The following is a 72,089-nucleotide window of genomic DNA, read 5'->3' on the forward strand; positions in this document are numbered from 1 at the left end:
GTAGATATTAGAACTTTTTTTTATGGCTGAATAATATTCTTTTGCATGGATATACCACCATTTTTTTTTTTTATCCTTTCATCTGTTGATGATGCTTGGGTTGTCTCTACCTTTTGGCTACTATGAACAATGCTGCTATTAAAATTTGCATACAAGTATTTGTTTGAGTTCCTGTTTCAGTTCTTTTGGACAATTACCTAGGAGTGGAGTTAATACATCATCTTTTTATAAGAGGGTGCTCTTGCTTGGGTCTGCACTGGCTCAGCCATAAGAGCTTCATGTTCTTGTCTCTGCCAAGCCCTCCTCCCTCCCTTCAACCCCCTCCCCCCCCTACTTTTCCTTGGAGTTGACCATTATTTCTTTTCGGTCCATGTACTTCCAGACATTTTTCCATTTCATAACCTAAACTTAGAAAACTGCTGCTTGGAATTCCATAGCATGGATAAACATGGCTTATTTGGACTTTCCCCTATCGGTAGAAATTGAGTCTGGGTTCATGACTGCAACAGAGTTGTAATCAACATTCTAGTGTATGCCTCTTTAGGCCTCTTGGATTGGTACCAAGAAGGAGAATTGCTAGGTCACAGGACAACCTTGTTTTGAATTTTAAAAGTTTTGGCCACAAGATCCTCTGAGGGCCTGTAACCAATTCACTTTTCTGCCAGTTGCATACAAGAGAACCCATTTAGCCCATTCTCACCAATGCGCTGATGGTGCCCATGGCAGAGGGAGGCAGCCATTCAATAGTGAGCCCTGCTTTAGTTCTTTTTTTTTTTTAAATACACTTAGTTTTTTTTTTTAATGTTTATTTATTTTTGAGAGAGAGCGAGAGCGAGCATGAGCAGGGGAGGGTCAGAGAGAGGGGGAGACACAGAATCCGAAGCAGGATCTGCAGTCAGTACAGAGTCCGAGGCAGGGCTCGAACCCTTGAGCCCTGTGATCATGACCTGAGCCTTAGCCGGATGCTTAATTGACTGAGTCACCCAGGGGTCCCAGTGCTGTTCTGGTTCCATCCTCCAGAGTTGTTGCTGAGAAACACTCAGCCCGCAAACAGCTGAATTTCCCAGCTGCTCTTGCCTTTGCCATTAGGGGAGGTCATGTCACTGGTTCTGGTCAAAGATAACCCAGTAGACGTGATGAGCTGGCTGGTTAAAACCTCTGGTATAATCTTTCCTCTGAAGGGAGGCAGAGGGTCTCAGGAACTCCAAAACACATAATGGGAAATACTCAGAAGAGAGTATCAGCCCGAATCCATGGAGGACTTGATGCAACAGAGCATCCCTCCCCATCACGGCATGTTTTTTGTTTTTGTGTGTGTGTGTTTTTTTTTGGGGGGGGCACATTTTCATATATTTTTTGTCACAAGCTCTTTATATACAACCTCTCTTAATTGACAGTAGTCCAGTAAGCTAGTTATTAAAATAACCATATGAAAATGAAAAACTACCCTGGGTCCCATTGCTAGTAAGTAATGAAGCCAGAATCTAAACCCAAGTTTGTTTGGTTCCAAAGCCATTTATAGGGGGTGGGGGGGAGGAGGTGATGGGCAGGGTTTTGGGCAAAGTCAACATTATATTCATCAGTGCATTAGTTTTCAAATTTTGATTTTTAGTCATGGAATCCTGTTCCCAAAGGAAATTTTATGTGGAAGCCTAATAACACTGGTGGTGATGGTGACAATGACAACCATGATGATGGTGGTAACGACGAATAAGAAGATGATGAGTGTCAGAGCCCAGGTCCTAGGATGCAGGAGAACTAGGTTTTCCCATAAAGAGGATCCTTATCATGTTCTACATTCACATTCATTTATTCATTCACTCAAAAAAGATTTGTTGAGCATCTCCTATGTTCCAGGTACTGTTTTAGGCATTTGGGAAACAACCATGAACAAGATGAAATTTCTACCCCCACACGAGGCTACTGTGCTACAACTTTGGGTAGCACTATTCACTTTGTGTTATACATGAATGGTACCCCCAGAGCTGAGCAATATGGCGGTGCTGATTCATGGACCTTACCCTCTCCTGGAGAACAGAGATAACAAAGGTAGACCAATAAGTATAGATTAAGTCCAGAATGTCATATCAGGCGCTATATCAGTGCTGTAAAAAAAAAAAATAAATAAAATAAAATAGAGTGACACGAGGACCTTCTTTTGCATCCTGACGGTAAAAACCCAGTGAAAGGCAAAAACATAAAGGACAATGGAAGGGGAGCAAAGGTGAAGTTTTCTAAGAATACGTTGCATCGTTTGCTGGACAAGGACTTCTCTGGGCTCCCACAGCACTAATTATAACTAGGGCAATCATTCTTGGCTGCAAATGGAATCATCTGAAGAGTTTTAAAAAATACTGATGCCGAGGCGCCTGGGTGGCTCAGTCGGTTAAGCGTCCGACTTTGGCTCAGGTCATGATCTCGCGGTTTGTGAGTCTGAGCCCGCCGTCGGGCTCTGTGCTGACAGCTCAGAGCCTGGAGCCTGCTTCAGATTCTATGTCTGCCTCTCTCTCTGCCCCTCCCCTGCTCACGCTTTGTCTCTGTCTTTCAATAATAAATAAACGTTAAAAAAAATTTAAAAAAAAATATTGATGCCTAGGTTTCTCCCTGGAGATTTTGATTTAATTGATCTGGGGCATTGTTGCCTGGGCATCAGGATTTTGTACAACTTTCCCCTCTCATCTTCCCCTTTCTCATCTTGGCATTAGAGAAAAGGAGCTGGATTTAGGCTCATCTTTTATGCAGGGCATTCTCTTGGGCTCTCCTTCTTCTTACCTCCAAACATGTGCAGGATCAGGGAACAGTTTGCAGAAGGGTTGATGTGCTGCTCTGACACCTGGTGTGGTGGTGACCCACAGTGCTGGGTCACTAGTCACTTGACAAGCTGCTATTGGAGCAGAATTCTCCAGAAGCTCTGTTTGCAGGTGGCAGCGTCCCCTCTCTGTCTAACTCACATCCCTACCATCTGCTTACATGGAAGATTGACTTGTTTTTCTCTTCTGTGTTGTGACAGTGGCTTTTTCCAAATCAGAAAATATTAGAGTTTGCTGCAGTATCCTTTTTTTTTTTTTTTGAAATCATGTCCTAGCTCTGCCCCTTATTAGAGGTCTGCTCTTGAGAAAGTTAAGGAATCCCTCTGCCCTTTTCTCCCTCATCCATAAAGTGGGAATAATAATGTCCACCTGGAATCACACCCACCAGGAAGTGTTAAACCAAGGATTAAATGCGAAGAATGTAGCAGAGTGCCTGGCTCGTGGGCTTCACAAACACTAGTCCTCCTTCTGCACACTACCCCTGAACAGCTATTAGGAGTTGTGCATCGAATTCTCTCAAAATTCCCAATGAGAAAGGCCTGTGACTTTTCTCCCTACCTTTCTAGCCCCATCCAAAGTCCTCAGCCCAAGACCCTGTTGTTCTACCCTGTCGTGCCTCCAAGTTTACCTAGGGCCTTCTTGTACAGGCCCCTGAGAACAGGATCTAGCAGGGTAGATTTTGCTAGAATGTCACCTTGGTGTAGAGGAGTTGAAGGTTGTGGGAGGTGGTGCTATGGGGCAACGGGCAGGCAGGTGAATATACTGTATCTAAGCCTTCACCCACCAAATCTATTCAGTCCTCTGGCCCAGAGCAAGTTATGTCTTGTAACTGTGTTGGGGTGTGGGTGTGTGGGGTTGGCTCCTCTAAGATTTCAGCCACCGTCCCCCACTTTATTTTTTTTTTATTTTTTATTTTTTTTAAATTTTTTTTTTCAACGTTTATTTATTTTTGGGACAGAGAGAGACAGAGCATGAACGGGGGAGGGGCAGAGAGAGAGGGCGACACAGAATCGGAAACAGGCTCCAGGCTCTGAGCCATCAGCCCAGAGCCCGACGCGGGGCTCGAACTCACGGACCGCGAGATCGTGACCTGGCTGAAGTCGGACGCTTCACCGACTGCGCCACCCAGGCGCCCCACCGTCCCCCACTTTAATAGGTGGGTAGCTCTAGCAGGAAGTCATAGCAGCATGAAGTTGGTGGTTAACAGACCTTAGTCATGGGCCAGCTCTTTTCATCTCTGTCTGGTTAGAGATCCAAAGCTGAATCTCGAGCTTCCGTCTTCCTGTCTTCTCTCTAATAGCCCCTCCTACCAGATGGAAAGGGTTGGGGTAGGATTTTTTTTTTAAAGGAGATAAATATCTAATTCATCCTTCGGCATCCCCTCTACATCCTTGCTCTTTCGTCTGTATGAATGGTCCCCAAGTCCATGTAACAAAGACCATGGCTCCCCAAAGCCAAGCCATTATCACAGTGCTCACTTTTCCAATTTGGTACCACACACAGGGCCCGGTAGCACCCTCTCCTTTCCCCATATTCCCCGTGAATATGTCACCCTCCTCAAGATTCAGGCAATTCTGCTTTAGAATCCTGCATTTCTCAGGCGCCTGGATGGCTCAGTCGGTTAAGTGTCTGACTTCAGCTCAGGTCATGATCTCACTGTTCATGGCTTTGAGCACCGTGTCGGGCTCTGTGCTGACAGCTCAGAGCCTGGAGCCTGCTTTGGATTTTGTGTCTCCCTCTCTCTCTGCCCCTCCCCCGCTTGTACTCTGTCTCTCTCTCTCTCAAAAAATAAATAAACATAGAATTCTGCACTTCTCTTTGATGGGGCCCAGATATCCCTACAACTGCCAGTTGCCCAGAATCCACGGAATGGTGCTCTGGCTATTCTGCAGCCCCCTTGTATGTGGAATTTCCTTTTCTTATTTTGGTTGTTTTTTGTTCATTTTGATAGGTTTCAGGAAGTGAAGTTCAGCAAATGTGTACTCACACAGCCACCCTTCCCTGGGCTGCTTTGAAAAAACAAGCAAAGGGGTGGCTCAGTTGGTTAAGCATCCAACTCTGGATTTCGGCTCAGGTCGTGATCTCACGGTTCATGAGATCGAGCCCCACATCAGGCTCCATGCTGACAACTTGGGGCCTGCTTGGGATTCTTTCTCTCTCCTTCTCTGTCTGTTCCTCCCCAGCTTGTGCCCTCTCTCTCTCTCAAAATAAATAAATAAACTTGAAAAAAAAAAAAGAAAAAACAAGCAAAGCCCCTAATTTGGATGCAAGATTTCACCTCAAATGTCATAGAATTTTACTCATATAATTATATCAGATCTTAAAATAATTTTATTTCTGTAGTATTTAGGGCTCCTGTGGTTGCAAGTAACAGAAAGTCTCTGCATCTAGATATAGAAAAAACAGGGTTTCAACCTCAGGACTACACAGGTGTGCAGGGAACCCAAGGGCAGGGAGACAGCTGGGTCTTCTGCAAGGCCATGACCAGGAGCTGGAATACTGTAGGGAGCTCGAAAGCCTTTTTGTCAGCCTTGCAACCCGCTTCTGATTGTTGCTTCCCATGACAGGCCGGTTTTCTCTGGCAGGAGACAGGGTGGAAAATGGTGACTACCGATAGCTCCCAAGTTTACATGTTGGTTTATGAGAGCAGCTAGACCAAAGTGGAGTCTATTTAGGAAAGATGCTGATAGAACTTATTTGGGTCAAGTGTATAGCTCTGGTCCAATCAACTGTAACAATTAGGACTGCTTGGTGTGAGTATGGATGCTCCTATGGTAAGTGTGAAGAGGGGTTTTCAATTTCCATAAGGAGAGCTGAAAAGCTTACTATAATTAGTATGGCCTTTATTCCTTAATACCTGGAGGAAGGATAATGTTCTCCTCCCAGTTGGATGGCTTGAACTGCTGTTACTGGTTGTAGTAGATTACCTCTTCCAAAGATGGTCACCATAATATACCGCATCCCATCTGTACTTCTATGATACGATATTAAGTGATGGGGGTTCATGTTCTCTTCCCTTGAACTGAGTGGACTTTTGTGACCACCCAGCCAGTACAGCAGAAGTGAGGCTATGTCACTTCCAAGGGTGGATCACAAACACTCTGTGAACTACTGCCTGTTCTCTTGGGACACTCATGCTTAAAACCAGCCCAAGAATCCCCACGGAGACGACACGTATAGGTGTTCTGATCAGCGGGTGACGTCTCGGCCAACAGTCAATGTCAACTTCAGATAACGTGAGTGAAATGAATCTTCAGATGATTACAGCCCCCAGCTGTTGAGTCATCCCAACCTTTAAGCCACTTCAGCTGATGCCGTGTGGAGCGGAGAGGAGCCCTATTCAAATTACAGATTCCCCGAGCAAAATAAATGATTGTTGTTACTTTAAGGCACTAAATTGTGCAGTGAATTATTACCCAGTAGCAGATAATGGATGTGATGGTCATTTTGTTATGCTGATATTTGATTATCTAAGGACTGAGCCACGCTGTTGTTGGTTGAATGAGATTCTGCTTGAAGGGAAGACCTCCTCCACCTGAGTTGCAAGTATGTGTCTCAGAAGAGAAGTTGAAATATGGAGTCAGAACTTTAGGAAGGAATGTTCAGCAAATATTCACTCCCTTTCCTGCCCACTGTGGAAGGAGGGTATTTCCCCTGCCCCTCCTTCACTGTGGACCAATTGGCTATGGATCAATGGCATAGTGGTGGAAGTGACAGCATGCCAGTTCTGAGCTCATGTTAGAAGCAACATGGCAAGTTTCCACTTGTCCTCTATAGCATCTGCCATCCGCCATAAGAAGAACGTGGCCTAAGCATTCAGGGCTCCTTTGGCTTCGGTTCCAGAATGCAGACAGACAAAAGACCTTGACCAGACCTGAAGCCTTGAGGCCATCTACACTCAGCTGAGCCCACAGCCAACCTACAGCCAACCCACCTACCCGGGAGTGAGAAACAGATGTGGCCGTGAGCCTCTGAGATCTTAGAGTGTGTTTCTGCAGCAGTGGCTAACTGATCCAGAAGGCAGCCAGAGTCAATGTTGATCTCAAAGAGCCCATCGTGTGGATGAGCACGTGTTTTAAGACCCACGCTCAACTACTGAGTCCTGCGTTTCTGACTAGCTTGACTTTGGGAGTTTCACTTAACATCTCTGAGCCACAATTTTCTAAGACCACAGAGAATAACATTTGCCTCACAGGACACTGTGAGAGTTAAGTGAGATGATGTCTGCGAGTTCAATAGTCAACACATGGCGGGCAAGGCTGAAAGATTTATTCCCTCTTCTTCACTTTCTTCCCATTGGGATTCCAATGGGTCTAAAAGTCGAAGGAACAATTTCTAGGAAAGGGATTAAAAGATGACATACACCAAATCCAGGATGTGTGACAGAACCCAAGAATCCCTAAAATCAAGTTAAGCTCTGATGGAATACCAGCTGTTTGCGGAAATTTTCTTGTTTTGATTCTGTTGAGTATTTTGCTGATTTCCCTTAGGATTTAGCATTTTTTCATGTTTCCGGCTCTCTTAGCTATGAAGAGAGGATGGGGGGGGCACTTTTGTTCCCAAGTGGGCCAGGCTGTGATAGGGGAGCATCCCAGTGCTGGGGGCAGTGGGCTGACAGCCTGAGAGACTCCAAGGGGAAAACAGAAACTCAACTTTCCCATCAGAAAACTTTCCTCACGTTCTACATGACAAGTACGCATATACATATACATCTAATACATGGATATGTGGCAACTGTCAGCATCCTATCAGGGAAGCAGAACCACTATGAGTATTATGAAATAAGGGATTTATGTGGGAATCAAACCTACACAAAGGTGGGAGGAGCTTGGGAAGTAAAAGTCCAGGAAGGGGCCTTGGAAAACGAGAGAAAAGTCTTTCCCCAGCCGTCCTGGGACACTGGGGCAGGGGGACAGGTTGGAACTTGCAGGGGAAGTGGGGAAGCCTAGCAGGCACACCCACCTGCCAGAGTGGGCTTGCAAAGGGGAGGTGGCGAGTCTATACAAGCCTACTGCCTCTTACAGCTTCCACCTCTGAGACTGTAGCCAAGAGAGGGAATCCAGAGGGGGCACCCAGTGGAAATGCCCAGGGCTGCTGTTGGTCAGCCGGACCAGGGTGGAGAAGTGCTGGATGCTGGGTAGGGGAGAGTTAGGATGACGTAGAACCTGCCCCCACCTTGTTTGCCTTTGTCATTATATCTGACCACAGATTTCAGAGAATAGAGGCTGCTGACGTATTTTTTCCCCCACATCTCCTGCAAACTTCTCTTTCAGCCAACTCTAACCCAGAATCACACAGAGAAGGGGATTCTGGGAAGAAGATTCAGTGTAGTCAGGTCAACACAAGCACAGGACCATTGTACGTGTGTGTGTGTGTGTGTGTGTGTGTTTAATTGCAAAATTCACACATATACCTGTGCTTGCTGAAGCAAATTGAAATAAAGTCATATGATAAAAAAGAAAAGAAAAATTTATCTCTCCATTTCCATTTATGAGTAACTACTTCTAAGTCTTAGTTTTTCCTGTGTGTATATATGATATATATGTACATGCATATACATTGTTATACATGTACAGATTATACATATTTACAGACTTTTTATATATAGAAAAAACAGAATCAGGCTATAAATATTCTTTTGCAGCTTGTCTATTCAATGAATGCTTCGTTGGCTTCCCGTGCCATCGTTGCATTGACTATATAGCATAGCATTTGTTTATATGGGCTAGAGAGTGAGATCTTCCTGTCTTTTTTTTTTTTTTTTTTTTTTTGTAATTGTAGTAAGTCATTTCAATTTTTTTTTTTTAATTTTTTTTTTCAACGTTTATTTATTTATTTGGGACAGAGAGAGTCAGAGCATGAACGGGGGAGGGGCAGAGAGAGAGGGAGACACAGAATCGGAAACAGGCTCCAGGCTCTGAGCCATCAGCCCAGAGCCCGACGCGGGGCTCGAACTCCCGGACCGCGAGATCGTGACCTGAGTTGAAGTCGGACGCTTAACCGACTGCGCCACCCAGGCGCCCCTGTCTTCCTGTCTTTTTATTGCAAATATGTATATATGTCGTTGGGTGTGTGTATGTATGCATACACATGTTTCTGAGTTTGTGCACAATTTCTATCAACCATATTTCTAGAGGTATAATGTCATTAAAAACCATATTTCTAGGGGTGCCTGGGTGGCGCAGTCGGTTAAGCGTCCGACTTCAGCCAGGTCACGATCTCACGGTCCGTGAGTTCGAGCCCCGCGTCAGGCTCTGGGCTGATGGCTCAGAGCCTGGAGCCTATTTCCGATTCTGTGTCTTCCTCTCTCTCTGCCCCTCCCCCGTTCATGCTCTGTCTCTCTCTGTCCCAAAAATAAATAAACGTTGAAAAAAAAATTAAAAAAAATAAAAACCATATTTCTAGAGGTATAATGTCATTTTACATTTTGGGGGCTCCTGGGGAGCTCAGTCAGTTAGGCGTCCAACTCTTGATTATTTCAGCTCAGGTCCTGATCTCACCATTTGTGAGATTAAGCCCCTCGTGGGGCTCTGCGCTGAGAGCAGGGATTCTCTCTCTCTCTCTTTCTGCCCCTCCCTCGCTTGTACCCTCTCTCTCTCTCTCTCTCTCTCTCAAAATAAATAAATAAACATTAAAAAATTTTACTTTAATGACTCTAAATGAACAGTCCCCCCAAAAAGTTTATACTAATCCATACGCTCATCTACAGGATACACTTACTTCTTCTGTTCCGCATGGATTATGCCCATTTTTCCAATGTACTATTTGTCTTTTTATATTTATTTGTCAACTGTTAAGTAGAGTGTGGATGTATAATGTAATTCAGCTGATTATCTTTTAATGTGTTTGGCGTGTCTTTATTTCAGAAATTTTATGTTTAGACAGAACCTCTACACTCCAGGATTATAAAGCTTTCACTTATATTTTATTCTGGTTCTTTAACTTGTCTTTTATTTAGATCTCCCAGCCACCTGCAATTTGTTGTGATGTGTACGTGTGTCGTAAAGCATTTAACCTCGTGTCCCAAGGGGTCTGGCCTTTAATCTCAGATTCTGGGAAGTAATCCCTAAGTCCTTGAAATGTCACGCTTGATAGGAGTGTCTTGGCTTGCCCGGGAGCCTTATGTCAGGATGGATAGTCTAACTGTATGATTTATGGTAGAGGCCGAACAGTCTTAGAACAAGGGCTGGCCACGCCAGAAGAACAAACAATATGACTTAGGCTAAGGGCTCTGGGGTCACGTGGTATCAGATGACCGGCAGATCGAAATTAGCTACATGGGCGATCAATCAATCAATTAATCATGCCTATGGTATGAAGCCCCAATAAAAACTCTAACATCAAGGCTTGAGTGAGCTTCCCTGGGTGGCAATAGTCTGTGCATATTGTCACACATAGATACTGGGAAAGTAATGCATCCTGACTCCCAGAGGAGAGAACAATGAATATTCTGTATTGGTTACACGGCCCCAGATTCCACCTATGTGCTTCTTCCCTTGGCTGATTTTCATCTGTTTCCTTTCCTTGAAATTAACTGTAACCATAGAGATAATAGCTCTCCATGAGTTCTATGAGTCCGGGCAAATGATGGAAAGTGAGGACGGTTTGGGGGAGCCCCCCACACCCACAATGGCTGTCAAAAGTGAGGGTGATCTGATGTAGACTACCCACCCCCCCCCCGCCCCGCCTTCTCTGCAGTTGGCTAAACTCTCTCAGGGAGATAAGGCAAGAATCCAAAACTTTTCTCTCTCTTTTCTAAATGGACAACCAATGTCACCAGCTCCTTTTCCCTCTCACAAACTTAGAAGGAGAGCTCAATCATACACTGAACTCAGGATGTTGCATAGAAATAAAATATTGATCTGTCTCAACATGAGACTGAACTGTTTAAGGAAGTTTGTGACTGGGTGGAGATTGGTAGGAGACGGAGGTGGGTTTGGCATGCTCCTTGGGACCATGTTGAAATCAGCGCCGTTCTGAAGGAAGGAGTAAGACACTTTCCATACCTGTGTCTTTCTCAAGCCCTGTTCCCCATAGCTGTGGCCATAGGTTTCATGCCACAACCCCCAACCCCCATCACCAGCTGTCACACAAATGCATCGTCAGCAGGTACTAATTAGACTCCTTTGGATGATACCGTGGAACCATCACAACAAGAGGCACCCATCTGAGAGTCGTTATTTTACTCCACATGTCAGTTTCTTCTCATCTCCCATTCTTACCTGTGTCCCTTCCCGGGGTATTTATGGAGTGACAGGAACTGTCTCCACAGCCCCCCATCCAACGGGGTCTTCCCATGGGGCTTCTGGCCGTGTCCTCATTGGAGACATAGGCCCAGGAACAGTAGAATTCACCTCAGGCAGTGGCCAAGTTTTTCTGCAATTCCATTGTTTTGTTTTGATACTTAATCAAAAGCATATTATGCATAATTGCACAAGAATCCTCTTGAAGCTGGGGGGGTCACTTCTTTCAGAGTAGAAAGTCATGGGAGAGAACAGTGTTTCTGACCCGTCCTGTTTTGAAAGGCCTTGCCTAGTTCCTCTGATTGCCTTTGCTTTTCATCTGTCCTTATCCTCTCCTCTGGCTGTAGGGACAACACACTTACGAACGCCTCCTCACTCCTTAGTCAAAAGGCCAACGCTTTTTTTCTGTCTGTAAAGGACACATTCCAATGAGGAGAGACTCCAAAAATCTAGAAATATTTCTTTCAGCTGCTCTTTTGCCCCGGAAGTGCAACCACCTTGGCCTTCAAGGCACCCACATGCTTCACCCCAAATTTTTCCATGCTGAGGTTTATCCTCTCAGCCTAGCTGCTTCCAAAGGGACTATTCCATACGGCCTGCACCACCTGAGCCCCTCCCACACGGGGAGAGGAACACAGCCAAGCATGCCAAGCAGCTTACGTGGACGCAAGAAACCCAGCTGAATGTGCAGAACAAAATACAATTTAGTAGAGAAAGCAAGACTCTGGAGCTACGCCATCCAATGTGGTAGCCACTGTCCACACAAGGCTACTAAAATTTAAATTAAGTGAAACTTAAAAAGGGTTCATAATTAAAAAATTTTTTTTCAAGTTTATTTTTGACAGAGAGAGAGAGAGAGAGACAGAGCATGAGCAGGGGAGGGGCAGAGAGAGGGAGACACAGAATCTGAAACAGATTCCAGGCTCTGAGCTGTCAGCACAGAGCCTGACACGGGGCTCGAACTCACAGACTGCGAGATCATGACCTGAGCCGAAAGTCGGACGCTCAACTGACTGAGCCCCCCAACAAAGGGTTCATAATTTAGTTTCTCAGTTGCACTAGCCACATTTAAAGTGCTCAATGGCCACAAGTGGCTAATAGCTGCCATGCTGAGCAGTACAGGCGTAGAACATTCCCAATCACTGCAGAAAGTTCTATGGAATAGTACTGCTCTACAATAAGCCCTTCTTGGTTTGCCTGGAGGCCTGTCTTCCACCTCTACTGAGTCATCTTGGGGAAACACTCAGTTCCTTTTTGTAACTACCATTGTCTCTATGTCCCTAGGGCCTTGTCCTCTCTATGGCTACGAGTGCTGTTTTCGCTGGTGTGCCCCAAGTCATATATTTTGGCAGAAAATGTTGTTTACAATTCCCAGGGGGGTGTTTATATTTTGATCCTCGGCAGACCAGCTGAAGTGAGAATGGGTGTCATCAGTCACAAGCATTGAAAATCCAGTAGGTTTAAATGGAAACACATATGAATGTGTGATGGACGAGCCCAGACATTCTTCTTCAAGGAGCATAGTTCGTTTCCTACTTGGTAATTACCATATGAATAGAGAGGAGGCTTAGAAGACAAATATTCCAGCAGAAAATCTGTTTATTAGCAGGGGCTGCGTCCACGTCTTTATACTTCCAGTCGGTGGTGCCGGGAGACACGTCTGTGGGTGATAACAGCAGGCTGTCACTGTTGCCAGCCTTCCCTAGCGATCCTCTCACCCGGACTTCCTCGCCCTGCCCCTTGTCGTAGGCCATCGATACAGCGTGATGACATTTTTATTTGGCCGTCCAGAGATCCCCAGATGTTCTCATTCTTGGGTCTCCCCACTCCTCCCCAGGGGTGTCAGTGGTTTCGTAGCTGCAGCCAGACCACAGCTTCTCCATGCATCTTTCTAGTAACTAGCGACCGGCGCACTCTTGCTTTTCGCTCTTTTGGAGGGTCACGAGCGTCTCTTGAACATGCACCAGAGTTCATAACCGTTGCCCAAGGAACCGGCAGAAAAGCAAGTAGAAACAAAAGAAGTGCCTCCTGAAGACCAGCGAGGTCTTTAACTGTATGTTCGTTTAACTCCTAAAGCTGCTATCTCAGCCAGTGGAGTGCTAGCCATGGCCTTGCTGTGTGAGGGTCCGTTGCACACACTGGCAGACAAAAGGAAGCCATCACCTCCTGGAAATGGCCGAGCTGGAAGCCGTGGACAGCCGCGTCCTACCCTGGGAATACCGTGGCCCAGGATGCTTCAGGATCCGAGGGTGCAGCCTGCGCGAGGCAGCTCAGGGGGCAGAAGGAACCCCAGGGTGAGGAGCTGAGAGAATCAGGTCCTGGTTGGGTGCTGCCATTTCTGCACAGTGGTCTGGGCATTGCCTTATTCCCTCCCGGCCTCAGGAGGAAACGTAGATCACTCTCAGGAATCTACTGATTCCTGGAATCGCATGAACCCCATGGAATCGCAATGTGCTGAAATGAGATGCACGTAACCGTGCTTCTCAGACTGCAAAGATCATTTATTGGGTATGTGCTGTGAAGAAACACTACCCTTTTACCCTCGTCCCCTGGAGGGGTCTGAGGGACACATGAGAACCCCACACCTGACACAATGTTTCTCCTGCAATGTCTATTTCATAGTTACCCCCAGTTAAACCCAGTTCTGTGTTCTCTGTGGCCACATTCAATATTCGCACATTAACCACGATCTCTAGTTGTAGACTGGAGGCTCTGATTAATCTTTTGACAATTGGGAGTCAGAATTGGCAAGGAAAGTTTGGGGATATTACTCCTGATAGTGTAATTCACTCATGGCCCTGTTTCTTCACCTCTCTCCCATGGCTACACTTTTGGCCAATAACTTTTCACTTTCTCTCACTAAACAGGGGAAGTCTATTTCCTCACCATTTGGATATGGACCCAACCAGGTGGTTTGCCTTGGCCAACGGAGTGTTGCAGAAATGATAGTGTGACAATTTTGAGCCTAGACCTGAAGAAACCCTGCATGGAGCAGAGATACTCGCCCCAGTCCTCCTGGCCAAGGCCAGCCTTTGTGACTGACTACACAACAGTCAGCTAGCCCCAGACCACGAGTGAGTCCGGCCAACACCAACAGAGCTGTCTAGAGGACCCCAAAAACACAAGTGATAAATGTTGACTATGGAATGCCACTGAGGTTGCGTGGGTGTTTTTTATGCAGCGTTATTTTGGCAATAGAAAACTGATACCCCCTTGTAAAATGAAGAATGACCCCTTCCTTATATTGGGGATAGAGTGAATCTCTCCGAGGGAAACAGGATTTTGGTAGCTGTTCTAGAAAGACACTTGGGCTTTAAAATTGTAATCTCTTTCTGCCACTGTAAATTTTTAATTCTCCTAGGTGAAGCCATTAACTCTACCTTGGGCCCATTCTTGCTCAGACCCCTAGGCCAGTCAGTTTACCATTCTAGTAAGATTTAGGGAGCCCTATAGCACTAGCTCAATGATTCAGAAGTTCAACCTAAGGCTACTTTGCTGCAGAATCTGTTCTGTTCTCATCTCCTTCCTTGTGACTAAGCCCTGTATTATTCTCAGATTCACACAGCCATGACCGTCTCGTTCTCAGGGTCCACACTTTCTTACTCCTTTGGGTTACTGGAGCCCTATGGCTGATGTCTGCTTTCCAAAATGGAAGCACCACAGACTGCCTCTTGCCATAGTTACGTGTCTAGGGTATAAGTAATAAACAACAACAATGGATTACCTTTACTCTATAATGTATTTTCTACTTTTACAGCTGGATTCTGTCTCCTCCAGGCCCCAAATGCCTGGTCCACTCTGGAGAAGTACTTTTTCTGTCTTCGGTCTCATCCTACCACCAACCCAAACCTTTCATGACAGAGAAAGCTGGGGTTTAGAGAGGTTACATGACTTTTCTAAGGTCAGAACACTAGTAAATAGGTTTAACATCCAGGTCTACCTTCCAAAATCTGTGCCATTATTAACTCTTCAACATATCAACTAAGTTAACCTGCCTAGGATGATCTGGCATGGAATATTTGGTCAACATTCCCAAATTTTCTAAGTCTAAAAAAATCAGAACCTGTCTTTTCTCTGATTCTTTGCACTTTGAATGCTAGTGGCTTTCAGTCTAATAGCAAAACAAAAGCAAAACCAAAACAAACGACGACAACAACCCAAAACAGGAGGACTTGACTCCCTGACTTGGGGGGCAGTTGTACACACAGAATACTCGACACCACCAACAGATTATTTTTCAAACTCTCTCCTCTGTGCCACAAAATCATGTTCTTTAAATGTTTATTTATTTTTGAGAGAGAGAGAGAGAGAGATAATGTGAGCGGGGAGGAGCAGAGACAGAGAGAGGGAGACCAGCTCTGTGCTGTCAGTGCAGACCCCGATTATAGGGCTCAAACCCACGGACCATGAGATCATGACAACTGACTGAGCCACCCAGGCGCCCCTTCACAAAATTATTTTCAGTGATAATGATCAGTGATAATCATTATTTTCTTCATTTGTTATTTAGTTTTTAAAAACAATTAATTAAAAAAGAAGACTGCATTTCAATTTTAAAGGCATTCAATTTTGGTAAAAATACTTCACGTGGGGCCTGAAATTTGCACTTACCAAACAAAAATAGTACACTTCAAAGTTCGCATGCTGTTTTACAATTTCAACGTAAATGACTTCTCACCGTCACATGACATGGCGGAATTGAAGGCATTGAAGTTTGGTTTTGCCCTCTTTGTGTTCCCTGTGTAACCATTGTTACCTTCAATCTACTGGTTAAGGGCAGGAATATGGAGAAGCCTGGTGATGGAGACATTCAGCACTAGAAGGTTATAAACTAACTTTTTAAAAACAATATTTATTTATTTTAAGAAAGAGAGAGAGTAGGAAGGGGCAGAGAGAGAATCCCAATCAGGCTCCATACTGTCACTGTCAGTGCAGAGCCCAACGCAGGGCTCGATGTGGGGTTTGATCCCACAAAACGTAGGACCGTGACCTGAGCTGAAATCAAGAGTCGGAGGCTTAACTGACCGAGCCACCCAGGCGCCCCATTAACTGCCTTTCAAAATGAATGTATGAGGCATTGTGTTAGGGCTGACCGTAACTGGGAGAACTTCAAATTGCCTTCTCTGTAGAACACAATGTTTATGATGGATAAATAACAAACCTGTATTGATATGAAGTTCCATATACATTATCAAAACTCTACAATACTCATCATAATTATGTAGAATGTGGTCTAACAAAAAATTTGGGGGGCAAAGAAGAATTTTATCACATTGTTTAGAAATGCTGGCTCACATGATAACAGAAAGCAGACTAATTTTTACTCGTTTTTTAATACTCATCTGAAATTCTCAATAGACAGTGTACCCTTTCACTGCCAATACCTGAACAGAACACTCCCACCTCCCACTGTTGGCGTCCCACTGCTTTGGGGGAACTCAACCTGGTTCAGGGCCCATTCCTTCCTGTAGGGAATGCCTTACACTGTTGGAAAGATTTAGGGAGTTCCCACTTCAGGAGAAAAATGACTATTTGGGGGAGTTCTCAATCTTATAGGGGAGAAGTAGTGACTCACCTCTTTAGAGAGGGCTGAGGTCAGGAGAACAGGGTTCTTCTCCTGGGGAACCTGAGTCTGGGTGGTTTGGAAAGAGTTCATGTTCAGAAATGGGGCTACCAAACCAGGATGGCTCCATGGATATGACTCTGGTTATGATGGTACATCATTTGTTACGGTCATGGAGACACTGACGTGGGAGGACCCTAAGATGACATTAAAACACAGAGGGAGTGCTCTGCTCCTGTATGTTTGAGAGGAAGTTTACGTCTTTGGATTAGGTTTGGGTTTACCATCAACGAAGCTTGCCTTTAAAAAACTTTTTTTCTTTAATGTTTATTTATTTTTGAGAGAGAGACAGAGCACGAGCAGGGGAGGGGCACAGAGAGAGGGACACACAGAATCTGAAGCGGGCTCTAGGCTCTGAGCTGTCAGCCCAGAGCCCAACACGGGGCTCGAACCCACAAACCGTGAGATCATGACCTGAGCTGAAGTTGGATGCTTAACCGACTGAGCCACCCGGGCACCCCCAGGAGCTTGCCTTTTGAAGCAGGTAGACAGGAGCATGCTGACAGTGATTCCTAGATGCACGCTAGGGCTCCCCAAGGGCCAAAGGCGGGCAAAGAATGATGGAGATTATCTTCAAACCACCCTTAAGAGCCTGCCAGAGCTGACCAGGATGGATGGGACCAGGGTGCAGAAACTATGCTCTGCCATCCACCCGCTGGGACGTATTCCTCTCGGAGTCTGCCAGAGATTTTAGCAGGCAATGATTCTTTAATCCGAATGAATTATGGAGAAAGACAGCTTATGAAAACTTATGTGAAATTTGGAAAGACTGGAAGCTTTATTGTTCTCAGCCATAAACTGCACTCTTCAATTAAAACAACCAAGGTCTGGCCAGATGTACTTTAATGAATGAAAAAGAGGAACTTCTGATGATAATTTGTGTGCCTGTCTTCATTTAGGTTCTGAGTGGTTTAAAGAGAGTTCTCAGTAACATTTTTCTGATTACAAAAATAGTGAAATCATTCTAGAAATCACAGAAAAATATCCAAATCGTCATCACCCACAATTTTATCTCCCATTGTGTGTACAGATTTTTACATCTTGTCCTTCTCACTTAATAGTGAGCTTAAACATTTTTCTCTGTCGTTCATCATTCTGTGGAAATACTTTCAATAGACGTCTATTATCTCTTTGTGTGAATATGCCCTAAATTATTCATTCTATCGCCAATCACCAAACTTAAATATTTTTAATGTTTTCATATAGTAAATAGCACTGTGATGAATACCCTTGCTGAGAACTCTCTATATAATTCTGAAGGCTTCCTTATCATAGATGCCAAATTATGGAGTTATTGGAGAAAGGGGTGGAAGGGTTAAACTGTAGTGTAGGTCTAACCTGTAGCCTTGAGAAATAATAGCTTTGTTTTGACACTATAGGTTAAGAGTCTTATCAATCAAGGAACAAAAGTTCAAGGGAAATCAACTGGATTGGTGTTTGATTGGATTGGGGCAAGGGCATGTTGAGAACTTTGAAAAAATGGCACCGGAGGCAGGGTCAAGGAGGTCAACTGCGGCTTACCGGCAGAAGGTCTGAACTGTTTCCACCCCCATCTGGGAACTATTTCTTTGTTCTGTTCCCAGGTGATGATAAGACGATGCGGTCGGCTATAAAAACTCTGTACCCCGGCTGTTCGGGACCGCACTCTGGTCAAGAGTGTCGGTCCCGATCGGTCGGCCTTGCCTCTCATTGCAATAAACTTTGCTGTGACTGTCACTGGTGCCGGTAGCATTCTGTTTCAGGAGTCGTGTGGATGCAACCCTTAGACACACAAGAAAAGAACAGCTGGTGAGGTCCACACTTTCAGGATGGCTCAAGAGGGTACCTAGCCCAGGGTGTGGCTCAATGAATAAATAATAACAACTGATTCTGAATGTGAATGTAAAAATCAGTTCTTGTTCAACTGGAATTTATACTGAATTTAGAATCCAATCAGGTCAGGGACAAGACGCTTACAGAACTGATTCAGGAAACAGAAATTTCCACCCATGTTTTATAATAGAAGATTAAGTTGGGGAGCTAAGAAAAATTGGATATAACTGTCCTTACTCCCCCCAAACCCCCTCCTCTAAACAAACCCCTATCATTTAAAGCAGAGACAGTCTTCCCATATCACTCCTTCCAGCCCAGGGAAACAGTCTCAGTCTTTCTCAACACCATACTCTGGACAACCAGTACCAATTAGGTGAGCCGAACTGGTATACCTGGTGAAAAGTATTTGCAATCCCTTGCCCCAAGGTATTCAGATCATCCAATTAAAATGGATAATGTAAATGAATTGCCGATGAATAAATAATAATTATCTTTGTACACCAATAAAAAATCCAGCACTACATTGTCCCAAGTTACTGGATATCCACACCAATATACAATCATTAGGAATAGCTATAGTTTTTGTTTCTGTTTTAAGTAGTTAAGCAGTTGTGATTGCTAATTAGGTAAAAATGAACAGATTCAAAAGAGTCTGAATGTGAGTGTTCTATCCAATTTCTCCTAGAGGCACCAGCTCAGACTCGCAGACACATGTTGACATCAAGGTCAGGATTGGTGGAGATAATGCAGTGAGGGCAAAATAGAGATAGAAGGCGGTTCAGGGCTCAACGTTATTCTAGAAGAAGCTACAGGGTCATAAAATGATACCCACGTGGGTGCCTAAGGTTTCACAAAGAAGGAAGGGCCAAGAGAGTTATTAGCATTAATAACTGTCATCTATGGAGCAGTCTGCATGAGCCAAAATCTCACTTAAATATTACAGCTATTAAAAAACAAAATTCGAGGGGCCCCTGGGTGGCTCAGTCAGTTGAGTGTCCGACTTCAGCTCGGGTCATGATCTCATAGTTTGTGAGTTCGAGCCCCGTGTTGGGCTCTGTGCTGACAGCTCAGAGCCTGGAGCCTGCTTTGGATTCTGTCTCCTTCTCTCTCTGCCCCTCCCCACTTGTGCTCTGTCTCTCTGTCTCTCAAAAATAAATAAATGTAAAAAAAAAAATTAAAAAAAAATAAAAAACAAAATTCAATTGAATAAATTTGAAGGTATGATTGGTCTCATTAAGTGATTCATGAAAATTCATGAATTGGGCAGCATCCCATCTAACAAATAGAGAGATGTTCCAATGAATTGTATAAAATTAAAGATTTTTGTAGACAGGAGGTTGGGGCAAGAAAGTTATTAGCAAAAGGAAAGAAAGGATCGTCTCAGGCCAGGACTTCTCCTTTTGGGGGAATGGGGCCCTGAGGGTTTTTATCATGCAGATGACCTCACTAGTGCTGGTCAGGAAATTTCCCATGGGCTTGAAAGGTCTTGTTCTTGGGGCACCTGGATGACTCAGTCAGTTGAGCATCCAACTCTTTGATTTCAGCTCAGGTCATGATCTCACTGTCATGATGATGAGGGACCATAAGGCAAGCTGAGGGCCAAGCACAAGATAGCACAACACCCCCCGCCCCCAACTGGGACATGTGTGATATTCCTCAGGTGTTCACGACTGCCCAAGAACAAAGGAAAGGACAGAAAACAGATTGTTAAACTGATAGAGTCTCCAATCAGTTTACAAATATCTTATCAATAGCCAATCTCCTGGAACTCTCTACTGTCTTAATGATAATGCTTTGCCAGAGGGTGAAACAACTTTAGCTTTACAATAGCAGGCATCCAGTAATCTGTGAGTTTTTATCACATGGAAATCTCTTCAAGAAACTTCCTCTTGACTTTACCTCCCCCCCCCCCCCCAACTCCACATTATACAAGCAGTCACTCTTCACAACCCCAGTGCAGCTCTTTCTGCCCACTGGTCCTGTCCCTGTGCTTTAATAAAATCACCCTTTTGCGCCAAAGATGTCTTCAAGAATTCTTTCTTGGCTGTCAGCTATGAATCCCACCATCACTCCAGAACCTTATAAGTGAGATCAAGCCCACATCTGGACTGGGCATGGAGACTGTTTGAGATTCTCTCTCTCTTTCTGCCCCTCCCCCTCTCACACTCTTTCTCTCAAATAATAATAATAATAAAGTAAAAAAATAAAAATAAGGGGCTCCTGGGTGGCTCAGTCGGTTAAGCGACTTTGGCTCAGGTCATGATCTCTCAGTTACTGAGTTCGAGCCCCGTGTCGGGCTCTGTGCTGACAGCTCAGAGCCTGGAGCCTGCTTGGGATTCTGTGTCTCCCTCTCTCTCTCTCTGCCCCTTCCCTGCTCGTGCTCTATCTTCTCTTTCAAAAATAAACATTAAACATGAATAAAATAAAATAAAAATAAAAGAATAAAAAAAAGAAAGGTCATGGTCCTGGAATAGGTTGAAACTGTAATCAAGTTTTGGTTCACTGCTGTGGGGGCAAATGACTCCATTTTGGGCTTGCCTCTGTCTCTCTGTCTCTCTCTCTCTTTTTCTTTTTCAACACATCTGTGTAGGGGAAGTTTTATTCTCCTTGGCCCATGAACAAGCTAAGGCTCAGGGAACTGAGCGGTATGCTCGGGGTCACACAGCCCATAAGTGTTAACATTTGAATTTGATCCAACAACAGCGGGATCCAAAGAAAGCTCTGTAAATAACCACACTAGACTCTTCAGATGTGGCAGGCATGTGGCCCCAAGGTAGATGCTGGGAGGCTTAGGCCCACGGAAAAACATGCCAAGAAAGGCCAGAGATTGGGCCACTTCGTGGCGGACTCTCGGCAGAAAGAGTGAAGGGTCCCTGGAAAAAGACAGGCATAGTTTTGGTGGTAGCAAAGTCATCCTAGGCCCCAGGCCCTCTCGGCCATCTCGTAAAAGATTGTAAGAACAAACAGCCACTATCCGGAGGTAGCCTAATCGCAACAGGAACAATAAAACTTCCAGCACTGATTCAAAATTGAAGGTTGAACTGAGGCACGTTGAGTTCTTTACAGGACATAACCCCCTTTGAATACTCAGATACCAGACCAACTGCAGCCAGAGAACTGAAGTAGACCGTTTGCCCAATTCCATCTGTGTTCCCCATTGCACAAGCCCCTTCATGAATTTACATGCATCCTTAGCTTAAAATGACAGGCCTGAGAAAATTGAAACATAAAAGCTTAAGTTACCGGAAACTGAAACCTAACCAAGCTTAACCAGCTTGTTCCGCTTCTGTACAATTGCTTGGCGTGCCCATGTATTCCTGATCAATCATAGTTGCCTGGCACAACCGTGTATTTCTGATCAACCATTGTTACTTGGCACATCCGTGTATTTCTGATCAACCATTGTTGCTTGGCACATCCGTGTATTTCTGATCAACCATTGTAACTTGGCACATCCGTGTATTTCTGATCAATCATTGTTGCTTGCCACATCCGTGTATTCCTGATTTCCCCATGACTTGTTTGTACCTGTCTATAAAAGGGGTGTAAAAACCTCTCTCAGGGCCTCTTGGCGTCACCGGCAACCGGGGTGCAGAGGTCCAGGTTCGAACCTGCAATAAATGATCCTTGCTGCTTAGCTTTGACTCTGGACTCTGGTGGTTCGTTTTTGGGGGTCTCTTAGACTCTGGGCGTTTCAAAAACTTGTCCAACACTGCTTGGGGAAAGATCCCTGGGGTTCTTTACTTGTTGCCAGTAAATCTCTGTCTTGGTGGTGTCTTTTGGCTCGACACCCACCACAGGGCCAACCCGGTGTCAGGTAACTGGATGAGATGTTGGATAACCCTGTCACTTAAGTTATGCATTTTAATTTACCCGATATCATTAAAATAACAAGATGCGGGGCGCCTGCGTGGCTCAGTTGGTTGAGCGCCCGACTTCAGCTCAGGTCGTGGTCTTGCGGTTTGTGGGTTCGAGCCTCCCTCGGGCTCTGGGCTGGCAGCTCAAAGCCTGGAACCTGCTTCAGATTCTGTGTCTCCTTCTCTCTCTCTCTCTCTGCCCCTCCTCTGCTTGCGCTTCTCTCTCTCTGTCTCTTAAAAATAAATAAACATTAAAAAAAAAAAAAAAAACAGGATCTATTAGTTAACTGCTTTATTTAGAACTGGCTAGGTACAGAGCTGCAAGAGCCAACAGGGTGTTAAAGAAATAGAGCATCTGAGTAAAACGGGCTCCTTAGTGTTACCTTCTACGCGCCTGAGTGTGGCCCCAGCCTCGATACTCCCAGTCCAATCTCTGGGCCAGTAGTGCAGGCCTTGCCTGGGTACATATAGACATACAGTCTCAGCCGCCACCCAAGACCTACCGAATCAGAATCTGCGTTCTTTTTTTTTTTTTTTAATTTATTTTTTATTTTTTTATTATGAAATTTATTGTCAAATTGGTTTCCATGCAACACCCAGTGCTCATCCCAACAGGTGCCCTCCTCAATGCCCATCCCCCACCCTCCCCTCCCTCCCACCCCCCCCCCCCCCCAACCCTCAGTTTGTTCTCAGTTTTTAAGAGTCTCTTATGTTTTGGCTCTCTCCCACTCTAACCTCTTTTTTTTTTTTTTTCCTTCCCCTCCCCCATGGGTTTCTGTTAAGTTTCTCAGGATCCACATAAGAGTGAAACCATATGGTATCTGTCTTTCTCTGTATGGCTTATTTCACTTAGCCTAACACTCTCCAGTTCCATCCACATTGCTAAAAGATCCTCAGACCATGTGCACTTTAAGGCGGGAGAAGCACTGATCCAGGGGGCACAAACCAGAAGGAAAGATAGGATGTAAAATATCAAAAGAACCAGCTAGCTATACTCAGAAAAAAAAAAAAGGCAAAAAAGATGTTTTGTTTTGTTTTGTTTTTCTCAGAAAAAAAAATAAGGTAATCGCAAGTTTAACTCAGGGAGGTAATTTTTTTTCTCCCTGGTAAAATTATAAGCAGGATCTGTTCACATAAAACAGGATGAACGAGACTACCGGCCTAGGAGAGTTGTTACATCTGGTGCGCACAAAATTGGAAGGAGCTGAATAATACAGTCTTGCTATTCCTTTGTGCGTGAGCTAGGCCCAGTGGCTTCAGGGTCGTTTTCTTCCTTTGTGACATCCCAAACCCAAGGAGATGCATGCTGTTAGAAATTATAAAATGCCCATAAATGTCTTGCAGAGGGAGTGGGAGAGTGGCAGGGTTGGGACAGGAGGGAGAGAGACCACTGGCTTAGGCGAGAGAAACGGAAAACCCTGGAAAGGAGGAGGGGGCTTAGGAAGCTGACACTAGCTGAGGAGCTCAGACTTCTCCGTGGTTACGTTCAATTTCAGCCGTCTACAAACACAGCTCTCAGTAAGTAAAGAATAACTTTGTTGACCAGGAAATGGCCACCTATTTTTTTCAAAATGGAAATAGCTGGGGCGCCTGGGTGGCTCAGTCGGTTGAGCGTCCGACCTCAGCTCAGGTCATGATCTCACAGTGTGTGGGTTCGAGCCCCACGTCGGGCTCTGTGCTGACAGCTCAGAGCCTGGAGCCTGCTTTGGATTCTGTGTCTCCCTCTCTCTCGGCCCCTCCCCTGCTCATGCTCTGTCTCTCAAAAATAAGTAAATGTTTTTTAAAAAAAAATGGAAATAGCTTTATTGTTTTCTTTCCTGATTATGAAAATTATACTTATTGCAAAGAAATTAAGAGTGAAGACAAAATGTGAAATGGAAAATGAAAATCACTTCAAACCCCAGACAGAGAACTATATACTAATATACGCACACACGTGCACACGTGCCATCCCATGCACGGAGTTTTACAGACCTGGTATCACATAAAACACTTTCTCAATGCCAGGCTCGGAGAATGTAGTGCTTTGTGCTCCTAAAACCCAAGGGATGGACAATTGAGATGGTCCTCTCTAGTTTGAGGGCTAGAAGTATACACAAGTAATTAATAATAATCTGAAAAAAATTTTAAGCTGTTTTATCAGGTCGACGCTAAAACAACAATATTCCTCCATCAAGTTCCCCTAGGTCAAGGTATATTTGTACAGCTAAAAAAAACCCCAAAACAACGTAGCAGGTCAACCTACCCTCATTTAACTAGAATCTGTAACCCTCTTTCATTTGCCCTAATCCTGTGAACTCAGAGAAAAATAGGAAATGGGGAGGGGGGTTGTGGGGAGTGACGGTTAATTGCTTCAGGGAGGCTGCACTAGGTTGTAGGTGCCTGTGGCCAAAGCGCTGAGCTGGGCAGGGTCAAAGTCTTTAGATGGATGCCTTCAACACATTCCAGAGCTACAGGCGAGTCAATCCACCTAAACTGAGTCTCAGGGGCCCCGGGGGCCTCCTCAGTAGCCCCAGGCTTTGGAGCAGCAACCCCACCCACCTGTCTGGGGCACAACTGGTCACCCACCCTGCAGCCTGGATCAGTCCCTTAACTTACAGATTGCAGTCTAATAAATGCTTGCTGTGAGCCTCCACTGTGAGTCGAATGTTGACAGAGTGGCTTCGGCACTGTTCAGACACCAGGCTTCTTCCCCCGGTCTGGCCCATGTGCTCCTCCCCACTCAGAACCCCCACCTCTGGCTTTCTGTCTTACTAACCTTAAGAATAAGACCACCAATGATTCTACTAGCAAAAAATGGATCTATTTGCAAATAGTAGAGAACTGCAATCTGGGACAAACAAGCCATGGCAAAACCATAGGTAAGTCCAACAAACAGAGGAGAGGACCATTGTTTTATGGAGAAGAAGGGAGACGTTGGGAGGGGTCATTTTGAACAAAAGTCCATCGAGGAGAAGCAAGATTTCACACTGGCCGAGTTAGGGGGTGTTCCATTTCTTGTGGGAGATACACAATACATCTTTTCCTGTTGGGACCTGTCATTGATATTCTTTCCTCTTGAGATTCTTCTGTTGGGGTCGGTAATTGACAGTTCTTGTCATTGACATTGGGTGGTAAGGCTCTCCCCACCAGCCTCCCCTTCTAGCACCCCCAGTCCACATTAGTCAGGTTTCTCTTTACTGTCACACTCTCTTCCTCTGGAACCTAACCCAAGACCGACCACCTTGGCCTTGCCTGATGCTTGCAATCTTTCCCTCTTCAGACTGCGGGTCTGCTTTGTCCCCACACTGCTTTCTTTGCTTTGAGATTTGGCATCAGTGCCCTGACCCTGGCCATAATCAAGCATCCTGTGACTCTTAGAGCTTTTAGCAAGAGGGTCCTGACAGTCCTTCCTTCCTCTGCTAGCCTCCACATTTCAGGTTAAGTTTTCTTGGGTCAAGGCCTTGGCCACTTCCCCCACCTCCCATTTTATTTGCAAAACTGATGTATCTGCATCAGGGAAGGTGGTGATTCAAGGGCATAAGAGAAAAGTTAAGGTAGTTTCCATTACACTAAGTGGGGCAGAGAAAGGGGGCAAATTTCTCCACTGGAAATCCTACAAATATGAAAATAGATGAGAAGGTGGCATTTTTTTTATGCCTTGCTCATCAGAAGATAAAATCAGCATCATTTCCCTATGCTGTGAGAACTAGGTTGGAGGTGTCCCTTTAGGAAAAGGTTTTTTTTTTTTTTTTTTTTTTTAAATATAGAGTTCTTGGTCACTTTCCCAGATTCTTTTTAAAAAACAAACAAACTCTAACCCAAAGGCGTGTGCGCACATGCACACACACACACACACACACACACACACACACAGATGCACACACTCCTAATTTGCATTGATTCTAACCAATCCTGACACTTTGGTTACCAGTGCCCTTGAGGCCAGAATGAGGACCTGGCTCCTACCTGCTTCTTCTTAGGCTAAGGTTGATGATGCTGAACATCACAGCTGAAGACTGCCAAGTGGTAGCCAAGTCACAGAGCTCATTGGCAGAGGAAAAACTTGGCAAACCATGGGTATCAAGAAGGGAAAAGACAATAATTGAGCTCTGGGTATTATTTATAGATGTCTGGGGCTGGCTTGATGTGGACTCCAAACAAGCAGTTGATTTGGTAGGAAACTCAAAGGAGGAATCTTGTGTCATGCTGTCACGAGAACCCTTGGGTCTGAGTGAATTTTTACCTCTTCCTTTGGCTGATCTGGTTCGTACAGTTATTTTCCTGTTTCTTCTTGTGGATCCTCTCAGGTCTGAAGGTCAACCTGAACTCACTCTCAGCTTCTTCTGCTGAGTGACGATGGCCTTAAACATAGATTTGGCTCACTCGTCAGAACAGTTCTTTGAAGAATCCAGTTGGGAAGATGGCAACATGGGAGGTGAGGTAGCCAAGGTCACCAGGAGGGGTAGAGGAGCTGGAGCTAATCTTCCCTACAAGTCATCTGGCCTTGTTGGCCTTGCTGTGCAGAAATGCTGTGACTGTATCATGTGTCCTCTAGTCATGGCTGATGCTTGAATAACTGACTGTATGTCCTACCCCAAACCCTGGTTCTTGTGCTATTCAGAGCAGTCTTCGCTATTGATGGATCATCTTAATTTCTTGTGTCACGTGGTTTTGTTTTTGGTTAAGCTTAACTTGTAGGACTTGGGCTTGAACTTGGGCTTTGAAATTGGGTAGAATAATACTGGAATAATATCTCCCTGCCACTTAATACCATAAGCTTAGTGAGTTTAACCTCCCGCTAAATCTCTCCGAGGAATTTTTGCCCTTTTATATTAGGCCGTGTTTCTGTTCAAATGCTTGATGTCAACTTTAATTATCGTTTGGAATAGTTACTCAGCTAAAAGGATCCGTTTCTTGCCCAAAAGGTAATTATGAGAATAAAATCGGTCCTATAAAGACATGTAATTTATTTGAACCTCTTTATAAGGCCGCCACAAGGATACAAGGACAGGAGGGTAACTCCTTTTGCAGGCACAAGAAAAAGTGGAGAGACACAGGAAACACACATCACCAGCTTCACAGCTGTCCTCAGACTTGGTCTGTCGGGAAGGTTCCTTTGAAGCAGCCATTGGGGGTGAAGAAGAAAGGATCAGAGCAATACTTTCCCCAGGCATGGGCAGGAATGGGAGGTAAAATTTAATTTGCGACAGTTTCACTCTCATCACACTGATTGATTTGGGGACTGAGTTGAGCAAATTGGTTGTTGGCTTAGGGCTTCTGGAGATAAACCTCATCTTCAGCCATAATTCCAAGTCTTTTGGTGGCAAATTGATGCAGTGAATTCTGTCCAAAATCCAGCCAGCCAGCCAGCCAGGATGTTTTGGCATCATTATTGGAGTTTGACTGGATCATTGCCTGAATTCAGAGAAACTTTTGGTGTAGAACACCGATGTTGCTACTTGAAAATGGCCATTTTTAGCCCCCTGTAACTGAATTGACAAGGTATTTGGCTGTGGTATGGCCGAAACCCAGCCATGGTCATAATCTCTCTGGGTCTAGTCTCTTCACTGGTAAATCGGGAATGAAAACATCCACCTTGTTTCTCACACATGGATGTTGACACATCACATGAGAAAAGAGCGACCCTTTACCATGGTATAACAAGAACACTGTAACTACCATGAAAGTTTCCAGAAAGGAGGGAAACAATCAGTCGTCACCAGTCCATGGCAGGACTGGGACCCTCCCAGGCAGACCTTGTGAAGACTGTGCCCTAGAGGTGCTGGAAGCTTCCTAATTGGCCCTTTTTTCTCTAAAGCACTGAGTGCATTGCAGTTCTTGGAGGGAGCATACGTTTCCCTGAACTCACCCTACTCTTGTAACTTTGAGGTTTCCGTGTAGCTTTACAAGCACAGGCTTTGTAGGCCAGGCTCATTGTTTCTCTGACAATTCCTTAAAAAATATGGCACGCTTCTCTTCAAGTGGCTTCTAGTTGGCTCCCTGTGCCAGAAACAACATCCTATATTTTTTCCCCCAAATGTATTCCCCAAGTCTGCTTGATTTCTTTGCTTCCCAGCCTATACATTTGTTTTTTCCATTATAGGTAATGTACCTATATTGAGACCAGCTGAATCAATGGGCTTGAGAAGGCAACATTCTCAGTGTGACCCTTGCCACAGGTCTAAGCCCCATTGGTTTACTGGAAAGTTCTAATGAGATTGTGCTGTTCAAAGCCTTTTTTGGCCTTATCTCTTAGGATTTAGGGTCCAGAAGCCGTCGGTCTTCCTAATATCTTAAGGCCCTTAGTCTCTGAACTTTATGGCTTTCACTCTCTGCTTATAAACCAGACACGCTTGAGTTCATCTCTCTCTCTTTTTTTAATTTTATTTTTAATTTTTAAAAATTTACATCCAAGTTAGTTAGCATCTAGTGCTACAATGATTTCGGGAGTCGATTCCTTAGTGCCCCTTATCCATGTAGCCCATCCCCCCTCCCACAACCCCTCCCGTAACCCTCAGTTTGTTCTTCATGTCATCTCTTTTTTATAGTAATATCTTCTAAGCCCAGCAGCAGCCAATACACACTCTCACTCCGGATTGTTCCACCAACTTCTTTAGAGCCACAGAGTCAGCAAGCGTGTGGTCTGCTGCCACGACATCACACCAACACGGGTCTCCATCGTTCCTTCCGCTACCTGTGTCACCCCAGCACTGCCGCCTGATTAGGCCAATGCTGTGCAATTTTAGTCTTTTGAAGATGGCAGCATAGCACTTCCTGGCACGCATTTTTGTGCTGGTTGACTAGGGTAGACCGCAATAACAAACAGACTCAAACGCGTAAGAGCTCAACACTCGGACACTTACTTCTGATTCGCAGAATAGTTCAAGCAGATTCCAGACCAGCAAGGAGATCGTGTGTGTGTTTGTGTGCGTGTGCTTCTCTGCTCCACGCAAGTCATTTTAGAGACTGACGTTTCCTATGTGGCTTCCGTGGCACTACCCCATCATCCCATCAGCTGGAAGGGAAACGAGACGGGGGAGGCTTTCGTGGGCCCGGACTTGCAGTGGCACACATCACTTCAGCTCATCTTCCTTTGGCTGGAACTCAGTCACATGGCCACAACTAACTTTAAGAGAAGCTGGGGGATGCAGTCTCGCCGTGTGCCAGCCGAAGGAGAAGAGACGGACTTCTGTAACCAGCCACAGTGTCTGCCATAGTGCTCACACATCTCATTCGTAGAGAACTGGCCTCCCAGGTCTATGAGGAGGAGAAGGTGAGGCAGTGTTGTGGGAGAGCCCCTTGAAATGTTAAGGCATTGGGGATAGCATAATAAAATACCAGGTAAAATATAATCCAACAGAGAAACTGTCTCCATGTAGACTACGTTAGTAACTGTTTTCATCTGCTCTAGATCATTCCCTTATGGAAAAGGATGCCTCTCCATCATCAGAAGTAACCTCCAGATACAGGCTTACACGCACCCAGGAACTGTACATCTAGCACATAATTTCTGGCACCTTTCACAAATTGTCATTGAGGAAGAATGTGTCAGCCTTTTATGCAAGAGCTTTGACAATAATGTGATACCTGAGCCAATCCTAGATACTCTGTCTACAGTAAAAAAAAAAAAAAAAAAGAGAGAGAGAGAGTTGGAAAAACGAACTGTCGCTTCTGCATGGCTACATACACACGCCCCGCATCTATGCCAACTTGGGCCATGTCTGTCTGTCTGTCGGTCTCTCTCTCTTTTTAATTGAAGTATAGTTGACACACAATGTTACATTAGTTGCAGGTGTACAAGGCAGTGATTGGACAACTCTGTGCATTATGCAATGTTCATCTGTCACCATACAAGGCTGTTACAATACCACTGACTATATGCCCTATGCTGTACCTTTCATCCCCATGACTTAGTCATTCCATAACTGGAAGCGTGTACTTTCCCATGCCCTTCACCCATCTGGGGCCGTGTCTCTTCATAAAGAGCCTGGTGGTGGAGCCCAACCCTACAGGGAAATATTTTCGGAATGAATACTGGGGAGCATGTGCATCCCAGGATTCTTTGATCTCAGGAAGGGTCCAAGGGGATGCAGAGATGGAGGGAAGTCTTCTGGTGGCTTCTGGGATGAGAAAAGGAGGCAACCCTTGTCTTTGGAAATACCTGAAGCGTTAGAAAAATCTGGTGGCAGTGGAATGGTTTCTGGGGAAAAAAAATCCAAGCAGTTAAAGGGCATTTGATTAAGTGTCTGCATTTGAGGGCTAAAAAGAGACTTTTTTGACATGCAAGGTCGTTGTAAAAGCGTATCTCATTTTATTCTTTTGATTACAAAACAATGTTTTCACTAAGCCCCCCTCCTGTCTTCTTGAACCATATTAGCACAAAAATTGAAAGGTCTTGGCTACCTTCCCAGAACAAAATGAGGTATCAGTGTGTGTGTGTGTGTGTGTGTGTGTGTGTGTGTGTGTGTGTGTTCTAAATCGTTGGAAAAATCCTTGTCTTTCTACTCCTCAAGGTCATCCAGGGGTATAAGCAAGTAGTGATTTTTTAATTTTTTTTTTTTAAGTCAAAGTGAAGTATGTAACTTTAGCCTTAGACTATATTTCTTTTTTTTTTTAATTTTTTTTTAACGTTTATTTATTTTTGAGACAGAGAGAGACAGAGCATGAACGGGGGAGGGTTAGAGAGAGAGGGAGACACAGAATCTGAAACAGGCTCCAGGCTCTGAGCTGTCAGCACAGAGCCCGACTTGGGGCACGACCTCGAGATCATGACCTGATCATGACCTGATCGCCCAACCGACCGAGCCACCCAGGCGCCCCTAGACTATGTTTCTTTATCTATATGTGTGCAAAATGTGTGTGCATATAGGAAGTGATTCTCATGCAAAAAAAAAAAAAAAAGTAAATGGATCAGATCAGTACTTTAGGAGATGTGATTGCTTGTGTTAGTTCTAGTGTTACCAGTGATACTAATGGTGTTATTATCACTATTTAAACATCTTTTTAATTGAGAGGTAATTGACATTACTATTAATTGCCAAAAGTATTAGTGTTAGACGCTTTAGTGAATGACCTCCAGACAGTAGACGAACACTAAGAGTTTCGGTTTTATGTTATTCATGTTGAATTACCACTTAGTATAATATATCACGTGCTCAACACACTTTGTTTACGTTTATGCCCCTACAATCCCACTTTTACTCACATTCTGAAGGGGAAACATGCATTTTAGATGGAAGAAACAGCCTATACAAAGCCTTACAGGTAGAAATGAGCCTGTGATGGCCAGGGACCTCCTGTGGGATTTGGTTCCTCCAGTTATTTTGAAGATTAAAAAAAAATTTTTTTTAATGTTTATTTACTTTTGAGAGAGAGAGAGAAAGGGAGACAGAGCATGAGTAGGGGAGGGTCAGAGAGAGAGAGACACAGAATCTGAAACAGCTCCAGGCTCTGAGTTGTCAGATGATGCCTGATGTGGGGCTCAAACCCACAAACTGTGAAATCATGACCTGAGCCGAAGTTGGATGCTTAACCGACTGAGCCACCCAGGGGCCCCCCTCCAGTTATTTTGAAACCTGCACAGGGTCTGGGGTGGGGTGGGAACATCCTGGCACTGCCCTTTGGGGTTCTTCTTTGGGACCTGAGTCTGGAGATGGTTCAGTCAACGTAGGGAATCTGCATGAGAGGGTGGGGCGTCATTTGGGCATGCTCAGAATTCTGCGTTATTCTAGCACTTAAATATCCTTGCCCACTTTATGAACGGCCAAAAAAAGCCAACCTTACCTCAGTGGATGCAATTAGTGCTGTCAGCCGAACTAACACCCGAGATCATTTCCTTCATCAAAACTCAGTCCTTCCCTGAGCAGCTCAGAAATCCTGCTCAAGAAATGCTAGAAAGACAGATAGGAATAGGTGCTGCACTTTCAGAGTTTAAAGCCTATTTCCGGGTTTCTTTTCTTTTCTTTTTTTTTTTTTTTAATGTTTGTTTTTGAGAGAGAGTAGGGGAAGGGCACAGACAGAGGGAGACCCTGGATCTGAGCTCAGAGTTTGATGCGGAGCTCGAACGCACAAACCTTGACATCATGACCTGAGCCCCGAAACCAAGAGTCAGACACTTAACGGACTGAGCCACCCAGGCACCGCCTACTTCCAGGTTCTAAGCCAATAGTCCACATCTGGGCTTCCAGCCCCGGGATTTTGTGCACTTGTCCATGTACACGTTTCCTCCCTAGGTGAGAGTTCTCTGCTTTCATAAGACTCTCAAATGGGTCCATGATCCTGGAAGTTTAAGGAGCATGGGTTTGGTACAGAGGCCGAGTGTAAACAGTTCAACCTTTGATTATATCGTGCTGTCCCCACATGGAAATGGGCCACCCAGCTGCTTCTCGCGCGCTCTCCCTAGAAGGGCGCACATCTCGTCTTCCACGCTGGCTAGAATTGCAGAGCCACCCCTCCTTCCTTCTCTCCCCACTCTTCTAGACTCAAAAACCTCCGTACCTCGTCTCCCCCTTGACTCACCAGCATGGCTAAGGCCACAAAGCCATGTTCACAAGGACCGAACCAACCTTTCCCACTGCTTTAGGCTGCTCCGGTCTCTATGTTCCTTAGACTATTGGCTCCGTCAATAAAGTGTTGACATTTCGTGCTATCCTGGAATTTAATAGAGACCAAGCCTCGCCCACTTCTGCATGCCCTGAGGTGATATCCCAGTTAACGCTTTCACAAATGTCACCATCCTCATTACCATTCATAACCAACATTCGTAATTATAACCATAACACCATATGCCATAAAATGCAGTTTCGTTTCTATATATGTCCAGATACGCTTTCTCCCGTAAGCCTGACGATATTGCTAGAGGCAGGCAGGAGAGGTGCTCGCCGTTTTTTCAGAGGTAAAGTAGCGGAGCACAGCCTAGAGAGACGGGCTTGCAGTCCCGAGGAAGTTAGAGGCAGGAGGAAGAATGAAACAGAGATCTAAATTCCCCTGCCTATGGGGCGCCTGGGTGGCGCCGTCGGTTAAGCGTCCCACTTCAGCCAGGTCACGATCTCGCGGTCCGTGAGTTCGAGCCCCGCGTCAGGCTCTGGGCTGATGGCTCAGAGCCTGGAGCCTGTTTCCGATTCTGTGTTTCCCTCTCTCTCTGCCCCTCCCCCGTTCATTCTCTGTCCCAAAAATAAATAAACGTTGAAAAAAAGAATAAATTCCCCTGCCTGCTCCGGGCCACACCACACCTTTGTGTACATTTTTTTTTTTTTTTTTTTGGACAAGAGGTCGGGCTTTTTATTTTAAGCCACTCCAAGGCCCTTAACTGGCATCTTGTTTTAATTATGCCACTTGCATGCTGAATTTATTACGGTTGCCATGAGAAGATTTGACGGCTTAAGTCACTCTGGAGGAAAGCACCAGAACCGGATTTTTAATTGGATTGGCTGAAGATAAATCAAGCATAACCACATGCGAATTTTTAAAATGCTTCTATTAGGCAAATAGAGCCAGCTTTTACCCCTGTACATTAGAGTTACTAATCATCTCCTATTCCTGATATTGTTTTTCTAGTCTTTTCTTTTCCTTTTGTTTGCCCAGAGACGCTGTGCCTCATGGGGTGGAAATGTGGATTATCGCATCGAACTTATTATGTGAAAATGCTGAATTGACTGCAGTTAGGACACAGGAGCAGGCTCTTTGCATCTCCATCTCCTCTCCTCTTCCTTACTCCCTCCACACTGAACCAAACCGGGACGCCAGGCAAAGCTTTAGATGGTCTGGAATGGGATTAAGAGCCGTGTGCCTAGTCCGTCACTCCCAAGAGGGAAGGTAAGAAATAATCCCCACCATTTGGAAGTCCACAGCTCTGAAATGTCTGCAACTCCACAAAGCTCTTGGACTGAAGGAGGTGACAAAGGCCCTTTCCCAGTGTGATTACTGGCAAACAACCCTTGCCTATTGGACCACCTTCTGCTGGTGACAAGTCTCCCCAGTATAGTGTCAAGGAGGTGCTAAATAAGGTAGATAATTGGGAATCGTGGAGGTAATCGTGTGGGTAATTCATACTAATTAACCCTGTGGACCACCAGAGCTAGCCGTGGGCAAACCAGTGCTTTCATATGTGCTGGATGATGCCATTTACAGTGCAGGGTAGTTGGTGGGGTGGGGAGTGGGGTGGAGGGTGCAGAGGCCTAGTTACCCCAGAAACCCTTTCATTTTATGAGATTGCGTTCTGGAGCTGATGTGGCCTGGGGAGCATACTGGAAAGAAGAAGGGGGATTACATCGGAAGGAACCGGCCCTGTGGGAAAAGACGCTGGAACCCTGGACAGACATGGGCTGCTGGACTTGAGTCTTGGAGATGGACAGGGCAGCTCAGGGCCAGAGGGACACTGAGATTCTTAGCACTGGAACTTGCCATAAGAATCACACTTGAATTAAACCAGGCTCAAATAGTCTGGACATTGCTAATTGCACTATTTCCATCAGGCTATGTGGAAGAATGGCCACCCTTCCTGCATCTCTGGTGTCTCTATTAACAACCAGCCCCCTTGCCTCAGGGCAAACTAATGGAGCCATTAACTGTGATTTAACTATCCAGATCCTTTGATTTCAAGGAAAAATTCTAAGAGCCATAGGTGATCTTTTGGGCACAGTTGAAAAGGAAAACTTGATGCGAGTATGAATCGGATTATTTCCTTATTACAACAGAAAACCTATTTTGAAATTTCTCATAAACCCAAACAATAAGAAATATTTTGCCAAACCGGGGTAGGAGATCAAATGGCTAAGCCGATGCTTCCTTGGGTACACTATGCCTCCAAAGCCTTAAAGAAAGGAGCAAATATGTTCTGCATTCTTTAAGTCAACTCAGGAAATATTTCTTAACTCCTCACTTTGTACAGAGCATGGCACTCTGGGAAAAGAATTTCAGCAAAACTCTATAGCGGGGGATGTAAGACAGAGCAAGCCCCAACACAGAGTTGGTATCTTTCCATTTGTGGAAGCTTCTTTTTTAGCCTGACAAATCAAAGAGAAGCTGGCATCTGACGCTTAAAAATGAAAAGATGTGGAAACCCACCATGACATTCTCTGCAACCCCGGTTTCCTAAAACGCGAAAGCCCTCATGGAACACGTTAACTCCAACCCAGTTTTTCTTGGTTCCTAAGATACTTCTTGACTATTACCACATTTGAAAGATGCATTCATTTCTTCAGAAGCCTAAAATCAAGTGGCCCCAAAGACTGCCTACTGGTGTCCATGGGGAATATTCAACAGGGAGAGGCTTCAATAGTAGAGGAATTCAATATTGCAAAGTTTTCCATTCAGCAAACGGACATGGAATAGACCAAAGATTTGCTTCATGATGGAAAGAGAGTGTATCTGCTAGATAATTTCAGCAATATGGAGGCAGATCCCCTATTTCTCAACAGTGACTGGTCCCTAGACACAATTACAAAGTTGATGAAATTTGCCTTTAGGGACTTTTGCCTTGTTCTCTGCTCCATCCCTGACTTCCAGATGCCCTGCATTCTGGTCTACAGCATGCTGCCCTCGGATAGTTGTCTGTGGACGGTGATTCTGCAGCCAGTTGCCCTGGGACTTTTCTTCACCTTCCACTCCAAATCTGATCCCGTAGTCGAATGCTATTGTTGGCCCACTTAATTCTCCTGTGCTAAGAGGCTAGAGAACATACTGTTAAGATGTTGGTACTTTGAATTTTGTTGCACATTGCTTCACATCCTAACCCATAGTCAATTTGGACAAGTGTTCCACATGCGCTTGAAAAGAGTGTGCATTCTGCCGTTGTTGAACACAGTATTGTGCTAAAATCTCCACGATAATTATGGGTTTGTCTATTTCTTTTTAGTGCTCTCAATATTTGCTCAGGTATTTTGAAGTTAAATTATTGGGTACATAAAAATTTAGAGTTGTTTTAAGTTTTTTTTTAAGTTTATTCATTTTGGAGAGAGAGAGAGACAGAGCGTGAGCAGGGGAGGGGCACAGAGAGGGAGACACAGAATCTGAAGCAGGGTCCAGGCTCCGAGCTGTCAGCACAGAGCCCGACGTGGGGCTCGAAGCCACAAACTGTGAGATCGTGACCTAAGCCTAAGTCGGACGCTTAACTGAGTGAGCCACCCAGGCACCCCTAGAGTTGTTTTAGATTTCTGGTGATGCGTGCTTTCATCATTATGCAATATCCCTCTTTACCATTGGTAGTACTCTTAAGGTCTACTTTGTGTGAAACCCACATCCTCTGTCTTTTATTTAACGTATACCTCATTATATTTAACTGCCCTTTTACTTTTTTAAAAAAAGTTTATTTATTTATTTATTTATTTATTTATTTATTTATTTATTTATTTATTTTGAGAGAGAGAGATTGAGCACGGGAGGGACATAGAGAGAGGGAGAGAGATAATTCCAGTCAGGCTGCCTGCTGTCAGCTTAGAGCCTGATGTGGGGTTCCGTCTCACAACTGTGAGGTCATGACCTGAGCTGAAATCAAGGGTCAGTCACTTAACCAACTGAGCCACCCAGGCGGACCACTGTCCTGTTCCTTTTAACCTTTCTGCATCTTTATACTTAAAGTGTGTTTCTTGTAAGCAATAGTTTTGTTTTGAAAATCTAATCTCACAATCATTGTCTTTTAATTGAAAGATTGTCTCTATATTTATATTTAATGGTATATTTGAATTTATGTTGGCTATACCCCAATTTATTTTTTCATTTAGCTCATCTCTATTTGTTTCTTTTTTATCCCTCTCTTTTTTTTTTTTACCAACTGAGTGTTTTTATAATTCCATTTCTCCTTCTCTATTATACTATATTCTTTTTTTTTTTTTATTTTATTTTAGAGAGAGAGAGAGAAGGAGGGGCAGGGGGAGAGAGAGAGAGAGAGAGAGAGAGAGAGAGAGAGAGAACCTTAAGTAGGCTCCAAGCTCAACACAGAGCCTGACATTGGGCTCGATCCCACAATCCTGGGATCATGACCTGAGCTGAAATCAAGAGTCAGATGCTCAACCGACTGAGCCACCCAGGTGTCCCTATATTCTATTTTTCAATGTTACCAAAATGATAGCATTTATTCGTTATTTAGGATATAATATACATTGTATTTTACCGCTCCCTGGATGATTCGGAGGCTTTAGAACACTTTAACTCCATTTATAAACCAGGTCTTCAAAAATATTTAGACATCTGGGTTTTTTTTAGATTTGTATTACTCATCTTTTTATGACATTACATTCTTTTATTGTGATTACATTTGCTTTGTCTTTCTGCTATTTGGCATACAACTGGAAGCAATTTTTTAAGGAGTTCTGACCAGTGTGTTTTCTGAACCTCTCAAAGTCTAAAATTGGCTTTCTCTTGCTTTCCCACATGAATGACAACCTCTCTGAACATAAAATGTGGCATTTACAAACTTTAACCCTTGTTGATAACATGACTTTGTTTTTCATCGTGAGGTTTAAAGGAACTTTCCTTCAATATGGTTCAAATGTTTCCCAGTTTTTGTCCAGGGGCAGGTCTTTCCCCATTGATTTCACCTGTTACAGTTCTGTATTTATTTGTTTATTCCTTTTAAGAGACCAGCTCTGTGCCAACGATACCCCACGGAAAGATAACACGATTGCTTTCAAGGAGTGTCAAGGAGTATCCTTGGGGATAGATAAATAAAATATCCTTTACAATTTAAAGGATTAAGAACAATGATATGGCAAATATGAGACAGTGTGGAATCCGAGAAGAAAAGCACAAAGCCCAGATAGAGATTTACCTGAAGTAAATGTTTCCTGGAGGAAATTTGTGATCTTTTTCGCAACCACAATTCTCTCTGGATGTTGTTGTCACTAGTATTATTACTTATGAAACTAGCCTCCACCTCTCTGAAGGAAAACGTGATTGTCATTGTAACAAACACAACTTTATGCTCATGTCGGGGACCCGTGACAGGTTGCCCCCAGGGAACCTGTCTTCTCAACCAGTTAGCCCAGGTGGCGGATCTCCAAGTTATACCTACAGGAGGAGCTGGAATTTAATATTATTTGTGGCAATTAGTGACTGGAAGATCGTTCATTGGTCTCAGTGCATCCAGTTGACTATAGAGTCAGGGCTTTTGAACTGTGCAGTCTCCCCTCCATGCTCCACAGATTTGCTGAAACACATTTCTATGGCCTGATCAAGCAGAATGTGATAAATGACTTGTATGACATCTTCAAATACTGATGGAACCATCCAAGTGCGACTTCTTAGCTTGTACATTTCTCACCTTCCTCCCCCAGCAATGCTTGTTTACAAAGACTAATGAGGCTAAGCGAATCATAAAAATTACCGTTTGTCTTAATTTGGGTATTCCCAGAAGAAGACAAGTTTTCAAGGGCAAGGAGTGAACTTGGAATGCGTGGCTGGCAAACACCAGCAGGGGAGCGGGGCAGTGAAACGGGGAAGGGAGGGCAGCCGATAAAGAGCAGAGGAGCCCCAGGGGACTTGGAGAAAGCCCTCGCCCAGAAGGCTGCAAAAACGGCAGCTGAAAGTAGGCTGGGGCTCTCTGAGGTGGGGAGACAGAGGGACAGGGAGCCAGTCAGTGTCGCTCCTGGTTCTTCATGCTCTTCGCCCAAAATACACCAGTCTTCACAGAATAATTTATTAAAAATGAAAAACCCATTCCTTTTAGATCCTTGAGATCCTTTTAGATCCCAAAACCTTTTAGAGCCTTGAGGAATAAAAAACACATTTGAAGAGTTCAGGTTACATCATCTCTCCCTGGACCATACAGCAACTCACAAGGAGTTCAAGATGGTCCCTCGGGGCATCCTTACTTATCCAGTCTGCCTCCCTGCCTGAGCTAACTAACTCGCATGGCCCACTTTCAACCTAACCATCTGGGGGGGAAAAATCCATTCTTTCATGGAGGAAACATATTTGAGCAGTTCCTCTGCTCAATAGAACTCCTAGTGGGCCAGTCCGATCCAGTATAGTTCCATTGCTTTGTAGTCAGCCCCAGGAAAATAACAAAGTTAGAAAGATGAATATATGCAAACCATGTTCTCGAAAGTATAACAGAAACTAATAAACAAATAAAAGGTAAAGCGAATTTTGCACATGCTCTTTTGAATAGTAATTGGATTAAGGAGGAAATCAAAAGAATAAAGGCAGCTAATTGAAAAATAATTAAAATCAGGGTAATTCAACATTAAAAATTATGGGATATGCATAAACTCGATCTCACCCAGGCATCCTGCTGTCCTGTCTTTGCACTTAGCCTGGCTCTGGTATGGTTGCAAAGCAATGTCAACAATTTCAAGCATCCTACCCAGACATGACAAGATCTAGACAAAGGAAGAGACTGCATCTTCCTTAGATTTTTTTTAAATATTGAGAGACTTTTGCCCACACCGGCAGATACTGTCTAATATCTCATTGCCCAGCATTGGGTCACATGTCCATCCCAAAAATGACCAGCAAGGGAGCGTGGTGACAATCATTAGACATCACAGACAGCAGGTAGTCAATTATTCAAACTATCAGATTTTTAGAATAGAGAATCTATGTCTATTTGGGGTGTTTCAGGAGCATTTTAAACGTTTCCTCAGATGAGTTCTATGTATTTTTTGTTAAATTTATACTTACTTATAATTTCTCTTTCTACCATAAACAAAATCATCTCTGCCGTTACATTGTTGAACTCACTGGTGTTCTAAATGAAAACTGTGGGTTTCTACATATTGATTTTTATAGCCTGCTTATTTATTATAGTGTCTTTCTTGTTTGAAGAAGTTTCCAGTTAACTCTGCTGGATTTTCCAGGTGAAAGTCATACCATCTACAAAGAGGGATAATTTAACCTTTTCTTTTCCAATGTTTCCAACCTGAAATATTTTTCTTCTGTCCAGGAGGAGGGTCATACCTCCAATACAATGTTAAATGGAAGTGGGCCTCCTTATTGTATTCCTAATTTTAGTATTTATTAATTTCCTTTTTGAAAGTCTTTTTAAAAAAATGAAAGTCTTCTAAATTTAAGAATGGGTCAAATGCCATTTCAACATCAATATATAAAAAATAACGTTCTCTTAAGATCTATTGATACGTTGAATTATATTCCTTTCCTAACACTAAACCCTTCTGGAATGAATTTCTGGAATGAATCCTTCTTGATCATGCTACTATTCTCTTAATGAACTGCTTAGCTGTAGTTGCTCTCGTTATATAAATTATTGATATAAAACTTTAGTGTGCATATTTGCAAATGAGATTAATGTGTGCATTTTCTTTTTTTGTACAATTTATTTTAGCTTTTGGTGTCAATGTTATACTCATTTTATAAAAAATAATTTGGAGGGGCGCCTGGGTGGCTCAGTCGGTTGAGCGTCAGACTTTGACTCGGGTCATGATCTTGTGGTTTGTGAGTCCAAGCCTCCCATTGGGCTCTGCTGACAGCTCAGAGCCTGGAGTCTGTTTTGGATTCTGTGTGTCTCTCTCTCTGCCCTTCCCCTGTTCACACACACACACACACACACACACACACACACTCTCTCTCTCTCTCAAAAATAAACAAACATTAAAAAAATTTTTAATTATAAATAAATAAATAAATAAAATAGTAATTTGGAGATTTTTCTTCTTTTCTTATGTCCTGAATGAGTTCAACTAGCATTATAATCCTCTATTCTTTAGAGGCTTGCTGGAATTATCATGTGAAATTATCTGGGCCTGCATTGGATGTTCTATGATTGCATGGAGGCTTATACTTTAAAATTTTTCTCTATTTTTTTAATAGAAATTAATCCACATAGTTTTGGTCCATTTGGTTTTTGTATTTCTTCTAGGATTAGTTTCAGTGAATTATATTTTCCAGGACAATTATCTATATCAGCCAGGTTTTAAAATTTCATTTATAGTTGCATATTTAAAACCTACTTGAATGAAATTGTGCAAATAGTCTAATTAAAAAAAAAAACCACTTTACTCTGTTGCTGAGGTTATTTCTCTTTACCCTTTCTTATTTTGTGTTTGTGTCTCCTCTCTTTTTACCTGTTTAAATCTTCTATTTGTCCATCTATTTTACTGATCTTTAAAAAAGAAATAGATTTTAATTTGTTAATCCTCTGTTTTTCTAACTTATTAATTTCTGCTTTTACTGTTATGAAGTCCTTCCTTGTTCTTTTAATTTTTTTTTTCTTTAAATTTGAGAGAGAGAGAGAGAGAGAGAGTGTGTGTGTGTGTGTGGTGGTGGGGGGGGATAGGGGCAGAAGGAGAGAGAGAGAGAGAGAGAGAGAGAGAGAGACAGAGAACCCCAAACAGGCTCCATACTCAGCACTCATGCAGGTCTCGATCACATGATTCTGGGATCATGACCTGAGCCAAAATCAAGAGTTGGACACTCAGCCAAGCTACCCAGGCACCCCATTCTTCTGTTATTTTGTGTTTATGTTCCCTAACTTTTTGAGTGGGATATTTAATGCATTGATTCCCTTTGTTTTACTTTTCTCAATATAAATATCTAAGGCTAAATTTTTTTTTATTTGAGATAGAGAGTACATGCAGGGGAGGGGCAGAGGGAGAGGGAGAAAGATCATCTTAAGCAGGCTCCATGTGCTCAATGTGGAGCCCAAAGTGCTGCTTGATCCCACGAAGCTGGGATCATGATCTGAGCCCAAACCAAGAGTTGGACTCTCAACTGACTGAGTCACCCAGGCACCCCTTATGGCTAAAATTCTTCTGAGCTCTGATCTGTTTTTGACCCATAGTTCTGGCATTTATTTAAATGATCATCGTTTTCTGCAGGGCGCCCGAGTGGCTCAGTTGGTTGAAGGTCCAACTTCGGGTCAGGTCATGATCTCATGGTTTGTGGGTTGGAACCCCGCATTGGGATCTGTGCTGACAGCTCAGAGCCTGGAGCCTGCTTCGGATTCTGCCTCCTTCTCTCTCTGGCCCTCCCCACTTGTGCTCTGTCTCTCAAAAATAAATAAATGTAAAAAAAAAATGTAAAAAAAAAAATAATAAATTATCATCGTTTTCTGGAAATAATGTGTGTCTTAGAGCAGGTTGCTATAACAAAATGTCATAAATTGAGTGGCTTATTAACCACTGAAATGTATTTCTCACAGTTCTGGAGGCGAAAAGTCTGAGATCATGGTGCCAGCACAGATGGGTTAGTGAGAGCCCTCTCTGGTTTGCAGATGGCTGACTTCTTGTAAACTCACATGGCAGAGAGAGGGTGAACTAGGTCTCTGGCCTCTTCTTAAGGCACTAATCCCATTCATGAGGATTCCATGGAACCTCATGAACTAATTACTTCTTAAAGGTTCCATCTCCAAATACCATCACTCTGGGGATTCGATTTTAACAGGAATTTCGAGGGGACAGAAACATTCAGTCCAAAGCACCAGATAAACATGAATGTACTTGCAAATCCCCTGGGTATTTTGTAAAATGCAGATGCCAACTGTGAGAAATAAGCCCACTGACCCAATCAGAGGAGGGACACAGAGTCTCAGAGCCCAGTGAAGGGAGGCTTGAATAAATGTTCTTGCAAGAGCAGGTGTCTGAGGAACAGGCATACTCCGGACAGTGACAGCAGGCAATTTATCTCCTAGTGTGAAGTCCCTCCTTTAATTCCTCATTGGCTGAGTACTACAGAGGTTACAGCCTTACCCGGAAGTGCCTATGCCCATGTAAGGCCAAAAAGTAGTCTGATTGGGACAACCGTACATTCCTTGAATGACTCAGACACTTCAGTTCTTTGGCACACGCTGATTGCAAAGACCACGAAAAATAAGCCCACGAAATGAAGAGGGGAAGAAGAACCAGGAAAAGAAGTGTCTAAGAGTTTGGGACTCCATCTTTGCTGGGGGGAGGGTTCGTACATATTTCCAATAGGTTGTAAACCTATTGCTAACAGCTTTTATTTGGTATATCTGAAAATGAATCATCTCACTTCTCACACTGACTCAGTAGGTCTGTGAGTCTGCATTTCTTTTCTTTTTTTCTTTTTTTTTTTTTTTTAATTTTTTTTTTTCAACATTTATTTATTTTTGGGACAGAGAGAGACAGAGCATGAACAGGGGAGGGGCAGAGAGAGAGGGAGACACAGAATCGGAAACAGGCTCCAGGCTCCGAGCCATCAGCCCAGAGCCCGACGCGGGGCTCGAACTCACGGACCGCGAGATCGTGACCTGGCTGAAGTCGGACGCTTAACCGACTGCGCCACCCAGGCGCCCCTGTGAGTCTGCATTTCTAACAAGCCCAGAGGGATGGAGATGATTCTGTCTACAGACTACTATTTGAGTAGCAAGAATTCAAAATAGGCTCTTCTTAAAATTCTCTAATCAGTTTTTTTCTGATGTTATGATTCTCTAGTTTTATTTTAATGTGATCAGAGAACGTTATCTGTATTATTTCTGCTTTTTGGAACTTATTGAGCTTTTCTTGGTGGTTAATATGAGGTCAGTTATCATGAATGATCACGTACACCTGTCAAGATGTACTCACACTTAATAGAGTATAGAGTTCCATCGATAACTACCTTATTGGTTATTAGTTTATGTTTTTATATCCTTAGTTAATTTTTGTCCACTTAATTGGTCTTGGACTTAGAACATTGAGTTAATTTTCTATTGTTAGTGTATTTGTCTTGATATAATATTACTATTAGGGGCTAAATAATATTTTATGGTCACATTGTCATGTTTATATAAACATTATTCACAACTGAGCATTGTCTCGTTTCTTATTCTTTATTTTTCCTGAAGTTAATAATTGACTTGCTTTTAGTTTTCTTAGACTTCTTTTTGCCCTTTGCTAACTCCCCCTACATCTTCCAATAGCTTCTCAGTATGATTTTCCAAAAGATCACTCATATCAAGCAATCTATCGTTTCTATTTTTCTCTTGGATACCTGCCCTCTGGGAACCTCTATTCTCCTTTTATCAGAGTTAATAACACATTAGGCCTGATGACGTTGAGATGTATTTTTATTGTCATTTTGAAATTCCCTTTGTATTTCTCCTGGGTTGGATTCTCTGTTTCTCAGATCTCATCTCTTCCTCTGTCGTGGTTTATTCTTTCAATGTGATAGAGCACAGGGTGGGAGCTTGAAGTGGAAGACAAGCACAGACTTTGACTTCTAGTGCTTGGAACTTGCCCTGGGGGCTCTGTACAAATAAAATCCTATCATCATACCACATAGTAAAAGATTTGTCTGCAACAGGGAGAGAACATTTGGATCAGGTTATACAGAAAGGCAAAAACATTTGGGAAAATATATTGTCCGTGAAGATGGCTTTCATCTAGGACTTTGTCACCTCCAGAGTCACCTCTGTCTGTCAACTTTTGGTGTGTTTAGTCCAAACACTAGGCATCTGGCAGTCACAGTTGGACTGCTTGGCTTGTGTGCTAGCTTGTCAGAGCCCCATGCTACAGAGGCTCTTGCAGGAATCTGTGACTGCTTGATTAGTATGATTCCTGAGTAGAGATAGTCTTGCTCTTCTGTTAAATTCCTTAGTTGTCTTTGAGTGCACCTGCAGGCAGGCAGGCAGCCTTATTCTCTTTGGAAATTGCCAAAAGGCATGAATGCTCTTATCAGTTGACACTGAAATTCCACACCCTATCCCCAAGCAAACCTTCCTGGGCAATTGTTTAGACTTTTAGTTTGAGCTTCCTATATTGTTCGCAGATTTAAAAGAAGTTGAGTCATCATTCTTAGAAAGTTGATTCACTCTTTCAGTCTGACTTGAACAAACTGGGCCCCCAGAAAGAAGTGTCAATATGAGTGAGATGAAAAATTGTCAGGACATGGGAAGCACTCCGCCAGTGTGGGACAAGAAATGAAGATAATGAGAAAGCGTGACAATTCCATGAAATATCAAGGAGTTGCTTAATAAGCCAAAGTCAGAGACTCTGCAATAAATACTCATGTCGAAATAAAGTGTGGGCTGGTCTTGCCCTCTGAAGCGTCCTTGGAATGTGGGGCAGCTTGACCCTGCTAAAAGAATTCACCTACAGGCATTTGGAATGTGACCCATGACATCTGTTCTAGAAGCACTCGCTGGAAGATCAGGGGCCAAAGGGCATAGTTCCTCCCCACAAAGGATTAAAATTCTAGGAGGAAAAACAGACAAGTTAGCATATAAGATTGAATGAAACCAGGGCTACAAGAAAAGAACAAGAGAAATTTCTTTTGACTGGGGGTTTGGGGAAGGCTTCAGAGCAGAGTGGCATCTAAATTGAGCCTCAAGGAAAGACTTGGGGGGAGAATGGGTCAAGGGGCATTCACAGCTGAAGAAAACATTTGCCCAATAACTCAAGTGTGAAAGGGCTTATCCCATTTGGTGAATGGCAAATGGCCTGCTGTACGTGGAGTTAGGAGGGTGGAAAATGAGGCTGAGAAGGACATTTGGGACAAGATAAAGAGGACAAGCCCTCAGAGAACCCTAAACGCCACTTTTAGGACCTTGGATTTAGTATAGAGGAGAGGTAGAGTCTCTCATTGTTTATGGAGGGGGTTACCGAATGAGTAGATTTGTGTTTTGGAAAAAGCCTTCTGTTAGAAGTTGGAAGAAGGGAAATTAGGAGGCAAGAAGGCCACCTAGGAAGGCAGGGCCGTGGAAGGGGGGAATTCCCAACAAAATCTCAAGAGATGATAGGCCTCCGGTCCTTGGACTGTACTGTGAGTAGTGAGCTATGGATTGTAACCAAATAAGCAAGGATCACTGAAAAGGCGACTCAGGGGAAAAGTAGAGGGGCAAGTAACTGGGCAATTTTGTGCCAAAGTAGAATGCCATTTCTCAAAGAAACATAAGAAGGACAACGGCCTAGGCTCGGGGTTCTCAAACTTGGCTGCACAAATTTGGAATTGCTTGGGCAGCTCTAACAACTAATGGTAGCTGAGCCCCATCCCAAGAGATTGTGGGATCACACAAGTCGTGGGTGCCACCAGGGCTTCAGGATGTGTACAAGCTCTTAGGGGGATTCTAATACACACCCAGGGGTTGAGAACCATGGGTTAGTTGTTAACAGGTGCGAATTACTCATGCAGGGACACAGAGCTCAGAGATCATTACAGTGCCTGGTGTCCATCCACAAGCCGAGGGTGAGATTATACTGTTGCCAGTGTTTTGGAAGATAAGACATCACTTAAAATATTTGACTAGTTGTTACTTCAGTGTTCGGGAATAAGTATTTAAATTATATTTTCCTAGCAATTCTGAGTCAAGCATATAAATTGGCGCCTTTTTATTTTCTCAACCTTAGATAAAACCCTCATTTCCTTTTTTTCTCCCTTTTTTTTTGTTAATATAATCTGGGGTTTCATATCAAAACTATAGTTACTACACTATTTTTAACACCAGAGCCCTTTCATTTCAAGAATAGTTTTGGCTTTTCCATTCAATTTTAGAAACAGATGTACAGTTTTCAGGCTTTTACTTTAACTGGTTTCTGAGCCTTTTTACCATGGTTTGCTCAACTTTATGTTTTGTATTTGGAAAATACCTTTAAGACATTTGTTTTGAGGAAGGCTGACATCCTTTGCAAATCCTTGTGTGATGGTTAATGTTATGTGTCAACTGGGCTAGGCTATGGTGCGCAGTTATTCGGCCAAATACCAATCTAGATGTTGCTGAGAAGGTATTTTGTAGATGCAATTAATACTTACAATCAGCTGATGTTAAGTAAGGAAGATTACGCTCCATAACATGGGTGGGCCTCACCTAATCAGCTGGAAGCCTTAAAAGCAAAAACTGAAGTTTCTCCAAGGAGAAGGAATTTCGCCTCAAACTATAACGTGGAAATCTTACCTGAGTTTCCAGCTTGCCAGCCTGCCAAGCCCCACAACCGAATGGGGCAATTTCTTAAACTAAATCTCTTACTCTCTTTCTCTCTATCCTATTGGTTCTGTTTTGCTAGAGAGCCCTGACTGATGCACTTTGAAGGTCCCAGCAATACCTTTTGTACCTATGAAATACGAACAACTTGGCTGAGTAAAAAAATTCCAAGGCCACAACTTCTGACGTCTGTGAGCTTCCAACCCTTGTTGTTCAAGAGCAATGATAAAGCAGCCCAACACTTGTTCTTTTGGGGTAATCTGATATTTAGGCCTGGAAGCCTAGAGGATTTTTTTCTCTAAGAGTTTTGGCCAAGAAATCTTTAATTTTGGGTATTTTCCACTCATATTCCTTGGAACTCGAGTGAGCCTTTTCCATCTGCATTATTTGGATCTTTCTTTAGCTCAGGACATTTTTTACATTAGCACATTTTCTCAATTCTAAGATGACACCAATTGAAAAGGTAGTCTGACTACTTGGGGCGGGGATGGAAATGGCATGCAGACTAAGATATAAGATGCGTCTTAATTTCAGAAAGATCAAAATGGGGGGAAAGTATAATTGAGGAAATGTGAAGGATTGATTTTCGCTCCATTGGTTTTTGGTCTTTTCTGGGATTTCCCGTGTTTGGATTTTCCGTTCTCCATCCTCTGTTTCTATTGTATTCCCTCTTGTCATCTTCACCTGTTTTTTTTTTTTTTTCTGTATTCTCAGATTTGCTCAGTGTGTCACTCATTTTCCGACATCATTTTGGTTAAGTTCCTTATAACCTTCAAATGTGATTTTTTTTTTTTAATTTTTTTTTTATTGTTTATTTTTGACACAGAGAGAGACAGAGCATGAGTGGGGGAGGGGCAGAGAGAGAGGGAGACACAGAATCCGAAGCAGGCTCCAGGCTCCGAGCTGTCAGCACAGAGCCCGATGCGGGGCTCGAACTCACAGACCGTGAGATCATGACCTGAGCTGAAGTCGGATGCTCAGCCGACTGAGCCACCCAGGCGCCCCTTAAATGTGATTTTAAGTTCAGCATTTATAGTCATTTGAGTCCTTTCAAGGATTTATATCTGGGGCACCTGGGTGGCTCATCTGTTGAGTGTCCAACTCTTGGTTTGGGCTCAGGTCATGATCTCATGGTTTATGGGATCGAGCCCCACATAGGGCCCCATGCTGACAGTGCAGAGCCTGCTTGGGAGTCTCTCACTCTCTGCCCCTCCCCCCACCTCTCTTGCAAAATAAATAAATAAACTTAAAAAAAAAAAAAAGGATCTAAATCCTTCCAGATCTTGTACATTTCTGCGGTTCTCGTCTAGGTGGCTTTGCATAATCTCCTCATGGTTTTTGTCCCCTGACACTTAGAAGCCCTGTCTTTATGCATGCTGCTGAGAATACCATGCGACTTCTGGAAATTTTCTTTGGGCTACTGCCGGTGATGATTTCCAGAGCCATTCTCGTCCCCTGCCTCATCTGGATATGCTGCTCTCTTTGCTTGGTTCTGCTCAACTTTTTCCATAGGTCCTCTCTTTCCTCCTTTCCCAACTGGCTGGATTCCATCGCTTCCACGGGCAGTCTGCATGTGTCTCCCCGCTCATTTCTTTGGTAGGTAAGACCCCTCTCAGAATCACGGCCAGAGGTAAGGTTGGTATGCAGGCACCTGGTCCAAGTCCCATTCCCAGTAGCCTCTCCTCACCCCACCCTCTACCTCCCACCCCCTCCCCAGCCCAGCTCACCACCCTCTCTACAGTTGCTCACCCCCCCTACTTCTACCTTCTGGTCTCCGGACATCCACGGCAATGCCTGTGTGCAACCCATGGGCCCCAGAATGCACTGCTCTCAGGGCACCTCCTCCTTTTGTAAAGGGGTCCCCCTCACTTGTCTCCAAGTGATTCCCCGGAAAGTAAAAAATGGCCCTGACAGCTGGTAGCTAGCAGCTAACAGCTAGGCTGAAGCAAAGTGTTCCCAAATGAACATAAACAGCTTTCCCAGAATATAAACAATAATCAGGCAAGGCCACTCCATGCCTGAAACAAGGCAGAGACGGGGCCATACCACAACCACAAAAAGAAACCCTTTTCTTCACTTGCTGATAAGAATAACCGCTGCTTCTTCACCAGTGACAAGCTCTCCAGCTCTGCTTCGGTCCTTCCACCCCCAGGATAAAAATGACTGAGACACCCCGTCACCAGATTGCCGGCACTTTCCGCCTCCACCCCCTCGCTTTATCGAGATATAATTGACATATAACCCTGGGTAAGTTTAAGGTGTTGGTCTGCCACACGTATGTTGCCAAATGATTACCGCGAGGACGTTAGCTACCACCATTCTGTCACATAATTACTTTGTGTGTGTGTGTGTGTGTGTGTGTGTGTGTGTGGTGAGAATATTTGAGATCTACTCTCATAGCAATTTTCTGACAGGCATGGCACCAGGGCCACTACTTACTGACATATCCCATCCAAACCCAACTGCCAACTTCTCTCACCCTCCTAAGAATCACTCAGCACAAGTCCGAAACCTGTAAGAAGAACCTCTTCACAAGCCGTCCTGTGGGTACCACTGCCCCCCCCCCCCCCCCCGCCCCGTGTGCTCTCTCCCTTTGCTACAACAAGCTAAATAAACCTAACTTTGACCACAGGTACAGTCCTGGTGGTCTTTGGTTGGTGAGGCTCGACATCCTGTAAAACGAAGTCACTTCTGCTGTCATCAATAAGCAGCTGATGTACAGTTTCAAATATTTTTAGGTATCAGCAAGGGATAATTACCGGTAATCAACCTGCTAGTAATTTGGCATGTTGTAAGAGTGTCCTGAGAGGATGTGAAGCTGATGTTCTCCGAAATGTGGCTCAGGCAGCTGGTAAATGCAGAGTTCCGCCCTCGAACGCAGCAGAGGCAGACTTCCCCGTCTGCGTATCATCAATATTGGAAGTGACTAACAGGAAAGTGTTCAGAGTTGGCTTGGCTGCCTGGAAGCCAGGGGAAGCCTCAGCTCTCCCGGACCCCTTTGAGCCTCCGGTTGGTTAGCCCCGATTTTTTTCTCACTTCCTCTCTAGCCTAGCGGCCAAAGCAAGTCCCAGGACCAGCCCTGTATTCACAGCGGGTGGAAGCTACAAAGTCCTAGGACAAAAGGCGTGGATACAGGGTGGCCATTAATTGAAGCCATTGACACTATTGTTTAACATCTCTGTGTCTTGTCTGCAGAATGGAGAAAATAAAACCTACCTCACAGTGTTTTCTTGCGAAAAAAATATAGAAAATAAATATAATGTGTAAAATAATCTACATGTATATCATATATATGTATATGATATATAAAAATGTATAATATATATGTATATAAATATATGAAATTTATCTAAAAGGAGTTAACATATTGAAAATGTTGGGGTAAGTGTCTGGCACCTGGTGGGTACTATACAAACATTTTTTATTGTTGCCTTGAGTTGATTGTAGTTTCATATTAAGGGTCTCTCGTTTTATACATTTTTCTTGGTTTTATTTAATCCTCTATTTTTTGTGGTTGCCTGGTTAACCCTACAGTCGACAGGGGTGCATATTTTCATCAATACTATTTTTGGCCTACTGTTTTCCACAATCAGAGCTTACGACGTATATGCATCTGGGCTCATGTGAAACCATCCAGTTTCTTATTGCGAAAGTAGATATATTGTAATTTCCCTTGAATTCTCTTGATCAGTCTCACATTATTAGATGTGCTTCCCCTGAACTTGTGTTATTTGACTAACTTCCAAACAAAATCTCAAGGTATGTGTAATAAAATCATTGGGTTATTTTTAAGTGCCTAGAGCATACTTTCATAATATAAAATCTGATATAAGCTTAAATTGCAACTTTGAGGGTTTTTTCCCTCTCCAATCCTTGGTAGAGTTCTCTTCTCCACTGACAACTGGGATCGGGAGGGAGAGATTGTCCGAGGGGTCTGTGAAAGGCATCCCTTGGGATTGCACAGTACACAACCTGTGCAATCAAACACAGTGTCTCTGGGACTGTCCCCCCAGTGGACATGAGCTTTGGTCAAAAAAGTTGAAGAAACACCCGTAAAGAGCCACTTCTAGTGTAATTCTCACTGTGCTGTTTTCCTGAGTCCATTTCACTGGTTTGTCTCTGTTGTTTTTCATAAATTGAGGCAAATGCTGTTAACACAGGCTTTTTAGGGTAAGCCAGCATCGTACAGAGACCAAAACGCCTTTTAGATAGTTGCCTCTCAGTGTTGACTTGATTACATTTCACAGAGCTTGGCCAGCTCCAGCCAGCTTTCTTACAGGGATCTTCACAACCTACAGGGTTATCAAGAGACATGTCAGACTTTGAATGGCATGGTCAAGGTCAAGGTCAGGCAGTAGTGTGTCATAGCACTCCCATGCAGCCCAGCCCCTGACTCCAGGCCTACACAATGCCCACCACACTGTATCCTCTCTTTTTTAAAAACTGAAAAAAAGGGAAGAAACAAAGAAAGCAGAGCACTGAAATCAACAACAGGTTCTTTCTAAAGACAAAAGCACCATCTGGGGACAGATGCGATGTAAATATTAAACCTCCCCCCCAAAAACACTCAGAGTTACTGTCTGGTAAGAAACAGGCTTTTAAATTGGTTTTCAAATAGAGAGAGTGTTTTTATTCATCCTTATATAACTGTAAAAATGACTGAACACTTTGGACTATACATTTTTTCAATCTTTCCCAAATGAAATCACCTTTGGTAGAGAACCAAGCATGGAAAATTTCAGCTCAAAAAAAATGACTCTGTAAAATCATGGAGCAATTTAGAAAAAGTGGTGGAAAGAAAACATGTGTTTAGCCAGAGATAGTAACACTGGTTGGTCCGAAGTGGTTGAGAATGGATGCTTCTGAATAAACAAATTTCTATACAACCGAAGCATAATCTGTTATTGTTTTGCATGGAAATTCATCAATTTCTTTTCCATTGTTAGCTGTTGAAAATAAGGCAGTGCCAATATTTTTAAAAAGAATCGTTAAACAAATTTGGGGCCACAGTTTCATGTTTAATATCTTTGTCATACAAATGGAAAAGAAATACGGGTGGTAGGATTCCAGAGGTTTGGAATGTTTAAAAAAAAAATCTTTCAATAAATATGACAGAAATGTTTAGGTCTACTTTATGCTTCCTAAAATAACTAGCCAAAATTTTAAAAATAGAATGTCTTCTCAGAAAAAAATAGAAAGTACTGATAAAAAGGAAGAAAATAAAAACCACCTATGGCCAGTGACCGGAGATAGCCAATGTTACCGTTTGTTTTTATCCTTAGCATTTGTGTGTGTGTACAAATTTAACTTTAGTTCTTCTTGCAAACATGGGATTAAACTTCACAAATTATTTCATAACTATCTTTACACTTAATAATGTATTGTGTAATATAAGACTTTAGCATTGTTTTCAAATAAATCCAAGTCCCAAAACTGTGTATTTTCCCTTATAACTGTGGATATCACTTTTTAATGCTCTTTGATCAGTTCATTTGATCATTTTATTTTGCTACATTGACTATCATTCTACCAGGAATAAATCATTTAAATTACTAATTTTTTTTAAGTTTATTCATTTATTTTGAGAGAGCAAGTGAGTGGGACAGGGGCAGAGAGAGAGGGGGAGAGAGAGAATCTCAAGCAGGTCTCTCACTGTCAGTGAACAGCCTGACGTGGGGCTAGAACTCATGAACCATAAGATCATGGCATTAACCAAGGCCAGACGCTTAACTGACTGAAGCACTCAGGTGCCTCTAAATTACTAAATTTTTATATTATCTTAGTTTTTAGGATAAATGAAATCTAACTCTTTTTTTTTTTTTTTTTTTTTTTTTTTGGTATTCTTTTCTGATGTTCTTTTAAAGGACTTCCAGATCGTTTTGTTGAGAGGTAATGAAGAAGATTTTGGATGGGAGAAAGCTTAAATTTATAGGTTAATTTGGGAGAGAATCCTTACAACGTTATCTGCCCATTTCAGAATATTATATATATAGATCCCTTCCTTTATTGACTTCTCTTTTTTAATATCCTTTGGTAAAGTTTTGTGGGTGTATTTGTATGCCTGTGCTGCCTATTTGTGGTGCATTTGCTCTTGATGGATTTAGCATTTTGCTTCTTTTAAAAGTGGGATGTATTTACTATTTTTTCTTTGATGAAGAAAAACTTTTTTTAATAATTTTTTTTTTTTTGAGATAGAGACAGAGTGAGAATGGGGGAGGGGCAGAGAGAGAGGGAGACACAGAATCTGAAACAGGCTCCAGGCTCTGAGCTGTCTGCACAGAGCCCAACATAAGCCTCGAGTTCACGAACTGTGAGACCGTGACCTGAGCTGAAGTTGGATGCTTAACCAACTGAGCCACCCAGGCGCCCTAATATTTTCTTTGATTTTAAAGCAACACGTGCCCATATTTTTAGAGGAATATAGGAGCGCTTATTTGCCTAACGGAACCCTCAGTCCCATTCCTGAAAAACAAAAACATTTAGGTTTGTTTGCTGTTTTCATGGTGTTAAATTCTATAAATCCAAAGAATATAGATTTTTTATTCTTGGTATAGTAACTCTGAACTATGTTTATTTTTTTTAATTTTTAAAAAAATGTTGATTTATTTTGAGACAACGCGAGAGACAGAGTGCAAGCAGCAGAGGGGCAGACAGAGGGAGACACAGAATCTGAAACAGGCTCCAGGCTCTGAGCAGTCAGCCCAGAGCCCAACACGGGGCTCGAACTCATGAACCATGAGGTCATGACCTGAGCTGAAGTCAGACGCTTAACCAACTGAGCCACTCAGGTGCCCCTGAACTATGTTTATTAATCGACTGTCATCTTCATACCCTTCCTTCTTTAATCCACCCAATATTTGATATATTACTTTTAGTTGGTGGACCATGTAAGTTTTCTCTTCTGTGAAATGCCTGTTATTGCTTCTTGTCCAGCCTGTGTTCTTACTGAGTTGCATGTTACATTCTTACAGATGGTGGAAATTCTGTATATATTCTAGATACTAATCCTTTGTTACAAACGAGTTACAACATCTTATCCCAGCTTTTGGCAGTTTTATCACTCTAGAGTGCTTTTTAAAAGATTTTTTTAAATATTTATTTTAGAGAAGGAGAGAGAGAAAGAGAGAGAACACGAGTAGGGAAGGGGCAGAACAGAGAGGGTCTGGAGCCGGCTCTGTGCCGACAGCAGAGCCCAATGTGGGGCTCAAACTCAAACCATGAGATCCTGACCTGAGCCGAAGCCCAATGCTTAACCAACTGAGCTACCCAGGCGCCCCAGTCTATAGTGCTTTTTAATGGAAAGAAGCTCTTAGTTTTGATACAGATGAATTCCTCTATCTTTTCATTTAGTGTTTGTGCTTTCTGTGGTTTTTATTTAAGAAATTCTTCTCCACTCCCAGATCATAAAATTTTTTTCCTGTATGGTTTGTAAAAGTTGTACCATGCACATGTGAGGTTTAATTCTACTTGGAACCGATCTTTATGCCTGGCGGGGGGGGGGGGGGGGGGGGGGTAGAAATCCAATTTCACATTTCCCGCATGGAAAAGCCAAGGAATGCCTAGAAATTCCAACTTTCCCCACAGCTCTGCCGTGCTCACTGCGGTCTGATCGGGACTCCATGTTACTGCATATACATTTTAGAATCATCTTGTCAAAGTCCGTGAAGTAAATTGTATCAAGTCTATAGAAGAATCTGGAGAGAATTTTGGTCTTTGTGACATTAAGTCCTTTCATCTATAAACATAACACGCTCTCCATTTATTTAGGTTAATATGCTAATATCTTTAATAAAGTTTTGTACTTTCCCCCGTGTTTTTGCACATAGTTTGTTAGCTCTATTCAGAATTGGTGTTGGCTTTCAAAATTGACCTTTTTGGTATTTTGACTTCATATTCAGAATCTTTCCAAATACTCTCACTATTTCTAATAATCTGTTCTATGAAGACCCTTTTATTTTTTCACCATAGACAATGTTAAATACGATGTTTTTTCCATTCCAGTTGTTATACGTTTTATTTATTTTTCTTGAGTCACTTCACTGTCTAAGACTTCCAGTATAGTATTAAACAGAAGGGGAGAGATAGGACATCCTTGCTTCACCATTTTATAGATGCTTTTTATCAGGTTAAGATAGTTCTTTCTATTCTTAGTTTGCTGAGAACTTTTAACAATGAATAGATTTATAGTTTTACGAATTGCCTTTCTTGCATCTATTGAGATGATCACATGGTCTTTATCCTTTCATTTGTTAAGAGATTTTCCTATGTTTAACCTTCCTGTACCCCTGGAATAAAACCAACTTGCTCATGATGATATTCTCTGAATTTGACTTGATAATTTTTTGTTTAAGATTTTATAAATAAGTTCCTGGATGAGATTAGTCAGTTTCCTGCCTTTAATTCTCTTTGCCTGGTTTTGGTATCAAAACTACACTAGCATCATAAATTAATTGGGAAGTATTCTCTATCTTTTTATCATCTGGAAGAGTTTGCATATATGGGAATTACCTATTACTTGGATGCTTGCTAAAACTTGACTTTAACACCACCAGAGCCTAGTATATTGTGGAAGGAAAATTTTAAACTGCAAGTTCAAATTCTTTGAAGGTTAGTTATAGAATATCAGAGTTTCTTTTTTCTCTAGTCTGTTTTGTTAAGTGGTATTTTTAAAGAAATTTATCTATGGGGGGTGGGAGGGAAGGGAAAGTGGGTGATGGGCACGGAGGAGGGCACCTGTTGAGATGAGCACTGGGTGTTGTATGGAAACCAATTTGACAACAAATTCCATATTTAAAAAAATGAAATAAAATAAAATAAAAAAAGAAATGTATCCATTTCTGTATGTGTTTCCAATTTATTATTTAATAAACTACTCCTAAGAACACTTCCTCTGTTTTTAATTTTTCTGTATCTTAGCTTTGCATCTTTTTTTTCTCATACTTAATTTTGTTTTTTATCTTTTTTATTGATTAATCTTGCCAAGGTTTGACTATTCACATATTCTAAAAACATACTTTTAGCTTGTTAATGCTCTCAACTGTGTATTTCTTAAATAATGAATGTCTGCTTTTATCTTGTTTCCTTCTTTCTACTTCTTAGGATTTATTTTGATGTTCTTTTTATAGCTTCTTAAATTGCCCGCTAAGTAAATGAGTCCTAGCCTTTCTCCTTTTCTAATATAAGCATTTAAAATATTAACTTTCATTAAGTGTACCTCTTTAACTACAAGTATAACCACAAGTGTTGATATGTGATTTGTTTTTGTTTTAGTTCAATTACAAAGAATGTTTCTAATTGCCATTATGGTTTCTTCTTTGCTTTATGAATTGTTTAGAATATTTCACTTAGAAGAATATTTAAAATATGCAAACACAAGGGAAAAAAAAAACCAACAAAGAGGCAGATACAGTTCCAAGCACTAAGCCTGTTTCCTTTGTCAGAACAAGAGACATGGCATGATGCTGTCAGCAAGGGCCTAGACCCAGGGACATTGTGACCCTAAGGGGGAGGAAAGACAGAAACAGAAGATTGAGATTTAAAAAATAACAATTAAGGGGCGCCAGGGTGGCTCAGTCAGTTAAGCATCCAACTTCGGCTCAGGTCATAATCTCACCATCTGTGAGTTCGAACCCCAAGTCGGGCTCTGTGCGGACAGCTCAGAGTCTGGAGCCTGTTTCCGATTCTGTGTCTCCCTCTTTCTCTCTCCTCCCCCACTCATGCTCTGACTCTCTCTTCTCAAAAACAAATAAACGTTAAAAAATAAAAATAAAAAAATAACAATTAAATTTGATGCCCATTCGGCCACTGAATAAATGAGCCCCATCCCCTTATTTGTAAAGGGAAAATAATAAAAATAGCTGCCAAGGGGTTTTCAAATGTATCCTGTTAGTGACCATGATGTTCCTGACCAGTGGGAATTTTTACTCTCTTTTTCACAGGTGAAGAAAAACTATGGCTTTAAGACATTATGTGATTCTTACTGTACAATGAAGTGTTTAACCTTGTTCAAAGAGAGGTCTAGACTTTGCTATACAATGGAGCAAAGATGATCTTTTCAACAAACGGCGCTGGGGGGCGTCTGGGGGGGCTCAGTTGGTTGAGCGTCCAACTTTGGCTCAGGTCATGATCTCTCACAGTCCGTGGGTTCAAGCCCCACATCGGGCTCTGTGCTGACAGCTCAGAGCCTGGAGCCTGTTTCAGATTCTGTGTCTCCCTCTCTCTCTGCCCCTCCCCCACTCATGCTCTGTCTCTCTCTGTCTCTCAAAAATAAATTTAAAAAGTTAAAAATCAAAAATCAACGACGCTGGAACAACTGAACATCCATATGCAAAAAACAAACAAACAAGCAAACAAAAAACGAATCTAGGCACAAACCTTACAACCTTCACAAAAATTAGCTCAAAGTAGATCACAGACAGAAATGAAATGCAAAGTGCAAAATGTGCCACTTCTAGAGGACAGCATAGGAGAAAATCTGGATGAGACTGGGTTTGGTGATGACTTTTTAGATATGACCCCAAAGACGCGATCCATTGAAAGAAAAAAATTGATAAAGTGAACTTCGTTAAAATTAAAAACTTCTGTTCTGCAAAAGGCACTGTGGAGAGAATGAGAAGGCAAGTCCCAGGCCAGGAGAAAATATTCGCCTGGTAAAGACCTGGTAAGATGCTGTTCCCCAAAATATACAAAGAACCTTTAAAATTCAACGATATGAAAACAAGCAACCTGATTTGAGAATGAGCCAGACATCAACAGCCACTTCGCGTAAAAAGATGCACAGATGGCAAATAAGCATGTGAAAAGATGTTCCTGTCCTAGGTCTTCAGGGGACCGCAAAAGAAAACCACAATGAGACAGCACTACATGCCTATTAGAAGGGCCCAGGGGCGCCTGGGTGGCTCAGTCGGTTAAGCGTCCGACTTCGGCTCAGGTCACGATCTCGCGGTCCGTGAGTTCGAGCCCCACGTCGGGCTCTGTGCTGACCGCTCAGAGCCTGGAGCCTGTTTCAGATTCTGCGTCTCCCTCTCTCTCTGACCCTCCCCCGTTCATGCTCTGTCTCTCTCTGTCTCAAAAAAATAAACGTTAAAAAAAATTTAAAAAAAAAAAAAGAAGGGCCCAATCCCAAAACACACCAATTCTTGGGGAGGCTATGGAGCAACAAGGATTTTTTTTCGTAGTTTATTTATTTATTTTGAGACAGAGAGAGAGAATGGGGAAGGAGCAGAGAGAGAGAGATTGAGAATCGAGAATCCTAAGCAGGCTCTGAACTGTTCGCACAGAGCCCAACACGGGGCTCAGACTCACAAACTGTGAGATGGGACCAGAGCCAAATGAAGTCGAGAGTCAGATGCTTAATCTACTGAGCCATGCAGGCACCCCAAGAACTCTTACTCACTGCTGGCGTGAACGCAGAATGGTACAGTCACTTTGGAAGACAGTTTGGCGATTTCTTACAAAACTCAATATTCCTCCCGTGTGATCTAGCAATCGTGTTCTTTGGTACTTACCCAAAGAAGGTAAAGAAAACGTCAAGTCCGCGCAAAAACCTGCACACGATGTTTGTAACAGCCTTATTCATAATCGCCCAAACTTGGAAGCAAGCAAGATGTCCTTCAGTAACTACATGGGCAAATTAACTGGTCCGTCCGAACAATGGAATACTATTCAGCGCTAAAAAGAAAAGAGCTATGAAGCCATAAAAAGACACCGAGAAACTTAAATGCATATTACTGAGGGATAAAAGCCTATCTGAAAAGGCTACATACTGTATAATTCCAATTGTATGATTTTCTGGGAAACGCAGAACTATGGAGACAGTAAAAGGATCAGTGGTTGCAAGGGGTTATGGGGGAGAGAGGGATGAAAAGGCAGAACACAGAGGAGTTTTAAGGCAGTGAAACTACCCAATGATGCCATAATGGTAGATGCATATTATAGAACGTACAATAGCAGGGCGCCTGGGTGGCTCAGTTGGTTAAGCGTCTGACTTCGGCTCGGGTCATGATCTCACAGCTCGTGGGTTCAAGTCCCATGTTGGGTTCTGTGCTAACAGCTCGGAGCCTGGAGCCTCTTTCAGATTCTGTGTGTGTGTGTGTGTGTGTGTGTCTGCCCATTCCCTGCTTGTGCTCTGTCTGTCTCAGTCTCTCAAAAATAAGTAAATCTTAAAAAAAAAAAAAAAAAAAAAGAACTATACAATACCAAGAATGAACGCTAATGTAAACTCAGGACTTGGATGACCAATTATGTATCCATGCAGATTCATCATCCACGCAGGTAATATGAAAACACCCTTCTGGTACAGGATTTTGATAATGGGTGAAGGCTGTACGTGGGGAAAGGAGGTATATGGGAAATCTCTGTGCTTTCTGCTCAGTTGTCTTGTGAACCTTAAACTGCTCTAAAAATAAAGCCTATTTAAAAACAAAACAAAAAACGACTGAACAGAGTCCTGCTAAGGTCTGCCTCCCAGAGGCGCATCCTGCCTAAGACCCCACAAGAGGCAACCTTTAAACCTAAACAAAGAAGCCAGGGTTCCTCTTCCTGGATGTCCGCAGACATCAGCACCAAAAAGTCTTTCTCTGCCCCTTTGAGGGTCCCCCAAACCCTGCATGTGAGAGCATCTCATATGCCACAGAACATCTACTGAGCTGCGGAATCCCCTCTGGGTGAATGAGTTTGTCAGAGTCTTTTCTGAGAGCCAAGGTCAGACACCTAAATAGGGGCTTCAGACCCACGACACATCTCTATGTGTCTGTAGGAATATAGAGACCACGTCTCTAGGTCTGGGCTCACCGCTGCTCCCAGATAAAGCACTAATCTCCAGATCTCAGATCTGCACATTTACACTCGCTTTCTGTGGAAATGCTTCATTCTTATAGGGGGACTGCAGGCAGCACGTCAGGGGGCACAAGGCCAAGTTTGGGGAGTGCCCAGCCTTTTTGTGATTTTGAAGCCACACTCTATTAAGCACTGTCTACTTTGCTCATGTGTAGCTGGTTCCGAACACGAATCCCCTACCCATTCCACCTGCACCGGGAGACCAGGGGTTGCCCTTAGCGGTGAGTGGGATGGGAAAAGTTATCAAAGCCACTGGAGGGAAGAAGGGGTCAGGAGTAAGGGAGAAAAAAGACAATTAAGAAAGGAAGGGGCTCCTCCCAGCTGTAAATCCCACTGGAAAAGATGTGAGGACCAAATCCAGAAACCCATGGAGTTCACTCCAAGTGCATTATGGTGGGACCAGCCGCCATTTCCAACCCTCCACCTGAGGTGGCTTTGCACGCGTGTTTGCTCTGACTCAAAGCCCCCCAGCCCTTTTCGCCAGCTGCCCCCAAGTCTGAACTTACAGAGCAGAGCATGGGCACGAGTTCTATCTTTGGAAGTTCTTCCTCTCTCTCACCACTAAAAATAAACCATCGCAGCTGTCCAATGTCGTTTGCAACAGACCCTCCCAGTGACCCTACTCCTCCAACCAAGGAAAACAGAGATGATGTATTGAGGGTGACATGGCTCTCCAGCCACGACTTCATTCTCCCCTCCCTTCAGCCCACTTCTCTCTGTCCAAGACTTCTTGGAAACGTTTGACTTCAGGAAAAAGTCATGAGGTTATTAAGCCCCGTGCGGTGTGAAATGACAAAGACAGCCCTTCGATGCCACCTAGGATTTGGGGTTCAGAAATAAGAGCAAGCGGGCAGGAACACAAAGCCAGAATTGGTGGGAAATACCAGGAGAGCGTTTTCCATAGGAACAAGGAACAGGGCCATTATGACTGGGATAAAAACAAACAAACAAGAAATAATTAATTGTGACCTTGAACCGTGCTCGCGAGTGGTCATATCTTTCCATGGTCAACTTTTCTAAGCAAGAACGACTTGAGTGCGTGTGATTCATTTCCGCAAATTTGTTCTAACCTGAGCTTTTAATTTTAGACCAGGGATCCAAGTTAAATATTTCATGTGAATAGACCAAGAATAGAAGATGAGAAAAAAAGAAAGGAAGAAAGAAAACCCTTCCTTAGACAAATTGCAATGCGTATTCAATCAGCATCCGTGGAGTGTCAGTGATCAATCAGGCACTATGCTCCAGATATTTCTACATCCACTCAGAGTCCTCACCTCATCATGCTATTTAAACTCATGTCATCTTGGGTTCCATTTCCTCTGCAAGGAGATTACTTGTCCAATTATGCATGCAAAGTTGTCCTGAGTGGAGTTACTTCTCTGCGAAGGCCATTTGGCCCTGCCACGCCTAACTCCAAAGGAATGAATTTCTCAAAGTGAAGAAGCCCTGGATGGGCTAGGAAGGAGAGCTATCTGGGATAGCCAGCTGCTTGTGGCTATCTGAAAGTCCTATCAAGGAGAGCTCAGCGGCCTATCTCGGCCCATTTCTCTGAGGGAGTTTGCCTAAGATCTTATCTCCCAGGATCTGATGGTACTCTCCTCTTCTGTCCTGTCTACTAAAGGACAAGGCAACAAGTGCACTGTCAGTTCTGAACCATCGTCTCTTCTCGTCCTGACTCTGAGAGCCGCCCAAGATGTGGTTTGGGAAGCGGGGGGCACCTCACAGAATAAGCATGGACCCCATATATTGCCTTTCTCCAAACCTCCTGTTCCCATGTCCTGACTGGGGCCTCCCAGGGGAACAGACAACTCCCCACGGTTTCTCCGTGTTGGGGTGGGAACGACCTGGAGGCTTGGCCTCCAGGAGTCTGCTCCCAGCTCCAGAGCCCTGTCCATAAATGGCTGCAACTTGATAAATGGGCTTTATTTTCTTCTCATAAGACTTTCTACCATTTATATTACGACCTTAAAATTTCACTCTTCATCCAGCGTCCTTTGATCTTCAGGAGCTTTTAGTGTTGGGCATTGTGTCGGGCCAATAGCCTCCATGGAAGGTAAACCCCTCACTTCTCCTTCACCTGCCCAGGGACAAGAAAGCCAAGTGCTGCAAAATACCATTCCAACTCCTGGCACCAGATTACCTCCTATCCTAAAAGGCTCCTCTGGAATCAGCTCCTGCCTAGCCCCTGGAGCATTGCTGGAGCAAGGCCCCTGCAAATTGATTAATGTTTCCTGGGCCAGACAGGTTCCTCTGCAACTATTTTTACCCACTCACTCACTCAGGGTTTTAGACAAATTCCATGGTCAGGCCAATGCTTTTGCCGCCTACCACCCACAGCTTATATATCCCACCACTGAAATCCAAGTCTTATTTATAGTGTGAGCTCAATTCTGCAAAGTGCAATTGTGCATTAAGCCCACACGGATCGCCCCATGCCTGAGAGAGGCCAGTGAGCCTGAAACACAAAGGGCAGAAATAGTTTGGTTGGAAGGCCTCAGCGGCAGGCTTTTCCTCCCTTCCTTCTGGCTGGGCAGAGATGTGAACTGAGACCTTCCGGAAATAATCCAGGGTAACATTCAGGTGGCTGCTCAGGGCTTCAGAGGCAAGTTGTATCTGGGTAGCAAAGAAAGGGCGTGAGGGAAGAGAAGTCTTTAATTTTATACTTGCTGTGCGCTAGGAACCGTAAATGCGTGACTCTGTCTCTGAAAACAGCCCTGTTATATACACATGAGAGAAGTCTTACAGAGTCAAGACTTTGCTCATGGAATCCAGGTGGTGGATCCAGGTTTCTAGGATGTTGTGAGCTCACGGCGACGCCTCAGCAAAGCTGTAGGCATGGCCAGCTTTGTCTCGAGAGCTCCAGACCTCCCTTTTCTTTCTCTTGGTCATTAACTGGCCACCGAAGTCTCACAGCCTCGTGGTCATCATCCCTGAATGGTTTAGCCACCAGGGTGCTGTAAGCCTCGCAACAGCGGGAGATGAAACATGTAGAAGAGCATTTTAAACCCATGACAAGGGAGGGGAGTCGGAGCCTCCTTGATCTCTCTGCACATTGGGAGCCCCCACCACGGCTCTGAGCATCTGGGGAGACCCCGGCTCCTTCTGAGGGTAAACCACCCATTGTCAGGGCCCTTAGGGGCCAACTAGAACTGAACTGGCTTGTGCGTGAGCCAAGGCCTTTGAGGCTCTTCCAATAATGCCTCTCATCTCCATAAAGCCTGGAGTCCTTAAAAGGCAATTCTCTCCCTGACCCACACGTTCACCTACACTATCCCTTCCCACCCACTCCTGCCTCCAGCCCTGCCCTCATTCTCCAACCACTTGGCCTCCAGCCTGTGGTTCTTCCTCTTCATGCCGTTTCCTGACGTTGTCCTGGGAGATCCCAATGTCCAGGTAGGTGGCCACCCCTCCCATTTTGTTTTTGCCTCTCAACTCTTCCTCTCTTGCTTCTACTTTGTCTCAGCCTGTCATGTCCAGAGGTGAACCCTGAATCTCCTCCACTCCAGTCTTAACGCTCCAATGCCCTGCTCACTGCACTGACAACTACCCTCCCACGTGGCTCCTACCGCTCCTGTTCTGCCACCCTCCCGGAGGTCCCATCCCTTGGCACACCCGCCCCCATTAAATAGGATGTCAGCTGCATCCTGGCCCGGCTTCTTTCTTCTCCAGACTGAATGCTTTCTGTTGGATTGTTCTCTCACCAGAAACTTCCATTTCCTTGTACACTCATCCTTCTGCTCACCTGGCCTGCAAAATGTCCTTCCAGAATCATGACTCCAATCTCCTTTCTCCACTTATGATGCCAAATGCTGCTGGAGAAAACCAATCGCTACAAATTCAAGTTCCCAAACCTAGGCTTGACCCTAGGTGTCCTGAATTAAGCAATTCTCTTACTCTGGGGAGGCAGCTTATCTCCCACTGTCCGCAACGACTATTCCAACTTTCTTTGTCCTCATAAGGCCCCTACTAAACCCTTTCGCCATTTCTCACTCTCAGCAAAAGACCCTGCCTTCTACTTGAACGAGAAAGAAAAGTAGGTCATCAGACCTGAGCCCCCCCGTGTTGCTCACACCCCCTTTTACACTTATCTACATCCCCAGCCATCTTCACTTTCCCGTACAAGGCAAGGCCTTTGACCCAGTCATCCTCTTTCCCTTACACCTGACCTTTGTCTTCCTCTGCTGGTAACCTCCTCTCAGATTCTAAACAATAATGTTTATTTCAGGTTGCCCTCTATCTGTGACCCCCCCCCCCACTCATCCACACCTCCCAGAAGACTGTTTACTGCTTTACTCATGAAATCAGAACCATACCTATTCCAACCATCTTCCCACAGAAGTCACCCGTTTCCTCTACCCTGTGCTCAGTCCAAATCCTGCTGGAGTTCTTTGCAGCTTCAGTGTTCCCACCTCATTGAAATGTTATATTCCCTTCCCTTCCATATCACTGCCTTCTTCTGGTGTCTTTGTGGGCTTCCCTTCTCCATTTGGGGGTCCTCCTTTTCTCCACCTGCCCCTTGAAGATCAGCCCAAACCCACTGTTCTTGTTTTCCTGCAATGACCTTATCCTTTTCAGTTTTTTAAAAAATTTTTTAAATGTTTATTTACTTTTGAGAGAGAGAAACAGAGCATAAGTGGGGGAGGGGCAGACACACACACACACACACACACAGAATCCGAAGCAGGCTCCAGGCTCTGAGCTGTCAGCACAGAGCCCGATGTGGGGCACGAATCCATGAACCGTGAGATCATGACCTGAGCCGAAGTCGGACACCCAACGGACTGAGCCACCCAGGTGCCCCTCCTTTTTCAGTGTTAACTCCCACCCATATGCTAATAACTTCTGGATCCAACCCTCCAGTCCTGACCCTCATCAACTCAAACAGATTCACAGTCACTGAACATTTCCACTTCATGCCCCATGGGCACCTTGAATTCAACAGATTTAAGTGGTTCTCATCTTCCCACCTCCAAACTCTTCTTTGTTCTAGATTGTCTATCTCAACCGGTGGCCCTGCCACACACCTGGTCAACATTAGAGACTTGAGGGTCATCCTTGAGCCCTTAATATTCCCTACTCTATACATTTATTATCTGACCCCAGTCTATCTGTTTGACTTCCTCAAATAGGTTCTACTAAACAGTAGCATGAAGGCATTTAAGCATTTATGGGATTTTCAAATACAGCACCTTCCTAGTAAACTAAATGAGTCCCATATCGCCAACCAGGAAGAGTGCAAGATGAAATTAATGTGGTTTCTTTCTAAATGTAGAGAAAGGTGTAAACCTATAGAGACAATATTCAAAATTGCATCCTTGATACAAAAAAAAAGGTCACACAATTACCAAGAAGCTGAGAAAATCAGCTGCAAGGTTATTTACAAAAATGATGCTCAGAAAGGGAGTAGAAGGAAGTTTTACCAAGTGTCACTTTGAGTATCACTTTGGGATGTAAGGTGAAAGGTGAATTTCTCTCCCCTGACGTTCTCTGTTGGGATCTAACCAACGGTCTACGCACAGAGCACAGATATTCTTGAAAAGCTCATATGCCATCGATGTCATATGAGGGAGATGGTTTAAGTAATGTTTCATTCTCTTTACTCTGAACACCCAGCCTATAAGAGAAGAGATTTTTTTCATACAGTAAATGACTATTTTGAAAGCCACTGGACAGACTAGAAGCAGTCAAGTGTTCAGGAAGAAAGGGTGTGACCACACAAAGAATGTCCTTGAACGATTGGCCTTGACTGGGTGTTGAGTTAGGGTTTCCTTGTCTGTGCCCCCATTTGCCCCACACACATCTCTATCACTGCCCCCATCATACCGAATTAGAATTCTACATGTCTGTTCCTTTATTAGATGGTGAGCTCTCAGCAGTCAGTTTGTAGCAGGATTCTCGCACACAGGGTCATGACACCAAGGCTTTTTTTTCTTTCCAGGAAGCAACTTTATTTGTGCCGGCACTGCTCAGTTGGGTTTGTACCTGAAGAACTGAGCCCCAAATGCCACGTGGCATAGCTTTTTATACATTTTTTATTTTTTTGTTTCCCTTACCTGGTAACATACAAAACATGTAGTCTGATTAAGTGGTCTCATGTTACAAGGTCGTGAGGGATGTTGTCACGCACGCGTATAGCCAGGTTGCCTTGAGGTGTTTTTTTTGTCCTTAGGGAGGGGATCCTACCACCAGTTCACTGACTGGCCCATAGTAGGTGCTCAATAAAGATTGCTAAATGAATGAACAAGGAAGTCAATCAAGATTCATGGAATTGAAAGTGAGGTGGGTTATGTCTTCATAAACTGAACACTGGACGCATTTTTCACACTTCCCTGGGCAACATGTCTCATGCCATGTCTTTATCTCACAAAGAGAATTTAAATCACAACACTCTGGGGGGAGAAGCGGATCATTGAAGTGGGTGGACTCTGGTCTGGCCACAATTCACAAGAAGCAGAACTCTGGGAGGCAGCTCCCATCCTGAATAAGGCAGCAGTGAAAAGGGCAGGCAGGTCCCTGGGGAAGTTTCTCTCCCTCAGCTCCTGAACCTGCTTCTGAGCAGAGTTCTAGATCAAAAGAGAAATGAACGCGGTCCGTGTTCAATATTATTACCAACATTACACCTAACATTGCAAGTTCTACCCATGCTTCCAAAGCCACCCCTTCAGGAAGTGGTTTTCCTTATTTGCCCTCTCCCTAGTCCCTTGTCCTTTCCATGACATTTTAACATTGCTCTGTGCATGCACCATCACAGGCATTCAGTAATATAGATGAGGCATAAGTGGGCCACAATATTTTCACCACTTGTTTCTGTCTAAGAAATATTTTTCTTAATTGCTTTGTGTATGGGTCGTCCCTCCAAGGAGAGTTGCCCTGAAGAAAGGGGTCTTCTTTTCTTCCCACTGTGCCTAGCATGGGACAGGTATATTAGCATGGGATTGGGTTCTCCAAAAGTGTTTTCCTAAGATGGTAATACACAAGTAAGCATCTTATAAAGGAAGTCATCTCTGGGGAGACCAGTAAGATAGTGGGGGTGGGGGGGTGGGAAGCAGAAAGGGGGAAGGAGCCAAGTATACAGTCTTGGCCTTGGCCTGATCTGGACTGATCACACTTGAGTTTGTCCGACCTCAAGGCAAAGGGCTTTCAGACTGCTGCCTCAGTAGTCTTTGGCCACAGGCACTTCAGGCTGTCCCCAAGTCTGGGCAGAGTGGCTCCAGGGGTTGGTTCAGTTCTTTGAAGAATGCTGGGAACTCAGCCCATTAGGAATGAAACACACAAGAGCTTAGGGTTGGCGCACAAACCTGTAACACAGTCCATGGAAGGGATTTGATTAGAGCAACGACAACGTGCACGACAGCCAAACACATTGTAGTTGTGCATAGGCTGCATGTTGTATCACTGATTTTAAATTCTGAGAGGGGGGGAGCCTGGGTGGCTCCGTTGGTGGGGTGTCCAACTTTGGCTCAGGTCACGATCTCACAGTTCATGAGTTCCAGCCCCACATGGGGCTCTCTGCTGTCAGCACGGAGCCCGCCTCGGATCCTCTGTCCCCCCCTCTCTCTGCCCCTCCCCTGCACTCTCTGTCTCAAGAATAAACATTTTTTTTTTTTTTAAATTGGAGGGTGATGAATTTCCAGATGGTTACATAAACTTTTAGCTCTTTAAAATGGTTTGGCATTTTGTAGTCAATGTCTGAGTCCTCGAGGGTTGAGTGTTAGCAAAAGCAGGTCCCAGGGAGATGGAATCACCTTCTTTTGGCTTTAACAAGTAAAGACAATATCTCTGAGCTCTTCCATTGTTTCCCCGTAAGTTCTCCCCTATGTTACCAGTGGGTGCTGTGCAGGGGCATACGTGTTCCATCACCCCAGCTCCTGTGCCAGGTGTGGGTAGGATTTCAGACAGCCTGTTGCCAGTTAGAAAGCAGCCTGAAATAACTGGGCAGGAAGTGCAAAGAGGGATAAAAGGTAAACATCTACCCACCCCTCCCTAGGGTCACTGGGACTCCTGATTCTGAGGGCAATTTCTCACTGGATTGGGAAAAACACAGCATAAGAAGACCAAAGCCAGAAGTGTCCTTTTCATGCAGGGCTAGTCTATACATGAGAGATGGCCTGGTCCCCCAAGAATAAAAACCCACAGCCCCCTCATCCTCCAGTGATGACCAACATCACTGCCCACAGCCAGGACCATTTGTGAGTCCTTCCTCTGACTAAGTGATGACTCAGCATTCATTTCCTTGCGTTTCTTTTCCAACACAACTGATTTTCTTCTTTCAGAACCTGCATCTCTCCCCATAATCAGATGCGGGGGATCCAGAAGAGAGGGTGATTGTGGTCTGAAAAGAACGTGAAATTAACTGAACTCAAAAGCATGTAAAACTCCAAGGGCACAGACTTTTTCGTTTCTCACCCCCCCCCCCACCCCACCCCCACCACCAATGATGAGCTTGGAAAAACCCTGCTTGCATTTTGCCCCAGCTTCTAGCTTGTTTGTTTTAGAAAGTCCATGAGGCTTTGAGGGGAAATATAATCCATATGTTTGTCGTCCTGTTAGTTTAACTCATCTTCAGCTTGTTTACGGGAGAGATTTATTGTCTATGAAAATTTTATAGACCTCTTGGATAAAACTCCCTCCCTCATATATAGATGTGATGTGCTTTTCAAAGAGCAGGTTGGTGCTATGTGTATACACTGTCAGTTTCATCCCAACAGAAAAAGAGAATGTCAGCTCGTGTACACACAGGTAAAAGAAATTCACCTTTCACATTGCATCCCAAAGTGATACCCAGAGTGACGTTCATTCTAGTCTGTTTCCGAGCATCATCTCTGTGAATAACTCTGCAGCTGGTTTCACCAACTTCTTGGTACAGAGGAGCAATACTTATTCTGCAAGAAGACATTTACACAAAAGATACACACCCAGCACAATAGAAAGGGTATCTGTGGTGTGGAGACGGGCCTGAGGAGAGAAAGTAAAAAGGGGAATGTATTAATAGAGAGTTAACAGAACGAGATGTTAGGTTTTAAAAAGGGAAGATAAAACCTCTGCTAATCAATTTAAGCCTCTCATTTTACAGATGAGACTGCTGGGGCCTGAAGTCACACAGTGACAGATCCCAGGTCGGAACTTGGGTCTGTGAACGGCCATGTAGTGCCCCTCACATCATCCCAGGCTTTCTCAGTAGGGCTTATTTTCCTTGCTGTTTTCAGAGTGTGCACTGGGTCACCCCAACTAGACCCCGAGGTTGCTCAGGGGCTGAGCTGTCCCTTCTCCCTTTGTACCCCGCCTCCAATGTGCCACTGCCCTGCCCCGAGCAATCTGAATAGACCTACAGTCTCTCAAAACCCACAGTCTTAGACTAGAGTTTGGCCATTTGCTTCTCTCGCCTACACATTTTCCCAGGAGTCATCACTTCCTCCATCATTTTATAGACAGCGAATATTTAGACACAGAAGGAGCCGAGGAGATTGCCTTGTGGACCCGCTCCTTCATTTTGTGAGTAATAGACATTTGGAGAGGGCCACTTCCACACTGAGACATTCTGATGTGGTTTAAAGAATGGACCATTAAATTCCTACCTTAAGAAAAAATCTTCCTGGGGGCTCCTGGGTGGCTCAGTTGGTTAAGTGTCCGAGTCTTGATTTTGGCTCAGGTCATGATCTCTTGGTTCATGAATTCAAGCCCCGTGTCAGTGCAGAGCCTGCTTGGGATTCTATCTCTCTGCGCCGCCCACCCCTCCCCCCAAAATAAATAAACATTAAAAGAAAAGAAAAGAAAAGAAAAGAAAAGAAAAGAAAAGAAAAGAAAAATCTGCCCAATAACACAAACCATCACAGACACCCTCATGAATTCCTCCAAAGAGCAAGTCAACGATAGGAGGAAAAAGGCGACAAGGCTCAGGGAGGTCTTCAGTGAACGTGCATAGAACAAAGTTTTACACATTGATGGGTCATTTTTTTAAAGGAGCTTCCTAGTTTTAGCTTTTACATTTTTGGTCTATGATTCATCTTGAATTAATTGTTATATATGGCGGAGGTAGGAGTTACTGTGTTTGTTTTTTTCCCATACACATATTCCATGTTCTAGGACTATCTCTTGAAGACTTTCCATTTTCCATTGGATTGTTTCCATGTCTTTGTTGAAAATTAAAGGACTATATGAGTGCGGGTCCATTTCTGAGCCCCTTCTGTTTCATACATCTCTCTATTGATTCTTATGCTGGTTGAGTATCGTGACTTCATAGTTAGTCTTGAAATCATGCCTTGTAAGTTCTCCACTTTGCTCTTCCCTTTCAAGATTGTTTTAATATTCTAAGTTCTTTGCATCTCCATACACATTTCAGAATCAGCTTGTGAATTTCTGGAAGGAAAAAAAAAAAACCCTACTGAAATTCTAACCAAATGATGCAGCATTTTTGTGAGCTTGTCAAAACTCCTGCTTCAAATACTACATGCTTTCACTCGTATGCAGAATCTAAAAAACAAAACAAATAAACGACAAACCGCAGAAACAGACCCATAAGTGTAGAGAACAAACTGGTGGTTGTCAGAGGGGCTGGTGTGGGAGCATAGGCAAAATGGGTGAAGGGGAGTGGGAGGTACAGGCTTCCAGTTATGGAATGAGTAAGCCACAGGGATAAAAGGTACAGCACCAGAAATATAGTCAATGGTATTGTAATGGCATTGCGGGTAGCTGCACTTGTGGTGAGCACAGCATAACGTACAGACTTGTCGAATCACTATGCTGTGCACCTGAAACTTAGGTAACATTGTGTGTTACTTCATTGTGTCAATACTTCAATTAAAAAAAGAAACACCCCTGTTCTAAATTTTCAGCTACGCGTTTAATTAATGATGAAACGGAGACCTACAGGAAATCAGGAGACTTGCCGGAGGCCACAAGTCGTACCAGGGCCACGGGGGGGCTCCGGGTGTCTCCACTGCCAGCCTGTTTACTTGACTCCTCATAGCGTTTTGTCCAAAAATCGCTCAGCATCATCCAACGCGTGGACCAACACCCACAGGGATAAAGGACTATAGCTGATAAAAGCCTCAGTCAGGGCTACCTTCTCTACACACTGAATGGTTTTCCTATAGGGAAAAAATGCCATTCGTTTTCAAAGTGACAAAGTCTTATCTTGTCACCATGGTAACCCATCTTCTTCGGGCATCCTGACTGGCCTCTTTCTTGAAATAGCTTTTCTTTCAAGCCTCCCAGGCCTGAAAAGCGGAGCCTGACTGTTCGTTCTGATGCCCGCTGGAGGGGGCCAGCACAGGATAGAACAAGGATCCATGTCTTACGACTCCCCCCACACAGGGACCTGTTTGGGAGAGGAAAGTGTCCAAGATGACACTCCAAGGAGGCTGTGGACGGCAGGGGTTAACTTCTCAGAGTCTTGAGGGTGGACTGACTGGGTGCTGATGTGCATTGGTTCAAAGCCATAATTCTTGGCTTCAAGGACCTTTTGTCTACTTAAAGTAACTGGGACGGAAACAAAGCAAGCCAAATTGTCAAATAGAGCCATGTCCCTTTCTCTAGGAAATCTCAGAGCCTTTGATTGGTAGCTCTGCCTGTGGTTCCCAAAAGGAACATGGCATGAAGAATTTCCCAAACTTACTTGAACCACAAAGCTGATCTAATAGAATGTTGTTACTTTTATCATTCTTTTTCCAAAGCCTTGGTACCCCTGATGACAAGTAGCCATCCCCTTTGATAAATTCCATAGGCTGAACACTTGCTTATTCATGAAATACTCTTCATTAATACTTCCTATAGGAACAGGTCACAGTATTACTCCGCTCAGTGCTACCCCAAAGGCCCACAATGACCCTTACGTGGTATGGATTTTGGTGATATTGTCCTACAGGCCCACATCCCTTAATATCAAACGTTTATTTGAACTCATACAATAAAAGTATATCAAAGATGTCCTAGGTATTTAGACAGATGCTTTATATCCTGGCTAGAACTAATCTGAGCTAGAACAGAAATTGGATTGTGAAGGGGGAGAGAAGCCCTTGACAAAGAACCCATGCGGTAGTGTGTTTGTGGGGATGGGAGGGCATCCCCTGAGGGAGATCTAAGAGAGACATCAAGGCTGGGGCCACGAGGACATTT

The sequence above is a fragment of the Puma concolor genome, chromosome A3 (assembly GCF_028749965.1).
Source record: "Puma concolor isolate L17-30 chromosome A3, mPumCon1.1.hap2, whole genome shotgun sequence".
Lineage (NCBI taxonomy): Eukaryota > Metazoa > Chordata > Mammalia > Carnivora > Felidae > Puma > Puma concolor.